At 36.6% G+C, this 72089-nt stretch overlaps 4 protein-coding genes, 1 long non-coding RNA gene and 1 other non-coding gene across 7 annotated transcripts; all 6 read right to left on the reverse strand.

The window, feature by feature from the left end:
- Positions 1-6377: 6377 nt before the first annotated feature.
- Positions 6378-8430, reverse strand: LOC113312417. The gene is made up of 2 exons (XM_026561168.1): positions 7963-8430; positions 6378-7751 (listed from the first exon to the last, which is right to left on the reverse strand). Exons 1-2 carry the CDS (start codon positions 8428-8430, stop codon positions 6378-6380), a joined length of 1842 nt encoding a protein of 613 aa, XP_026416953.1.
- Positions 8431-9450: 1020 nt separating this feature from the next.
- LOC113312418 lies at positions 9451-12172 on the reverse strand. Its single transcript, XM_026561170.1, has 4 exons — positions 11638-12172; positions 10400-11086; positions 9718-10247; positions 9451-9600 (listed from the first exon to the last, which is right to left on the reverse strand). Exons 1-4 carry the CDS (start codon positions 12170-12172, stop codon positions 9451-9453), a joined length of 1902 nt encoding a protein of 633 aa, XP_026416955.1.
- Positions 12173-12573: 401 nt separating this feature from the next.
- On the reverse strand, positions 12574-17235 carry LOC113308449. The gene is made up of 5 exons (XR_003339799.1): positions 16994-17235; positions 16717-16782; positions 14106-15089; positions 13660-13842; positions 12574-12797 (listed from the first exon to the last, which is right to left on the reverse strand). It is a non-coding gene; the product is annotated as an uncharacterized LOC113308449 (long non-coding RNA).
- A 2397-nt stretch (positions 17236-19632) lies between these two features.
- Positions 19633-19706, reverse strand: TRNAT-AGU. Its single transcript has one exon. It is a non-coding gene; the product is annotated as a tRNA-Thr (tRNA).
- A 75-nt stretch (positions 19707-19781) lies between these two features.
- LOC113308568 (U-box domain-containing protein 44-like) lies at positions 19782-23746 on the reverse strand. Its single transcript, XM_026557031.1, has 4 exons — positions 23010-23746; positions 22102-22908; positions 21241-22012; positions 19782-21132 (listed from the first exon to the last, which is right to left on the reverse strand). The coding sequence occupies exons 1-4, from the start codon at positions 23586-23588 to the stop codon at positions 20039-20041; spliced, it is 3252 nt and encodes a 1083-aa protein (XP_026412816.1). The 5' UTR covers positions 23589-23746; the 3' UTR covers positions 19782-20038.
- A 6263-nt stretch (positions 23747-30009) lies between these two features.
- LOC113309637 (syntaxin-binding protein 5-like) lies at positions 30010-39060 on the reverse strand. Of its 2 annotated transcripts, XM_026558090.1 has the most exons (24): positions 38914-39060; positions 38560-38687; positions 38041-38125; positions 37246-37299; positions 36724-36815; positions 36532-36635; positions 36320-36395; positions 35491-35923; positions 34950-35291; positions 34522-34716; positions 34275-34373; positions 34131-34200; positions 33891-34018; positions 33460-33787; positions 33018-33259; positions 32806-32933; positions 32436-32553; positions 31946-32001; positions 31768-31861; positions 31506-31689; positions 31357-31428; positions 31155-31255; positions 31015-31077; positions 30010-30685 (listed from the first exon to the last, which is right to left on the reverse strand). In XM_026558090.1, the coding sequence occupies exons 1-24, from the start codon at positions 38968-38970 to the stop codon at positions 30575-30577; spliced, it is 3360 nt and encodes a 1119-aa protein (XP_026413875.1). In that variant the 5' UTR covers positions 38971-39060; the 3' UTR covers positions 30010-30574. The 2 variants fall into 2 exon arrangements, with proteins under 2 accessions (XP_026413875.1, XP_026413876.1); XM_026558091.1 differs by lacking the exons at positions 30010-30685; positions 31015-31077; positions 31155-31255; positions 31357-31428 and having other exon boundaries at positions 31562-31693; positions 31771-31861.
- Between the last annotated feature and the right edge of the window lie 33029 nt (positions 39061-72089).

Consider the following 72089-nt stretch of genomic DNA (forward strand, 5'->3'; position numbering starts at 1 on the left):
GGCTGGTCATACATTAATAATGTTATAAATTCACAAGGTATATGGGATTGTTGCTACATGCTCCATTTTAGGTGAATTAGTAAAGTGGAGAAGTATTCATCACTTATCAGTGGCTTTATCCTTTGCAGGATGTTAGCGCATAAATTTGGTTTTACAATTTTAGTCCTGAACTAAAATCCACCATCAACAATAGGATGAAGAAATTATGATCGTTAGATGAGATGATACGACCGGTTGAGTCTTGACCGCTGGCGGTGGAGACTACACCTACCGGTGTTTGCTACACCGAGCGGTCGAGACTCGACCGCTCGGTATACACTTGACATGGCATGGCTATCCAGGCCAGTTTGCTTGTTTGGCAGGTCCATAGTGGGTGCAAAACTAGCAAATCAATAGATTTGCACCCCATAGGAACCGGCCTTAGATTGTGTAAACTTGAACTAGGTGATCTATGCAGGGAGTATGAGTTTGATCTTCGTAAAGGCAAAAGCAAAAGAGCCTCACGAACTGCGCACGCCTAAAGCTACGTGAGCCTTTTGTCGACAGTCTATAGATGTGGAAGTGAATTGATGCGCAGCGCAATACTGAAATCTTTGAGAAAGAAAAACTAGGAAATCAACAAAGTATAATGCACCTTTATGATTCAGTCCTTCTCCAGTCTCCACCGAGATATTTGTAAGTTCATTCATGACCTTATTTTTATAATAATATAGAAGAGAATCAAAGTGTCGAGAACATCGGATGGATGTAAGGTACGGATATCAAAACAGAAATGTATTAAAAATATATAATAAAATGAACGCTAAAAAATAATTCATCGTCTTCCCAAAACCTTATATACCCCGGGGCCATGGATGAAACATTCCATACTTTCTCCATTTCTCCTCACGTTCTGAACGATTTGTTTAGTATATAAGTATATTCGCATAAATCTAGTCAGTCAGGTAATCGTTTATCGTTGGGAAAGGTAGGTATTTAGTGCTTTTTTTTTTGGTGATCTTTTTGTCTTTCATGCTTCTAAAAAATCAGTCACCACTTTGGAAATTATACTACCAATACACCGTTGGCAGGATCATAGACACATAAATTTATAAATTACCAATCTGCATGTACACAGACAGACACTTGTACTCTTAGTAACTTTGGTTTTACTGTTACATTTGTAATTAAATATCAAAATTTAAAACAAACGGGACAAAGGTTCTCTCCCAAAGCAGATCGGAGAAAATATATAAAAACCAACATATGAAAATTTAAGTAACGGAGTGGTCCATGTATCCCAAATCAGCAACAAAATAATAAGAGATTTCAAATACACCTCTCTCCATTTTCTAAATAATGTTGCAGAACTCAAAAAAAAAAAAACCTTAAATTTGCATTCAAGGCTATGAACCCCAAAAAGTTTAATCTCAGGTACACCAGTAATTTCACCAGTAATTGTCAAGTTACTACACAAGTTTATAAAGTCCAATCCAACTGCTAACAAGAACAACATATGAACCGGAAAGATACAGGCATTTTATCGAAAAGATATTCTAATTTTGTAATTTTTCCATTTTTAAGGTCCAATAAAAAGAGAAACAAATAAATATAGGACACTTTTTTTATAGAGAGCTACGTGAGACTGTGAGAGCTGAAATCTCCAGTAGAGTTCTCCTTAGGAGTAGCAATGTAGAGTTAATTAGTGATCGTTAGATCTTCAGGCTACACGAATCCATGGTCTTAAACTTGAGGATGACATCATCGTTAAAGAGTATTTCTTAAAAGAACCTACAGTCACATTGAAGACTTGAAATTTTGAAAGTGTACATTGAAATCCGTACAATCAAAATGTGTGGTCCATTAGAGATTGTCGTATGGACATAACTAAGAAACAATGTAGGAAGGAGACTTCAGGGACGAGACGACTAGGGTAGTTGTAGGGTTGCGTTCGGTATTTAAAGGTCACACAAGTCAGTACTAATCTAAGGACTTAAGCGTTCACAGTGGTGCGAGTATAACCAAAGACCAAAGAGTAAAAAAAAAGACCAAATTTGGGTTTAGTTCGTCATGTGGCATAGTGGGAAAAGAGTATATTTGGTCGCGCGTTGATAAACATTACGCCTGGGATCAGGCGTTGGTAAAGATAACGCGCGAGTGGGGCGTTGGTAAAGATAACGCGCGAGTGGGGCGTTGGTATAGTATACGCTTCAGAAACAAAAAAAAAAAAAAAGAAAGAAAAAAATGGGGCGGAGGTATAAAGCCCGCCCCATGGAAGTTTCATAAATTGTGAAAGTGGGGCGTTAAGTATATGAACGCCCCATTTCGCGCGTTGTCTTTACCAACGCCCCATCGGGCGTACATTATATCAACGCCCCGTTTCAGGCGTACATTATATCAACGTCCCTTGTGTAGCGGACATTATATCAACGCCCGATGAATGGCGGAGATTATATCAACGCCCGATGTGTAGCGGAGATTATATCAACGCCCGACTATATTTGGATTTGGTCTTGATCGCAGACCAAATTTGGTCTGGATTTTACTCTTTGATCAAATTTTGATCGATGGTCCGTCCCACTACGCCAGCCCACTCGACTGAAAATTTGGGTTTACTCGTCCATTGCAGTTGCTCTAAAGGCCTAGATAAAATTAGCTCCCAAGTTGAATGATGAAAAAATCCTCGCTTCCTGTTGACCGAAATAGATCTTTTTTGAGTTTTGTAAAATAATCGTTTTGGTGAGGACACTTGACGACGTATAATTGGTTAAAATTTCTTAATTTAAATGTGTTTGGAATTCTATATAAATCGGAATATCTACCGTATTATGATTTTTTTTTCCAAATTAATAAATACACGAAAAAAAACCCACATATTTTAGTGTCCGTATCTTCTGTGCCAAAGAAATCATGAGCCACCTGTGCGAAGCCAACAACATGGCGACACATATCCTTCTTTATTTTAAATAGCAGAACCAGGTACAGTTTCCTTAATCTACTCTTCTCAGTTGGGAAACACTATCAAAACTGATTCCGATATATATTTTCTACATATAGAAAACATTTGACCGATATACGTATAAGTTCGTTCACGATCCTAACAAAAACAAAAACACATACAATATTGAAATTTTAATCACTCTCTGTGAGCTTGATGAAGCCTGATCCGGAGGTACTACTTGTACGAATATAATTTTTTTGATTTTCCTCGACTCCTCTCTATATTTACCGATGTATTGTACACTATCTCTTCCTACATTAGAGATTGTGATAGGTAGATCAAATTTCTAAATGAAACTGGAAGATTGCTAAACTAACAGACGCACCCTAAATTATTTTCCCTAAGCAAACGCACCCTAATACAGTACTAGCAACGAAAATGAATTAATCCGATAAACATGAACATGAATAAAATAGTACTCCCTCAGTTCTTTTTTATTAGACTGGTTTTGTTTTTAGAAAAAATTAAGGAAATTAAGAGAACTAGTCAATGAAAGTGGTCCTCATGACACTTGTCAATAAAAGAAGTGAAGGGAAATGGTCCCCATGACACTTGTAAAGTAAAGTGGTCCACATGACACTTGTCATCAAAAGAAGTTGAGAAAAATGATCCCACAAAACTAAAGTAACATTTGACTTCCCAATTAGGAAACCAACCCTTTTGAAACTTTTATTTATAGAAACCAGCCTATTATTTAAGAACGGATGGAATATGTTTCTCCGACTGAATCAACCTTAATTTTGTTTCCTAGGAAGAGTGGAATAAGGAAACTGCAACAGTTTTTGTTGTTACAAATAAAAGAGAATATGTGTTGCCACGTTATTGGCTTGGCAAGTAAATGTATGTGAAAATAAAATGGAAAAATTTAATAAAATCCGACATATTCCTATCTTTTTCCATCTATTTAATGTATTCGTCCAGCTGCACCAAATCGCAAATACATCGTCACGGGCGGGGCCTCATCAAAATCGAAAACGCATCGCCACGGGGCGAGACGAAGCCTGCGACTCACCAAATTGAAAATACAATCGCCACGGGGGGCGAAGCCCCACGACTCACCAAATCGAAAACGCATCGCCACGGGACGGGACGGAACGAAGCCCCGCAACTCACCAAGTTAAAATAAGAAAATGCCCGGTGCTCTTTCATTAGAGTTTGTAACGGTCATCGATGGGGTGGCAAGATCTTACGAAACCCGGTTTTGCTACACACACAACGTTGTGTATGAATCATTTTCGTACGAAACCATTCTGATTCATAGTAATTGTCATATTAGAGTGAGTCTATCGCTCGCCGAAATTTACACTTCAAAATGTCCCGAAGCAGAATCGTTAGGATAGTAAAGGACGTGCTTAGCATCGGGATTAGAAGGGCATAAGTGAGCCCAGTGTTTTGTCTCACACGGTGGTGATTTCGGTGAAATACCGAAGTCAATCTAGAATTATTGGTCATATTATCGTCAACACAAAGAATCATGAATATAAGGTAGTCCAATCATTCAGCAATTGTCAATTTTTTTGATTGACAAGGAGTTTGGTGCTGGCAAGTTTCAAATCCAGATCGCTCGTATTATCACCGGGTGATTTTATCATTACATAATCATAATAGTGATACCAGACAGTAATTGTTTCTTTATGCCGCATCTTTTGGACAAATTTGTGTCAGCCAAGTCATGTACGGTGGTTGATAGGAAGATAAGGCTCGGTGTAGGGCATATTAACAATCCCCAAATGGATCGTGGATGGTGATAAGGTGGTCCTTAGTTTTTTTATCCAACTTGATTAGGTCTCATAATTTGATAATTAAGGTGAACAATGTCAAAGGGTATATGGTCCAAAAACAGGACAACTCCAACAAAACAGTAAGCGTGAAGCCAACCCCTTCCTAAACAGGTAGTCATGTCATAGACTACGTATCAATTATAAATAATTGCAAAAGATGATGTCATTAAGAGCTTAATCAAGGATTACAGCCAAAGTCAGCCTTGTTATCTAGGATCATGTAGGTATTGAGATATTGATTAGCATCGAATGATTACGAAATGTACGTATTTTGTATACGTATATGTATAATCACGTTCCGATACAGAAATATCACTTGGTATTAACTGGTCAAAAATGGAACTCGTTCTCATTTTGGTAAATTTAGAACGTGCACGAAAGTTTAACAATGAAGATCACTATAGCATAACATCTAAAGTCTTAATCTTATCGCATTAATTACTACGTACTAGCACAAATCACTGTGAAGCTAGAGAATCAAAATCATGACTATACCTTTTGATTGAAACAATCTTTAGGCATATGAAAAGTTTTAAGCAACAAACTCTTCTTATAGGAATGATTTCAATTCATTGGTCAGCGGTTTGAAAAATGAAGTAAGTTAGCTCAATGGGCGGCAACTCCACTTTTATATGCCTTTGTGATTAATTACAAGAGATCAATGTTCTTACACGTAATTAGGAATTTAGAACGATAAGTATTAAGTTTAGTTGTACATGAGTTTGCTACAAAAGCTAGCATCACATGTTATATATCAAAAAAAAAAATGATAGAAACACATCACTTGCTCCCAGAAGTCCAAATTCAGTTGGATAAATTCTGTTCAAGAATGATTAGAGTGTCCACATAAAACGTGTATGCTAATGCACCACAAATGATATATGTCCTATCACGACTCCATGTTTATTTATGTGCCTAAAAGATTTTGCAATGAGTTTAGGGGGAAATTGCTGGTTGATGACGTATGTTATGAAAACGAATTGTTCACGCATATGGTGTGCTTGGTTTCCATTTCAAATGCATGTATTGAAAACAAAACAAACCAAAAAGAAAAGAATCTGGTGCAACCGAATAAGCAATGATGCAACGCCAAGCATGTCGCTGACAAAGAGGTCTATAATACAAATGAAATTGCAATAAGCTACACGTAACTTGCAGAGTTTATGGCTTACCTAATACACGAATTTTATGATGATTAATGAACTCCGGATATATGGCAGCAGTGTAATGTGCATGGGATTCTGTTTGTTGTGTGGGTGATATGAAAATTCAACATAACACGAGAAATCTGTACAAACTTACGTGCGTAAGAAAACGAGATTCGGGCTAAAACATTTGGGTATATGAGAGAGCCAATCAAGGCTAAACATAGTCGTGGAATTATGGGGTATCCTAGTCAAGATGCGCATCATATCCTTTTACTTTTGGGAAAAAAATGATTTAGTCCAAAAACGCGTTAAAAAGTACAAATTAGTCCATCCCGTTTTTTTTCTTTTTTTTTCTTTTTGAAGGTTAACAAACAAAAACCAACAAAAAAACAAAAGCTAAGAAGAAGAATCCTCACTAAACAAGTGAGTAATACAAGAAGGAGGAGAGGTTAACCACTGATTAGACAGTTAGTTCTGAACAACATAAGCTGCTAAGGAATGAGCCATGAAATTGACTTCCTTTTTGATAAAGTTAAAATCAACAGACGTAAAATTCCCTAGCTTGTCTTTGATTTTTCCAATAGTGTTCTTAATACGCCAATGGACTGGGAAATTATTGTACTTGAGAGAATTGATCACAGTGAGTGAATCACCTTCAATGATAATGTGCCTCATAGCCTTGTTGATGGCAAGCTCAATTCCCACCAAAGCACCATGAGCTTCAGCTTCTACAGGGGTGCTGAATGCGAAAACTTGTGTCTGACACCCATTAAACTCACAATTGTAGTTCCTTGCCACTGCCGCGCAGGCGAAACCTCTAATTCCAGCAGCACCATCAAAATTTATTTTCATTTTTGACTGAGTGGGAGGGGACCAAACAGTCTTGGCAGAGTCTAGTAAGTCTTGTTCAGAAGGCAGAGTGGTATCGTCTTGAATGTTGGTATCACGGTGGAACCAGTAATAAGCCTCTTGAAGCATTTTCTGAATATGCACAGTGCCTTTGTTGAAAACTATGTTATTCATGGTCTTCCATATGCTCCAGAACAGACAAATCCCCATTTTTAACTTTGAGTAGTCACCACCTTCTAATAACCAACTCTTGATATAGTGGTGAACTGAGAGATTTAGGCTTCCATCAATTCTGAGAGTCAGGTGAGAAGCAAAAAGAACAGCTTGAGATACAGGGCAGTATAGGAACAAGTGTTCCAAAGTTTCAACAACACCATTACACATTCTGCACTCTGTATTAATATCTTTGCAGTATGTCATCATCCTGCTACCAACTGCAATACCATTATTAAGAATTCTCCAAGCAAATATTTGAAGATTGGGTGCCAAAACTTTTACCTGCCAGAATTTCTTCCAAGGAATATTTTCAGAATTACCATAATGAGAAGAAGAAGGAGCTTTGTCATTTAAAGTTTTGATGAAGGATTTTGTTGTAAAGACCCCATTAGGATGGTGAAGCCAAAGTAATTTATCCTCAGTCCCTTCTTCACTGATGTTAGGTAAGTGGATATCCACTATAGCCTCGACTTTATGCGACTGGAAGCATAGCTGGAGTTTGTTTATATCCCACCTTGGAGGGTTCTGTAGGATAAGTTCACTAACTAAAACAGGCTGCTCTGTTGAAAGAAAATTGGGGATAGGCCTCCTATTATGAAGTTTCGGAACCCAAGGGTCATTCTTGATATGTATCTTCTCTCCATTACCAACTGCCCAACAACACCCTTCCTTCATCTCACTTCTGCAACCTAACATAGCAGACCATGTAGAGGAACATTTTTGGGGTTTCGTCATTTCCCAGAAGTTGTCTTTTTGGAGATATTTAGCCCTCATAAGCTGACACCACAGACAATCATCATTTTATAGGAATTTCCAGACAGTTTTAGCAATCATGGATCTATTTAAGTGTTGCATAGTTCTAATTCCTAACCCACCTACATCTTTTGCTTTTTTCAAATTGTTTCCAGTTGATAAAGTGGGTTTTCCTTATCTCTCTAGCATGGCCCCACCAGAAGTTTCTCATAGTTCTGGTAAGTCTTTCCAGCACCTTCTTAGGTATCAGGGATGTCGCCATATAGTACAGAGGTATGAGCCCAAGGACATGTTTGATCATGATGGTTCTGCCTGCATAGGTTAAGTGAATTCGCTTCCAACCTTCCAGCTTAGTGTCGAATTTATCATTAAGAAAATCATGGGAATCAATTTTGTAGGATGACTTTAGAAGCTGATGGCCAAGATATTTGTCGTTAATCTGCATCTGTTTCACCCCTAGCCTGTTAACAATTTCAGTTCTTCTGTTGGGTCTGAATTCTTTGCTGAAGTGAATTGACGACTTCTGCATGTTTGCACATTGACCTGACCAGGCAGCATATATATCAAGAATACTCTGTAGCGTGTTGATGGTCAGTTCATCAAGGTTCCCAAATAGAATGAGATCATCAGCGAACATTAAATGGGACACTGAAGGAGCATTTCTACAAATCTTGTACCCGTTGTAAAGAGCATTATTCTCCATAGTTCACATGAGCCACGACAGACCTTGAGCGCAAAGAATGTATAGGTACGGAGATAGTGGGCAGCCTTGACGAAGACCTCTTTCACTGGTGAAGTAACCCTCAACTTGGCCATTAATAATAAGCGAAAAAGAGGCAGTCGAAACACAATTCATAATGAGATCATGGGTCTTGCCAATAATACCAAAATCTCTCAAGCAGTGGCTTAAAAATCTCCAACTCACTTTATCATATGCTTTACTGATGTCAATTTTAAGTGCAAAAGCACCTATTATAGAAGAAGAATTTGACATTGTATGAGATATCTCTTTTGCAGCTACAATATTGTCAATAATCATTCTTTCAGGTATGAAGGATGACTGTGCATTATCTACTAGATTATTTAGATGAATTCTCAGTCTTTGTGCAATAATCTTAGTAATAACCTTGTAGATGACATTAGTGAGGGCAATGGGCCTAAAATCAGCAGGTAGAGAGGGGTTTTTCACCTTTGGGATCAAGCAAATATTAGTATGATTAAGTCCTGGGGGAAGCGACGCAGAAGCAAAGCAAGTTTTGATAGTTTGAGCAACTTCTTCTCCAATATGGTCCCAACAGCGTTTAAAGAAAACAGCCGGCATCCCATCAGGCCCCGGAGCTTTGAGATTCTTCATTTTCTTCAGCACATTCCAAATCTCTTCAGTTGTGGGAGTTTGAGCAAGCAGATCATTGTTGGCAGCATCTAGTTTGACTGGAGCTTGGAAATGGATAGTGATGTTTTCTTCGTTAGGGTCTCGCTTGAATATATTAGAGAAGTGATCAACCAGATAAGCCACTACACCATCAGCATTTGTGAGCCAGCTTCCATCAGTTTGTTGATGAGCTGCAATCTGATTTTTCCTTCTTCTTTGAGTTGCAGCAAGATGAAAAATATGCGTATTTTTATCAACATTGGGGATCCAGTTCACTTTACTCCTTTGCTCATAATATTTGTATTGTAATTGATGGAGAGATTCAATCTTATCACACATTTTTTTCTCATCCTATCTGATGTCTCTCAAGTGAGCTTCTTTTTGGATGTTGAGAAGTTCAGCCTTAGCGTGTTCCATGGCCTGGAAGATGTTCCCAAAGGATTTCCTGCTCCACTTGTTTAAAGATTTACCAACTGCATCCAGTTTGCCAACAATATTCACCTGCTGAGTGGACCAAGCATCAATCACCACATCTTTGAATTCTTGATGCTCCATCCAAAATTACTCAATTTTGTTCGAATGCTTTCTCTTACGTTGATTTTCCCTATGAGTATTAACCAGAATTGGGGAATGGTCACTACTAGTTCTAGGTAGATGAAGAACCCCAGTATCCTTGAACATGAGGAGCCAATTTGTAGTGCACATAGCTCTGTCTAGCCTCTCATATATAGGCTCTGATAAGGTAGCTTCATTCGACCAAGTAAAAGCTGGGCCAATATAACCCAAATCAACCAAACTTCTATCTTGGATGAAATCCTTAAAACCATTGTTAGCAGAATTAAACTTTTGACTACCACCATGCTTTTCTGAGCTGGAGCAGATACCATTTAGATCACCCACCATACACCAAGGATTCTGAATCTGAGCAGTGAATAGGGAGAAATTGTGCCAAAATTCATTTCTTTTCTGACTACTAGGAGGGCCATAGACACAGAATACATCCCAATCACTCTCTAATAGGTTATGAATACGACAGTGAATAACATTTGTATTGGAACTGAGAATTTCTAGGTTAACAGAATCATTCCACAGAATAACCAGACCTCCACTTCTACCAATTGCAGGAACAAAATTGTAGTTGTCAAAATCTAATGAAGAAAAAAGCTTGGTTGATTTTACCTCATTCAAGAGAGTTTCAGAAAGAAAAGCAATTTGGGGATTGCAAGCCCTGAGAAACGCTTTAATATTACGGACTGTCGAGATGTTTCCCAGCCCTCGGCAGTTCCAGGAGAAGATTAACATTGAACTTGTGGCTGATTTTGGGAAGCCACCACACCCTTTTGAGAGTTAACTGTTGAATGAGTCTTCTTGATTGGAACATCAATATCCATAGGACAAGCATGCCTTTTAACCCCAATTGAAATCTCTTCATCTTTCTTTTCAGTGCTTCCTTTCGAATTAACCCTTGTTGATCTCTTCCAACACTTATTCTTCTTCTTCGTTGAATCAGTAGAAGAAACTGAGATAGATGAGAACTCATCTGCCTCACTTGATTTCAAAAATTCTCCTCGCTGAATGAAATTCGAATTAGGTTTGGTATTTGGGTGTGATGAAAGGTAAGGGGTTGAATTAGTCTGCAACTGTGGGTTATCGGGTTTTAACATTAGGCTTCTTGGATTTATTATGAGCTTGGCCTTTGAACCATTTTCAGAAGCTGGTAATATAGCCAACTTCATCGAAGCAAAATTACCTTCAGTATTTATCGTACTTTCACTGTCTGTAATTTTCTTTGATGGCATCTCACAGCTAAGAATTTTCTGATCAACCATTTTACTTGGATCGTGTGACTGCAGCTGGGAGTGGTTGTCAGGCTTTACAGTTGTGTTTGTGTTGGTGGCATACAGTTCTGTAACTGCAGCATTTTTATTTGTCTTATAATTGACATGACTATCATCCTTACCTTGCTCAGGGTACATCACCTGCTTTCCTGTAGATGTCGACACCTTGTCATCTTTAGATAAACTTATGTTTTTTAAGACCGTTGCAGTAGACGTCAAGGGCTGCCTGCACTTTTCAGAGTACCCTAAATTAGCTGTTTCCCCACTGTTGCTTCATTCTTAATGCTGCCAAATTAAGTTGTATCTGACTGGGTGCATCCTTGCTACCGTTGATCATTTTCCCTGATATTAACGGCCCCTGAGCATTGGTGTTAGATTTCTTCACTTGATGAAGATCTTGAGCTGGTCGTATGATTCCTGGATTGTTTTGCTTGAAAAAGGCTCTAATTTCTTCGTTATACCTGGCATATGTCTTGTCATTCATCTTGTAAGCAAACTCCGCCGGACTGAGATTTGGGATCCCTTCTAGCTTTTTTGATAGATGTGGACACTGCTTCATAATATGCCCAAAGTACCCGCAAAAGAAACACAATCTAGTGAGTTTTTCATACCTGAAAGTGATAGTAATCTTCTTTTTCGATTTTAAGGTAATAATCATATCTTTAGGCAGAGGTTTAGTGATATCCAATCTAACACGTACCTTTTGTGTATTTACCCCATTTAGATGCTAGTTCAGAGTCTAGTGGATCTGGATTTCCAATTTCCTTAATGATATTGGAAACTTTTTCTTTGTTCATCATACTTAATGGTAATCCATGAATATGTATCCAGAAGTAAACGTATTTTAAATCATAGTCTTCTATAAGAAATTCTTCTTTACATCTTTCCAGTAGCATTAGGTCTTCTTTTACAGACCATGGAGTGCCTTGTAGAGCAGCTTCCATGTCGCATAAAAACTGAAACTTTGCATTGTAGTATCCACTTCCAATATCTGTGATCGAAACTGCACCTGTGGGTCTCCAAGCTTTTGACAGGACTTCGTTTAGAATGTTTAGATGATCCTCTTTCCCAGAGTTGAACTTGAAGAGCACGTTTTTATGAGTATCAAATGAAGTTTCTTGCGCATCATCATTGTCATCATAACTGTATGTGTGAGGTTCCTCCATAAGGTTATTCATACGGTTGATGATGTCTTCAAACTCAGAGTTAGGGTTACCTTGTGGAGTTGAAGCCATGAGAGAAACAACCAAGCAAAAAGGAGAAAGAAAGCATAAGAGATAGAGGGGAATAACGAAAATAAAAAATCACAGATTGATTAGATAAAACCCTAATGGGAGATATAATCCATCAATGGAGATGGAGAAAAAACCATCTAAGCAGATGGAGAGAGAGTATTTTGCCATTTTCCATCCCGAGTTAACTAGGTACAGTTTAGTCCAAAAGATATTTGAAATATGAAAACTACACGTATAACCTTCCTGATTTACTATTTAGTCCAAATATTTACGGTTTAGTCCAAAGTGACACATGATGATGTCCGCAATTTTAAATAATATAAAAATAATTAAAAAACGATTTATCTTTAGAACCGTTCGTCCAAAATTCACAAATTTTATATATTTGGAAAGCTCTTTTCGATATCTACGAAAAGAGTACCCGTATGACTATATAATTTTCATTTTTTAAAAATCGTAGTATACACTAGTGTATATAAACATGTACATCTACAAAAATCCAGAAATTACAAAGACAAGACAAGTTGCACCAGTTTGTACACCACATACAACATGTCCATTCTGATATAAAAAAAAAACATGTCCATTGTTCTTCTCAACGTTCTTAAGCTCCCTCGAAAAGTACCTAAACACATAGCAAGCATGCTATTAAAATCAACTCATGATATCGAAAAACAACAACTTAAGATGGTGTAATCACACCTTAAATTCCCCACCATAGGCACTACTCATCTTCTCCAATCATCAAAGAGATGAATGCAAGTCAAATATGGGCTCCAGGTAATGTTACATACAGAGGAATGCCAGTCATTATCTATCGCCTAATTTAGGCTTCCGATATTTCCAACAATAAATAGAATGACGATCAAAGAAGAGATTGCAGTCGTCGACATTAGAAGACTATTATACATTATTCAACAAACATTTGATCTCAGGGATGCAAACCAGCAAGTCAGATCAACCTCTTGTATTTTCTAAGATCATTTTCACATTTGTCACTTTATCCAAAATCTGTAAACTCAATCCCTACAATATCTTATGGATTTTTTTAAAATCTCAATCTTTGTTAAAAGAAATATCCTCTGGTTAAAACCAAAACTTCGGAGCCTAAAAAAAGAAAGAAAGCAAAAATGGGAGAGTAGTAACGCTATTAAGCAACCGAACATGCTCACTTAAAGAAGTTCTTGATTCAGTAGTACCAAGAAAATATTTTCAAACAAACTTTTGATGAAAGAAGTTTCTTATAATCAACATGTGTACAACTATGTACACGTCAACAGTCAATAGGTGTACATAGTTGTACACCTGTACTTCAAAGAGAATATGCAAACACCCAACGCCTTTTAAACAACACGCATACTCAAAGGATGCGACTTTTCCATTATGTAAACCCTACATCAATCATGCAATATAAGTCGATCCTAACATGCCTAATTACTAATTCTAGTTTCAAAGATTAAAAACAAAAATGTGGTCAGACAACTTACATTAGCCTCAGAATTCTGTTGTGATGGGCTACGAGAACGAGCAGGTTCACACTGAGATCGGCTCCTTTTTCCAGGACTTTCATGAATGCGTCTATCAGGGCTTTCACCCCTAGATGGAGGAGTCCTGCGAGGAGATGCACTCATCTTCCCAGGACTAGAACTGCGCCGAACAGGAGAGAGGCACTGGAAAAAAATGAGAATGTTTTCATCAATATAAGGTGCATAGCAAGAGAGCATAAGAATCAAATATGTGTACATTTATGTGCATATTAACAATCAGCAAGTGCACATTTATGTATACTATCAACTATGTACACGTTATCTTTAAAACCATTCTGTGAATGATTATGAATAAGGATGATTACTATAAGGTATGTAACAAGACCAAAACAAAAAGAAAAAGAAAAGAAATGTTCTTACAGTGTTTTGAGATCAACCTTAATTACCTCAAATATTGTTTCATTGCAAAAAGAAACATCGTTGGCAGTTGAGATGGTGCTTAGTTATGCACCCAATGCAGGATCTATGGAAATATAGCTCAAATTGAGCGTACACCTTGGAGGCATAATAGATGCAGCCTTCGAAGTCGTCTTCGTCATCCTGACCACTATATTAAGTTGATCCTGATTGGTTTCTGAGGAAGCTAGGAGATCCTCAAGTTGCTCTAATCTCATAATAACGATGATAGAGGTCCAAAATTATGCACAAAACAACGATGATAGAGATCCTGGAACCCTATACATTACCCTATGATACAAAAAGAATAAACAATGCACATAAAAATGCACTGCATATAACTGGTGTACAAGCATATACACCTCGTATAACAAGCACACAAAAAAAAAAACAATGCACTTTTATTTGCACCCATGTAACTGGTGTACAAGAAAATACACCAGTTAATTTTTATTTTTAGGATTAAGCATAATCAATAGAAAAACTACATTGACAAGAAATCAGATGATTAAAAAGGGATAAGAAAGAAATAATGATCGTTGGATGTCATGCCATGGTATTTATACATGTCTTTAATATTTTTACTAGTATGAGAAGTGTCCACCATAGAGTTTCGACAATATACCATATAGGATCTTAAACAAAAGCTAGTTCAATAAAAGCTAAAACACTATATTATACCACTCTGAAAAAAGCAGAAACCCAAACTGAGGAAAAAAGGTTTGACACTTGCTCAAAATCTGAAAACCCCAAATGAGGAGAGAAAAATAAAATTGACCTTTCTTGACCAGAAGTGTCCCAAATTTGAGATTTGATATTTTCATTTCAACTTTCAAACTCTGATCAAGTGCCATGTTCTTGTATGTTTCCTTCTTCATTACCTTGGCCGCCAACATCTCAAAATCTTCTTGTGTTACATGCACTCTCCTTTTCTTTAAAACAAATATCCCCCATTGTCCTTCAATGCATACAACCTGTGAGTAAAAAAAGAGTTCATCAAACACAAATTCAAAGGAAAACAAGCAACGGTAGTAATATAGTTTTGTATTATTAATAATTAGCATGTGTACAACTATGTACACGATAACAATCAACGGGCGTACAACTATGTACACATTAACAATCCATGGGTGTACAATTATGTACACATAATAATCGACGAGTTTACAACTATGTATACATTAATATCACCAATGAGACAGAATGCATGAATTGTAATGATGAAGGAGTTGCAATCTAAGAGTTCAACTGAATTCAGGATACAACCACAACACCATTTTTAACGGAAGAAATCTTCTCTCCGTTAAGTTTTCTAATTTTTGAGTCAATTTGGTGTACTAGCTCGACAATCTCATAATCCAGAACGACAATAAAATGAGCATTTTCAACAGAGTGCGTCCATAATGAGAAACAGATACTAGGATCGTCAATTAAATATAAACAATCCAACAATAGCATATATATATATATGAAGTGAAGCGACGTTAAGTCCACATAACAGTTAATCTTAACCAGTTACGCAGAACTGATAATAACGAGGGAAACAAATACAGTCTGCACTAGCCCAAGTACGAATTTCACAAAATGATCCCGCTATCAAAACAGTATAGCTTGGACTTACCTAGTGCTTTGCTTTTAAAAGAACATATGAGTTCCAAATTAATCAAATATCTAGATGATGAAACCTTCAAAAACAAACTATTAGCTTAGTTTGATGTGTAGGGGGTAACTACCCTCATAACTTGAGTAAGATTATGTAATAGCTATGTCAACTAAAAAAATATCCTGCAACAACATAAAAATGTTCCATATAAAATGAAACATCTAGATGCCAAACACCAATCCATTCATCACATTACAGGCACTGGCTAATATTTCAGTTTACAGTTCAAAAGTACGATCTAATGATCTTTATGGTGGTACCAGTGAGATGCAAGGAATACAATAACAATATGGTACAACAAACTCAACACCATTTACTGGTCAAAGAACAAATTATATAAGACAAAGGATGTTGAGCAGTCACGTAGAGAACATAAGCATAGCCCAAAGATGCAGTCCACGAAGTCTGGAAGACCAAATTAATTTGGTGCAAGATCCAAGTGATGCCTAAGATTCTTACTCCGATACAAGGGAAAAAATTATGGGCTTTTCCTTCACCCCATGATACAGACGACACAACATTTTAAATTTAGTTAATTAAGCTAAACAAGTATACAACACTTTAGAAAAGAAATAAAATATGAATTGACATTCTACTTAATTCATTCAGTAAAATACCCTCTCTACTAACGTGTCGGAATGCATTATTAACATTAGAGAATCAAATTCTCATCTGCTGCAACCCATATCAAACACAATTGATTCATAAAAATGCTATAGCTTAATATCTATATTCCGACTAGCCTAATCGCTAGTCGGCAGCCGCCTACCGTGTCGCACTACCACAAGTTAGTAATTGATTTTGACCTTTAATTAACTATGAAGTAAAATAAGCTAATGATGGGATTCTCATTTTACCATTTCATCAAACAGATTATAAGCATAAGCTCATCCTAAGTACATACATAATCCATAGACAAATAATAATATGAAACGAACCTTGAATTAGGAGGGAATGTTTTGCTCCGGATAGAGTCAACGGTTTGATTCGTCCCTTGATGCTTCCTACCAAGAAAATTTATCATCATTTAAACCAATTGAAAGCAAAAAATAATGAGAGGATTATAGATCTAACTTCTTCCCATTAATCGAATAAGAAACTCGAACTAAAATCAAAGAAATTAGGTTTTTGAAATCGTAAAAAAATAATTTAAAATCGATAAAGTTTCATCGGCAATTAAATTAAATGATAAGAACATGTTCTCATCTTTCATACCACTTTTAATTGATGAAATCTTCGTACTAATTCGCTGAAATTCATCATTTTGAGTTAAAAATCTTCGAAAGAAGGAACTGATGATGACGATTTAGACTTTTCAAGATGAATTCAGTGATTGTTTGATTATCCTAATTAGATTTGAAGATTGAACTTTCATTGAAACAACAAGATCAGGTTTTATGATTTTTTTCTTCTCTCGGGAGAGCTGTTCCATGAAATGAAAATGAAAAAAATGGAAACTGAAATACGAAGAACTGATGTTACTTAGCTGGGGGGCATTTTTGTCCTCGATAAATTGGTTTTGGACTGAGTAAGGATTAACCCGTATGAAATTTGGTAAATTTGGATCTCCTAGTACTAGACTTGAGAGGGCAAGACTAAAGAGTCCAAAGCCGATCATATTTGGGACTAAATGTTAATTTCTACTTTACTTTTCGCACTATGAGATATAAACCGGCATGGGACGGGGAAGCCTAATTTCAGATCCCATATACGTTTTGGAACTCGTAAGTTTAGTCTTGGTTGGTTGGCTGACTATATGGTATGACACAAGCGGAAGCGGTAAAAGATAAGGAGAATCCACTCCTTAAGGTGATGATAAAAGACTCCAATCCAGGAGTAAAGACTCTAATTCAAGAGTTAAAAGACAATATCAATGGTGTTTAACCAAACAAACTTTAACAGTTTCATTAATCAATAATAGCGAGCCACAGTTGTTTTACAAAGATGATGAAATAGGCTATTTATAGCCCACAAACATAAAACCTAGAAATCTAGAACATTCCTAACTATCCTAACAGAATATATTATTCTCATAAAAACAAGATAAATATAATAAAGAAGCTAATTATCCTAATAACTAAAATAGTAAAATTAAGATATATCCAAGATATTAACAATATCTTGAAATATATGCGAACTCCAAATATACGTCCCGTATCACTATAACTTGGATACTTATAGTCATCACACCTTCACTGACAGTAGTAGTGAATGTGGAGCGGTGGTGTCCGGATTCTTGGTAGAAAGGGGCCAAAAAAAAAAAAAAAAAGAAAATCAGCGGCAACATGACTGTACAAATAAGATCTTTTGGCCATTTATGGCGGCCAGGAACTAACTTTGCTTGTCTTCCATTCGCGAGAATTCAAATCCAAGTATCAATCGACCAATTAAGTGCTTATGGTGGCCTTTTTGTTAAAAGTGATTTTGCTGTGGAAATGTTATGTCCCAAGCTTTATTGTAGTGGAACGTTTGTTCTTTGTTGAGTTATTGGGTTACCCCTTGTCTCATTTTTCTTTTCATAGGAACGACTTTAGTTGCCGATGTTACTTTCAAAGAACATCTTTTTTACTAAGGCCCAATCCAAAGTGGACAAGAGTTGCGGATTAGGGGTCACCCACAACCAAACCGTCAAAATTGCGGATTTGAAAAATCTAACCGTGTCCGGCTCAATCACCCGCGGATATGACATCCGCGGATCAACGGATTGTACGGGCCGGATGCGGATTAACTGGGAATTTAGTTTTAAAAAAATAAAAAAAAGAAGAAGTAACATCCAGAATCAAAACGAGAAATGATAACCCAAAACTAGGCAAAGACATTAGTTCGCTGGGCTCAAATAATCCGAGACAAACACATTAGTTCACACAGACTCATCAGAGACTGTTTCATCCTTGCTGCCAAGATGATTACTACTCGTTTCATTTTCTTTGCTACTTTAAAAGGTTGATGCCAGTAATGTTGTTTGACTTTTCCCTAAAGTCTAAGTCACCATCTCACTCAAGCATCATGAATCATGGTCAATAAATGTGTATCTGTTAAAGAAATTTTGTGTACAGTCTCTGCAGCAGTCTATCGACAACTAATACTCAATTTAAATTCCATCATCTTGCAGCAACTAAGTTTTCCTTTTCAACACCACTTGTTGTAACTCAATTTATTATTACCTCCAATAACAGGATAGAACAGAACCTTAGAATTAGTTTCATCGAAAATTCTCAGAAAATCCACCATTTGTGGGAGGAGGAAATGAGCTATGATTTTGTCGAACTAACTGCTAATATGCATAATAATGTACAACAGTTGCGGTGCGGGTGAATCCGCGGATTTCAAAGTCCAACCTCAACCAAACCTTTAAAAGTGCGGATTTGAGAATCTCACCCGTGTCCGGCCCATTAATCTTGCGGATTCCCCCGAAATTTCGCGGACGGATACGGATGAAATCCGCGGTTCCGGACTTTTTGTACACCCCTAGTGGTTGTGACCTTTTTGCCTTCAAAGATTTCCCTTTCTAGTAAGTGCACCTGCAGTTCTTCCCGCCTATTAAGGCATTCAAAAAACTTGAATCCTAAATTAAGTATCCAGACACTGACTGGATCTAAGCCAACATGATTCTTCCCACCTATTTTGGTCAGTTTGTCTTTCAGACCTTTACGCATCATAATGAGCTAGGAACCGAACTGGTGGACATGATCATTAGATGCTTTATAGTGCAACAGTGTTTTTTTGAAGAGTTGTTTCCAAGCCAAGTTTTACACTAGTAGTCATATAAAGTAAAAAAAAACTGATTAGTTTATTTCTACTTGGAGCTGGTTAAGAAGAATTGTGCACAGAAAAACCAAGCCTCAAAAAAAAAATGCTTTCATTGAGAGTTGAACTCAAGACCTCCCGCTTACTAAACGGGTGCTCTAACCAACTGAGCTATGAAAGCTGGTTGGTTCTGATGCACACTATTTACCAAGTGAATATTGTATGTTATTATCATCTTGGTAACATAAGATGGACAGACCACAAGTCTTCATATGACTCAATTTACAATGCCAGATCCATGAAACTAATCAAAATGGAAGAGATCACATTTCTCTAGTAAATTTCTACTTAAAAATCTTTCTAGTTATGCATTTGATCACACTATCATCGACAAGATAAAACCATAAGTACATTTCGAAACGCTACAAGTATTGACATTGTTACCTGAGAACTAACAGTAAGATTTTTTTTTTGGTTTTTGGGTTTTTGTTATGACGGGTGTCGCCTGAAACCTTATCTTCGCATTTTGCCTTGACTTGAGTTCTTCCCACTGACACCGGATATCTGTTTTAAGCTAGTAAGAGCATCTTGAGCATGTCTCTTTGTGTTTGTGTTGCCATGCTTAAAAGCTTCCACCAATGCTCTAACCAACGACTGATTGATTGCGTATCTTTGAGCATGGCTTTCCACTCTTAGTATCCTCTCCAACATCCAAATCGTTTTCTCTTGTAGCTCCCCCGTCCGAACTTCTGTAAACAACTCAATAACCTCGTCGCTTACGCCAAGTCGTTCAAGCTCATCAGCTGCCCTTCTTGAACAACTAGGAGTGTCATAAACGAGTGTGGATAGTGCTTCTACAGCAGTGATCTGAGCATTCGTGTCCTCGTCATTGAGAAGGTCAAGTAAGGGTCTGATGCAATTTCCCTTGAACAAGCAGAACTGACTTTCATCCTCACAGGCGAAACTATGGATAGGACAGCTTTGAGTAACCTTAGATGCTCTCCCGCAAAAGAATATCGAAGAAAAAAAACTAGTCGAAGGTTGTGGCTCGAAGTCTGTAGATGCGACCAGAGTCCTTCCACATTCAGATAAATATTTCAAACCAAGAGCAGCTCGTTGCCTCAATCTCGGTTGTTGGGAGCACAGCTGGTCCTTGAAAACGGTCATAAGGCGATGCTCACGAACTGCGTCGAGGACGGTTGCGTCAGGGAATCGAACAAAATGCAGTAACAATCCTAGTAGCCCTTCGATCATGGATGAAGACAGACGTGATGTTCTTTCACTAGATTTCAGAGAAGTAACTATCCATTTAATAAGACTGGCTCCCAAGACCGTTTGCACTTCATCTTCTGTTAAGGGAAGGTTGGCAAGTATGCAAGCAGAATCAGATCTCTCACTATCGGACCTTTCTGTGTCTAGTAGCTTGTCTTTCAACAGCGAGATGCTGTTAGAAGCTCTAAGCTCGTCAACTAGAACTTGTCCCAACCTGTCAGAAAGGATTCTTGTCAGCCTGAAAGCATAATTTCTATGCTCAGCTTCTCCGTGTTCAAGAAACTGAAGAATGATGGCGACACCACCTCCGGATTCTATATGTGTTGCAACTGACTCTGCACGAGAGAAATCTTTGGTAAGTAAAACCGAACAAGATAAAAGACTCTAAGCTTGAAGCCAACCTATTGCTAAGCTAACTAGTTCATAAGGGAAAAGAGCCATACCTGATGCTTGAGGAGATGAAGAAATTCCATGAAGGATGTGGAGAATTGCAACTTCTCCTTTAGGAGATGAAAGCGGCAATATCCTCAAAAGATTATGAACAATCGATTCCGACTGCATTGAGTCGCCTTCATGGTTGATACATGCCAACTCCCAGTGACCAGGTTTGGAGACTATATTTGCTGCTATAGACGCTGCAAGATCCTTCAGGTGCTGTTTATCATCTCCCGCCTGGAAAAGAATTTCAACAACGGCCAAAAGTACACCTGAATCCACAAGAATTGTAGCATTGTCCTCAGAGGAAGACAAGTTATACAACGCTTGTAAACTAGGTTCCTTCCCCTCCGGCTTCGATAACATGTCAACAAGAATTTTAGAACCTTGCCTGGCAATTTGCTCTTTACTGTTGTTTTCCAGTGTCATCTTTCCAACCATTGATGCCATTTCAATCTGAACCTCTTCAGTACCTTCACGGAGTCGAGAAAGTAAAGGTTCAAATCGTCCTGCAGCTGCTAAGGGGTGAACATTCTCATCCACCTTTTCAAGTCTCTTTAAAACCTCTTCAGCTAAATTGCATAAAGAAGGATGCTCCAGATCCCCTGCCATGCTTGAGAGAAGAACTAAAGCTCCTTTCTCTGATGCAATGCTTGTGCAATAAGATTCATCGTTTGAAAATTCAAGTAATAATTTCACAGCATACTCTTTCTCCTTCTCCGAGCTTCCAATAAGACTATGTATCGCCAATCTAGTCGCTCCCTCTTGAAGCATGACTTGCTAGGGAAAAAGAAAAGAAGAATTATGTCAGGATTCAATACATAACTAGGATTACAAATAAGATTTGAAAATTCAGGGTTCATCATTACCTTGCACTCGTCGTTCTTGGCGACGCTTACCAAAGCCATAAGAGCTTTGCTCCGCAAGTGTGACCTTATATTCTTTGAACATTTCTTCAACATCTTAACAATAAGAACATCAACTCCTTCGTTTCTGATTTTGTACCTGCTTGACGGATGATCCTCGGAGATCTTATAGATTCGATCACAAACACGTTCGATATTTTCAACCGGAAGAGGACAACCCCCACTAGGGTACTCAACGTCGAGACATTCAACAGCAGATTTGATCTGAATGTCAACATTTCTGTTCACCCATTCCTCAATTGCTCCAGCAAGACCAATATTCGGCTTCTGCTCCAAAGATTTAAGAACTTGTCCAGTAACTGGACAAGTCGGATCACGACCGTCCTCTATGCATCGTTCAAACCAGTATTCAATTGCGGAGCGCTCGTAAGTCTGAGAAGACTCTAAGACGACCGGATCTTTCATTACTTCTTTTGTCAGTGGGCATAGAAAATTCTTAAATGGTTGGATTTGTGTATCCTCTTCACAATCCAGACCAAATGTCTCAGCAGCAATTGTTGGATCAAGTGACCAACAGTTAAAAATTCTCTCTAGTGAGTTTAGTATCCGTCTCTCTGCAATCGAATTAGAACTCGCTACGTCGTTGCGCAACAACTTGATTTGTTCTTGTAATTCAGATAGATTCTCATTGTCAGTCCCTAAAGCTCTTGCTAAGTCCATCATTATAGCACTTTGAACTGCTTTACTTGTGTGTCTACCATCTGCTTCTTTCCGCAGCGTACAATAAACCCTCTCTTCATTCTCTGTCACCTATATCACACAAAAACCTTAAGGTAAGCACCACAGAACAGAGCAAAACATAGCAAAAACAGGGCAGAACAGAGCAAAATGAGAGAGTTTAGTCTACTTACAGGGAACTGGGAAAGCTTCATATCTCTAGAAAGATCAATAGTTTTCTTATGAAGATCAGGATTATTCTCAAGATTAATAGAGGAACCAAGTAATGCTAACCAACCACCAATAGCAACGGTACGTTGTTGAAGCGAAGAACGTAGCGCTTCACTATTAATCAAAACATAGATTTTACTTCTTTCTCTGTAACTCAACAAAGTTTCACTAGACTTAATCAAATCTCCTGAAATCCCTTTTAATGCTGTCAACACAGAAGCTGAGAAATTCTGATCAGTATCTGATCTAAGAAACTGATTTAAAACTAGTTCTAAGCGCTTAATATATGAAGAAAAACGTCTAGGATTCTCCCACGAGTAATTTTCATCAGGAACTGAGCAAATTTCTGAGAGGTAATGATGGATTGATTCTACTGCTGCTAAGGGTGATGATGAACCCATTGGATTGTATGGCTGTGTTTGTGGTTGTGGTTGTGGTGGTGGCGGTGGTGGTGATGGTGGTGATTTAGTTTCATGTGTGTTAGATGATATGAAATGTGGGTCTGGTGAATTAGGTATTGATAATGAGATTTTGTTGATCATTTCTTTTGTTGTTGATTTGACAAGTGAAGGAAACAAAGGAAGACTGATGAAGTCAATTGAGAATTTAAGACTGATGATGCAGTCAATAATGAAGTCTTTCCAATTTTGTACAGTTGATGGAGAGGATTTTTCAAGGCTTCAGAAAGATCGAAGTGACAGCTTCCTTAAGCGTTTGTTCTGAGGGTAATGAAGTCATGGACTGTTGGGTTATATACTTAAGTTTTGCTCTTGGGAAATACACTCATTTCATTTTATTTTTTTATAGTTTAGTTTAATCCAGAAGATGAAGATGTTAGCTGGTTTAGGATTGCCATGGAGGTTATTTATTTTTTCGACATGTCAACTGAACTTAGGCCAGGGTACCAGTACCACCACCGTATCTGGAAGGGAATACAAAACCTTAGCTGAAGCTAGATGAGAGTGAAAATAGTAGTACCGAGTTCAGTATGGAATGTTGTGAAGTGGGAATTACAGGTCCACATTGGCTTGTATTGGTTTCCTAGAAGGATGTGAAATTTGAGGTAGGGAGTGGACAAAGTTTTTTCTAAGAAAACTACTCAAGGTTTGTCGAGGATTTGGGTAGCAAAAAGTCCTACCAAATATTTTACCTACCAGTTTCAACCTCAGTTGGTGATTTCTAACGACGTCATGCACCGTCCTGTTAGAAAAACATCCGCAATATGAATTTTTACTAGGGTTAAAGGACAAAATGCTCCAAAATCGATCCCCTAGGTTTGAAAATGTCCCGGACATTGGGCAAGAAATCAAAATGCCCCAAAATCGTATCAAAATGCCCCATTCTGTTATGTTTTCCGTTTCAGAGCGTTAAGTGGTCAAATGTGTAAGCATGTGGCCCGCACGTGGAAATCGATTGACATTTATACCCTTCTGTCCACCAAGATGAAAATCTAGGGTCGTATTTTCGTCATTTACTGAGATTGTGACACGTGTCGACTACAAAAATGGACGGCGAGAGATTTTGGGTTTTACATTTACCGATTTTTTTTAAATGACCACGATGTCCTATTAGCTAGGATCGCGACACGTGGAACATCCTAGCTAATCAACGACTAGATTTTCCGACCGTTGTGAGATTCCGACCGTTGTAATAACAGTCATTTTTTTTTGTCTCCCCTGACTTATAAATTGTGAAGATGATCCAACCAAAAATCAGTAAAAAAATTTTTTTCTTCATAATGGCTGCTACATCAAGCCAGGAATGTGAGATGTGCAACGAAAGAAATCATCAATCAATTGATTGTCATTGGATCTACACAAGGTGTAAATTAGTTCCTTGTAATGGTATTTATACATCATAAACCAATTTTCTTCAGTTTCACTCATACAAATCATCATACATAAAGGAAATACCCCATTCTGAGCATCTATACCTGTTGCTGAAAGCATCACACCACCAAACTTACCAGTTAGGTGAGCTCCATCTAACCCAATAACCATTCTACAACCATTCATAAAACCTTTTATCTGTGCATTATACGCCAAAATGAGACTCTCAAATCTGTTATCTTTATCATCTTTGGACCAGCTGAAATGACCTATGCTCCTTGGGTTCAATGAGGTAGCAGCTATGACCAGTTGTGGTGTTTTTTGTAACAAGTCTCAAATATTTCATCCCTTTATGACACATAAAAACCCAATCTTCATAATTCATCTGTTCTTGTGTTTCTTCTTCTTCACTATCATCTCCACTCTCATCCTCACTTTCATCTTCACCATCCTCTTCCTCATCATAGTCCTTAAAGAGAAAGTCAGGACTGTCATCAGGATGACACTCATCTTGATGTACATTAGGCAAATTCACCTGGTCATCTTCATACCCCTGTACATGGTTGGCTGCAACAGATTCCTGTGTAGGAATGATTGGAGTGAACCACAGTCTTACCAAATCATCTTTATTTGGTTTACCTTTATTCCAAAATGAAATAAACATTTCCTTTGATTCACACTTATCACATGCATTCCCTTCTTCATCATTAAATAAAAACAGTTCAAGTGCAGAATTCATACCATGTGCATTCACCATCTGTCTCTTTACCATACTCATAAAAGCATGTCCACTGGTACCAGCTTTACAACCAAGAAAATACAAGTCTTTAAACCTGCCACCTATATCTGTTAACCAGAAATTCCTATCCTCACTCCCCATTCTGAAACAGTTAACAATAATGAAACAAATCAATTAAAATGGCATATACATTATCTAATATAAATGGAAATGCTCTTGTATAAAATTTACAAGTCCATTACAAATGGAAATGCAGATGACAGTGTAACACATCAAATACAAGACTGGTTTTTTGTTTTTTGGTTAAGCCCATTTTTTTTTTGGTTAAGCCCATTGTAAGTGAGAACTGCAATGCATACAGAATGCTGATAAGCCCATTGTATTTGAGCTTCAAATACTGATAAGCCCATTGTTGTTTGAGCTTCAAATATGGATAAGTAATACATAGGTAATGCTGATAAAACAAGATATTTCACCTAACTTCAGCTTCAAATATGGATAAGCAGCAGGAACAAGGATATATAACTTCAAATATGGATAAGCATTTAATCAACATATAAACCATGCACTTCAAATATGGATTAGCATAACAATCAAGTTCATTTTTTAGTATAACAAATTAGCATGTCAATAAGATGAAACAAACAGCATGTCACAACACTTCAGCTCCACCCTGACTACAACAACATCACCCAACTATGTTAATGTCCATTTCCATTCTAGTTAACACAGTTCACAATCACAATGATATTGAAAAGAGTAATAATAGCTCAAGAAGCTCATGCTTATACAGTAAACCAATTGCTCCACCCTGACTACAACACAATTCAACATCACCACACAATAAATCAATTTTACAGTTATAATAGCTCAAATAGCTCATGTTTTTACACCATCACAGTAATAATTTCCATTTTAGCTCAAATAGCTCATGCTTATACAGTAATAATAGCTCTGCAATTTTAACTTTGTTCCCTAATAAAATTACAAATGGGGCTTTTACAGTAATCCCCAAATTCAATTATCCCCTAAAAATTGAAAATCCCCAAATTATAATCCCCAAATTCGTCAAACCCTAATTTTCCTCTACTACAGAAACCCTAAATCATAAAACCCAAAAAAAATTCGTAAATCGAGAAACCCATCCTACAGAACCCAAACCCTAAATCGTAAAACCAAAAAAAATTGAAGGAAGTTACCCAATTCGTCTTCCTGTCTCTCAATCTCTCACCGTCTTCCTGTGTACATCGTCTTCCTGAAGCTCATCGCCGTCCTGTCTATCAATCTCTCTCTGAAACGTTGAAGAACAATGGTGAAAACCCTTGCTCGTAATCAAAATACAAAACAAAAGTTAGGTTAACTTTTACCTGTTCTTCACCTGTCCACGAACACCTTGCCTTGCATCCAATCCGTCTAATCGAGCAAGATCTTCTCTTCTTCTTCCACCCTCTCAATCTCTCACGGGTTCTCTCCTCACTCGCCTGTCTCTCTCAGCCACTCTCTCTATCTCTGGTCTGTGTGGTTTAGGTTCGACAGGAGGAAGATAAGATCTGGTGCACACGTACGAACCACACGGGTGGAACAGGTGTCGATTAAGGTGCACGTGTCGGGACCTTGGATGCCCACATGTCATCGATTTTGGGGCACACGTGTCAAAGAGACTTACACGCTTCGTTGGGATAAAGGGCAAAAAAGACATTTCACCTAACAGTTGACTAGTCAAAGGAAATCAAAATGCCCCATTTTGACCAAAATAGAGAAAACTAACGGAATGGGGCATTTTGATTTCTTCCCTAACGTCCGGGACATTTTCAAACCTAGGGGGTCGATTTTGGGACATTTTGTCCTTTAACCCTTTTTACTATTTGATATCAGCCCCTTGATCATGCATTTGACATAATCTGATACGGGAAACTGTATAGTCTCATTACAATTTAGACAATTCGATTGTTGTTTGGACAAGCCTTTCAACCCACTGCATGGAGGAAAAACTGTATAAGGAGTACTCCCTTCCCTAAACATTGAATAATTGATGGAATTTAGGCTCTACAGACCCAAGGAGTACTCCCACTCAATAATGCTTTGAAACTGATGGACTAGCTAGATATATTTTAAATCTGCGGACTTGCAGAGTTTGATACCGCGTGCCTATGCTATGCTAGTCTGCAGCTAGTACCTATATTCATGCATGCATCTCCGTGTTACGTGCCAAGTCTAACAAAATATTCATGCACCGACCAATCTGATCAGCAAAATCTTTCTAGATAAACTCTCGGTTCATGTTTCACTCTCCCGGGCATGGCAACGGCTCACCTCTCTATTTCAGATAATCAATCACTCTGTGACACCAAAACCTGTCGTGACTAGAATTTAGTAAGAGATCCACAACCTGTGGACTCTAAACTTTTAGAATCTGATACCGCGTGGGTATGCACGCATTGTTACGTGCCAAGTCTTAGCATAACATGCATGCATGCACCAATCTGAATATCTGATCAAGAAAATCTTTCTAGATAAACTCTCAATTCATTTTTCATTCTCTTGGGCATCAACAACGGGCAACGGCTCACCTCTCTAGTTCAAATTCAGATTTTAAATGTGGAAAATGCTAGGTATGTACTGATCACCAAGCCATTCAGGCACACGAAATTACGGAGATCAATTGCTTAACGTTTTGGACTTGGGAAATGTTTCGCAACCAAATTCGTTTAGCAAGTAATAACCAAATATTTACTTAGTAATTCTGTCATTTTAACTGGATCTACAGTTAAATAAATTCTAGGTACTTGGGATATTTTCAGTGTGACTAGATTGACCGTTGACTGTGTTTGATTATCACAGATGTTTTTACAATTAGATGATTGTTCGTTCAATATCTACAATATGCAAACTCCAAATAACAAAAATATTGGAACAAACAACAACTATTATGAAATTAATCTTGATGCTGTCACTTGGTTTGTCATCCATCCTATGAAGGAGTGCAAGGAAGCAGGCAAGCAGTCCCCTCAGCATGGGAATGAAGCCGCCCTCCGTATGCGAATCTCGGGGGATGTGTTTGCGTTTATCATACATAGAGCTCGATAACCAGTGAAACCTTTATGTAATTTTCAACCCATTCCCATTTAGTTTAGGGAACAATGAAATTCAATCACTCATTTGAACAACAAGCAGTTTACAATAATCGATATGGTTAAAAGCAAGTTGGCTTCAAACCCCCATAAAAACGAAAATTCTTGGCTATTCCCTGCCATTATCAACTAGAATATCCACTAGCAAAATGAAATTAAAACTGTCTTGGGTGTAGACAGTGTGTGGCTTTTGTATTGTAATTTAGATAGTTGGGAGCCACCAAGGCACCAACTACAATGTTGATTAGATCGAATTGTATTGAGTACTGGTTTCATCATCTCAGCTAGCTACTTCATTCTTTGACTCGCTTATCCAAAATGATGACCAAGAGGCAAAAGCAGCTATCTGATGCCAAATCTCTAAATAACAAGGAGTATTCATTTCAAATGCTGGAAGATCGATTTTTTCTCATAATTTTGTGCGTGTATGACACTGTATCTGTCTGTGGGCCGTGGCCCGTGGCTAGTACCCCATTAAGTTTTTAGGGAACACTGCTCGACTTTCATTTAGTAGTCAATAGACATTCATCTCTAGTACCCTACACAAGCGAACTTTCGATGACATTAGCAAACTCCAAGTAGTTGCAGGAGGACTCTCCCTAAGATTTTCCCTTCTTCCTTGTCTTTCGGGTCGAGAAATAGTACAAAGTACAAATAAGCCAGACCCACTCATGTACCCTTTTCATTACTTAGAAAAGTAGCATAATTAAGATTCGCATGAATAAGTCCATTGTGAGAGTACATTTATAGGTTCAAGGACCACAGAGTTCATCAAAATCAGCGTTGTGAACATTCAATGGTGGCATTTTTCTTGAAGTTTCTGGGAGGACAATTGAGTTTCAAAAAGAGATCAACAAACTCACCAGCAAATTGACCCCGAATGTAAGAAATTATTAACAACAACATTAACTATACCTCTACCGGTGTTTGTGTTTCGCATGCGTTCTCTAGCTTCCCTTTATGCTTCTGTAAGAAAGAAATTTGTTGCAATATTTTACTGTAGGAATATCTGCATTGCACATCATATTGTTGTCTATACAACAGCGATCAGCTTCCTTGGTTTAGATACTCAAGAGATTACCAAATGGATGATGGAGCTGTCTCAAGTATTCTCAGGTTATGGCAACAAAAATCTTGTATAGACCTGCTTCTCCAGGCAAAGCTTTTGAATCTTACAGCATTTCCAATTTCTGCACTAACTCAAAATAATGTTTTTTAGATGATTCCACACAAAAAAAAGCTGATAGCTGTCCTGTGACAGGGATTGAATGCAAACCTGCACAATTTACAAATCCTGAGGAAAAAGGAAAGAATTTAACCGAGGGTCCAGAGAACTGCTCTGGTTATACATTTCAAGTTTGCAAACTAGATCTGAGATTCTGAATAGCTTACAGCCTTATAAGATCATTGTGTTCAGTATACAGTATCACAAAAAAAAATTCAAGCAAAACATGCACAACAGGAACTCTCAACAAACATATATACAACGGCAGACCTGCACGCACTTCTATATGACTATTGGTACAATCTCAGTTTGCAATTATGATCCCATTTCTTTTGTGGGGGAAATCATCTGGTTTCGACTGAATCAAATAGTACCAGATTGAGAAAGCACCTCTCAGTTTTTGAGCAGATCGGTGGCTTAATTTACAATTTCTGCTGAATCTTGATGTACGTAAAATCCCAGCTCAACATTCTCTGGAAAATACTAGTTTGGTAGCTATTGTGACGAACCTGCCAGATGCTCTCGGGAATCACAGGGAAATTTGCTGGCTCCAACTTAGCTCACACCAAATGGATAGACAACCTCAAATGATGCCACGTGTTTGTTATATATTCCACCATTTACGACGGCCTTCCATCGTCTTGACAAGTTCGTTAGCCATTGATGCAAAGTTCTCAGCTCCATTACTTAGTTCTTCAGTGTTTTTACGGATTCTCTGGAATTCCAAAAGATAACAAAAAGAAGCTTATTTGGAGTTTGCTTGAAGTGATTAAACAACTTCAACGAAGTATATGATTATATCCTAATAATGGCCCCAGGTAATTATACTGTAGCATGCTTTAAGAAAACAAAATATTATGGTTGCTAGTCAAATGGATCTAAATGAAACAATTAGATCACAAACATAATATTTTATATTAAAGAAGATTTATAAGCAAAAAATGTGAAGATACTGTCAGGTATTCTGTCGAGATCTATCTAAACTCTAAGTATTCAGCAAGAGCTCAAAGAAAATGATAGTTTACCAGCAAAGCAATACCCTACCTCAAGTTTTTCCTGGCGTTCCAAGAGCTTGTCTTTTGCCTCTGCTGCTGCAGCAGAAGCATCCTGGAAAAGTTACCAGGTTAGAACACACTATCCAAAAAATAACCAACAATCTAAAGTATCTGGACATGTGAAATTACCCCAGCATATTTATATTTAATCATGATTTCTGCTGGCGTCCTTAGTTTTGGCTTCTCAGGCGGTGCACCATCGAACAACTTTTCTCTATCTTTATCCTTACCTAAAGTAAAGAATCATCACATGCATATGCATTATCTAATCAGATCTTGCTCATAAAAAATAGTAGAAACACAAGAACGAAATTCAAGATATCTGAAGTACCTCCTTTGTCGTTTTTGCTTTTATAAGATGATGTAGAAGCAACGGGTACTGGCTCGTCAATTTCTATATCATCTACACCGAAACAGAGAAAAATGTCTAAGAGAATGAAGGAAAACAGAAAGGATGGAAACAAGAGAAATATTTGGTACCTATATTAAGCTCCTCTATATCTTCAAAATCTGGAATATCTAGAGCTGCATATGAAAATGGGACGCTTGAAAATATGCTTTCTAAATGTAGACGAAAATCAGATGATGGGTTGGTAGCAGAATCCATTGCTTGTCCCTTCTCCCCTTTAAAACCCTTAATGATACCAAGAATTCCGGGGCTACCCTGTAACAGAAAAACATACTCGATTAAATTACTACGCAAGACAAAGGATATCAATGAAAATATAGGAAATCCTTGAACCTGTTTTTTCTTCTGACTTGAGGAGAACCTGATAGCGGCATCAGCAGCAGCAGCGAGAACTTTGTCGTGAAGACAAGGTAAAGAATCCGAAGTCCTAAGGGAATCCATTAAAAATGTTATTAAATTTGCTCAAGGATGCATATACACGTGGTGGCTAGACAACATAGACGATAGTTACCTGGAGTCACTTTCAGAGGCCAAGAAGGAGATGAAAGCCAACTCCGACCCATTTGCCTACAGAACTTATCAAAATCATTACTTGGATTCAAATTTGACCAGTAAAACCACATATGAACTTCTGGGACAAAAAGAGTGAACACTGAAGAATTTCTTTATGCACATAATTCAAGCATGTGTCGTTTAAGTACTGTTCTGGTTGGTATGCACATACAAATGTAATTTCCACCAAAGAATATGAGGTTAAAACATTTTCTAGCATTTGGAGGACACTGACAAAGAAAATGGAAACTCCTGGACAGCAAATTACTTGTAACTGCTAATCATGATCTTTTAAACAATCAAGGAACACTATTTTAAAGAGTGCCACAAGGAAAGATAAGAAGTATAAATAATGTGGAAGAACTATAAAAGATGAAACCATTATACGCCAGTATAAAAAGAAACCCGTTATTATGTGTTCCATAACAGAAAGCAAGGATGATATTTACCACTGCTATCTGTCCCCTATCAGAAGAACATACGGTTTTTTCCATGTTAGTTTTGAAGCTCCACCTAAGAATTGACATTAATGAGCTTTCTCCCACGACTTTTAAATCCGGAAAGGACCTAACCAAAGAGATAGCACCAGTATAAACCATTCAATTAGTCAAATAAATTTCCATAGCCAAAAAAGTCTTTGCACAGAGAACCATGTGTACATCTTTATCACCAAAGCACTTAATCATTGTTAAAGTCATTGCCATTTTGAAAAATTCTTTAGAAGAAAACAAAATCATCACTTTGGAATGTTGATCTTCAGCCAAAAGATGAAAAACGAAAAGGGATTTCAAACTAAACAACTATAAAGTTAACACTTACCTTATTTCAATCATTCCAGTCTGATAGAGTAAAATTATCCCAGAAGCTTTCTCATTTGTCGTTTTGAAAGTTGTTGTCCAACAACAGGGTTTCGAAAGACTCACTTTGCGGATGGAGTTATTATCCCCCTAAAGTAAAAAGTAGGTCACATAAGTTTGCAAAAGAAAACAACACAAAAAAAAGGCAAAAAAGGAAAAAAAGAAGAAGCAGACCTGTATCACGGATTTTAAAGAGTATACATGCAATGCATCCTCACAACAAAGTACTACAAGTGAATCCAATGACCTCTTCCCAGAACTTCTGCTTTCCCTAGAGCTCCGAATCTCAGTTTGTGGGTTAACTCCAACAAGGGTATTACTATCCTCGGACAGCTGCTCACTTTGAGTAGCACTATCCTTGGATAGCGGCTCTGAGTGCTCCGTGGTGGATGCTTCTGAAGCCAAAGAGCTGTTATCTGAAGTGGACTGACAGCACTCAGAAAAGGAATACTAAAAGAATATTAAAATGATGATGGGTTTGACAGCAGCCTTCGGTCAACACAAACTCGTAATACTAATGTTACTGAAAGGGAAGGAACAAAGAGAAACCAAATGAAGAAATCAAATACATAAAGAAAAATCTTTTGATTACTCAAAAAATAATAATTGAACTTGCCTATTATATACATGGAAATTGCAGTTGAACCCTTCTTTTGTTGTGACCCCCAAGAGCTAATTGTGTTACCAGTAACACTGTCAAGAACTAATACGTGTGAATCTCTTGTCAAAATAAAAACTTGTCCATCAAGAGGGTCCTTATTTTCTATCTGTTCTACATCAGCAGCGCCCTTTGGGCTTTTAGGAACCTTTTGCTTCGAACTGTGTAACAAGCTACAGATGTCTGTACATGCCAGAACATCTGTTGAAATAACTGGGGAGCTTGAGCCTGATACACACTCTTTAAGATATAAAACTGATAATGAACTCATATCAAACATTGCAACCTGGAAAAGAAAGCAGCAAAGACAAACCTCATAAGAAAATAACCAATTAACACACTCACACTCCAAATAATAAGTAAAGTAGTTAGAAACTTGTAGTACTAACCAGACCACATTCAAACCCTACGGAAAGTTTGGTTCCAGAATCTGCATACTGTAGGGTCCGAATTGGAGAATTTAGGATGCAAAAGGCAGCTATATATTGAAGTCCTTTCGCTTGATGCAAACTGTGAACTGGAGACGAAGTTGCAAACGTGAACATACTTTTATACCTGTTGATAGACAGGATGCATACAAGTACAACAAACTACAAAAGAAACAAAGTCACATAAATCTATCAAATCACCTTCTTGATTATTTTCTGACACGAAATGAAAACTTGTCTCTTCAGAATTACCAAGTCTATATATACGAACCTACAGAAGAAAAGATAATTAGAATAGTTCATAAGCTCATTTAAGCCTGAAAAGAAAAACCTAAATAACCATACCAGACCGCTTTCACTGCCAACGGCCAAACTTGTACTGAGGAAGCAAAAATCCAATGCTGATACAGGGGCACTGGCTCCAGACACTTCAATCTTTTGTACCTGCCGAACACAGCAGTAAGATACCATTTCCTTATACCAAGTACTAAACATAACTTTGCCAATTAGCATTATCGAAGTAAAAAGACGAACATCCTGTGCTAGTAGTAATTAAACGAAAGTTGTGGATCATATGTGCTGCTAATCTAACCTCGCCTTCTAAGGCAGCAATAGGTGAGAGGGCTGAATATGCTGCATTCCATAATTGAATAGATCCGTCTTTATAGCCTGCAATGTATACTTTCTCCACGCCATCATCTTCAGAGAAGGGCAATTTTTTGGAAATTCCACCGGTCAAAGGCCACTTTGTACCCGCAGATAGTGTAGCTTTTAGATTTAAGGATGCCTGCTAGGAAGAAAAGCAAAATGTATATCAATGAACGTAAAGAAATAAAAAGACTTAAGCCTCATCTGAAAATCTTTAAATTAATTGACCATGACCACTGAAATAGATTACCTAGCTTCTTTTCTCATATACAAGAAATGGCCATAGTACACTATTAAGGGTTAATAGATAAAGGACCCATAGTACACCTTTAAGGGTTAACAAACAAAGGGAGTAACCTAGTACCAACCCACCTCTAGGAGAGCCTTTGATGAATGTCCTTCCATGGGTACTGAACATAGCTTAGCCACTGTCATGTGTGGTTCAGCCATAGGTACCACCACAGGAAAAGGTATTGGGCGGACAGAAGGACTTTTTTCTTGCTGAGATAAAAGTGAGGCCAGCATAGCATCATCATATACGTGCAATTGACCAGGGTTAGTCAGTAAAAAGAGGGACACGCCAGTTGTATTATTCTCTGTTGCCCCGGCATTTTGAACTAAAATCATATCCGCAAAGGATCCATTAAGAGAGAGATCCACGCGGTTGACGCATCGTACAGCTTCTTTACCGGAGGAACATTCAAGACTCAAGGCCTGTAACAGCAACATAAAAGAGTTAGCACAGCTCATAGGACCCGTGTGAATATTATCAAACCAAAGAAGCATCAGTGCCCTGTTATGGTGTTATTTTTCTTATGCTACTAAGTACAAAGTACTAACTAATACTAGCACATATGGCGACTAATATGTAAGTGATTAAGGAGCGGAAACCAGAATCAGAGCTGAAACGTACAGTAAGGACTTCTTCAGATCCTATGTCATCACCTCCATAGATAAATAATTTCCCTCCACGCTCATTGTTCGATCTACTATTTGCGGACCAATGTAAGACAATGACCGGAATCTTTCTTTTCCCAGAAGATAATTGTAGCTTAACAGCATCAATAAATGATCCCCCAGCTTGTGGACCTTTGATAGAGGACGCACTTAACATGTTCCATAGAAAAATATCACCATCCACATATCCAACAGCAAGAATGGATCCATCAAGAGATGCCCAACATAGAGAGCTTATTTCTTTCTCCTCTTGCTCTAACTCAGATGTATTTTCCTCAACCACCTGATCATCCTTCAATTGGAGATCCTTGTGGCCTCTAAAAAGGACAACCCGACTTTCAGAAATATCCCAGAGGACGATCAACCCATTCTCATATGCTATCATCAGTCTGCAGAAGTACCATAGTTGTTAGAATGCAAAGGTCCGGTGAAATCTGAAGCATTGTGCTTGCAAAATTTCACTTAGACCCTCAGACTATGCCCAAAACAACCATACATCCCATTGCGCATTCAAAAGGTAAGACCAAAAGTATTATATGGTCATATTTTTAACTTTCCACCAACCAAAGATATAAAGGAATTTGATATGTCAAGCTCTTTTGATTATAACCATGCAACATAATCACCTATTTAAAAAGCCAGATATTTTTTCTCGATATCTAACAAATGGAGGTACAGCATGTTGTGTTCTTACAGAACTACCTTACAACCCAGTTTGTAATCCTAAAACAATACAAATAAATAAACCAAATCTAGAAACTTAAATCACATTCAGTATATCTTGCCTATTCCCAGAAGTGCAGGGTTGAGGGAGAACTCCAACAACAGATATATGATCGGGTAATGAAACCCCAGCTGCATCTGTGAAATAGCATAAATTACGATATTAGAAATATTTGAAGAGTAACAGATATGCAAGCTAATCTGAAAGAATAATAGGAGAAAGAAGTGATTTAACTTATATATGCTTAAGCATAGAAAGACAACATCCACGTACCAGCTAAAGAATTTGCTGGAATATGATATGGCAACTGCAAAATTGCTACTTCTTCAGCATCGTACTTCAAGACAGACACCATTCCATATTCATCTCCAATGTACCTATAAAAAATATCAGAGCAGCAATGTCATGAGACATGTATTTGATGTGTTAAACACACAACACACTCCGAGGACAGCAAGGCAGTACATGAAATGGGTGCCTGGTATCACAGAGAAAGCAGTTATGTTGCATTCCCACTTTAAAGAGCTAGCTATCTGCCTGTGTTCCAGATCCCAAACCTGTGAAATTTGAGGTAAATGATCAAGAAAAAAGAGAGAAAACCTAATAAATGGGTTTGCAGCCATTTTAAAATTATAGCATTCCTCAGGATGGACACGTTTAGAAATGGTTTGGCGACAAAACATGTACATAGCAAGTCGAAACAAGGAAACAACCTTCGCTCTTGGTAAACACAAATGCAAATGTAACAAAAGAATCAGACAGACAGCAATATGTCACATGTGCCTAGAATGCATGTCAACTCTTGTATTCAATTTTGGAAGTCAGACTTCAGGAAACCCAAACTAGTGTTGAGATAAGCAGCAACGGTATGCAAAGGGATAATTACATAAAGACAACTAGATATGCAAAGAAAAGCTTATGTTTAGAAACAATGATTCATAGAGATGCGGATTTACGAAAGTGTTTAAAGATTCGAAGCAACAATACCTGAATATCATTTTCGTTTGAGACGCTCACTAGAAAACCCTGGTTGTGTAGGAACTGCGAAAATCAATGATTTAGTTACAATGACAACTTCACTGACTGAAAAGTGGGCATTATTGTTTAAAGCCTGAAATAACATAAGCATTTCTAACTAAGTTCTCACTTGTTTTCAAATAATCAGGTGTATGATGCAGCATCAATTGAACAATTGCATACCAATCTCATCTAATGTTTGCCATGTTACGCCTTTATCCATATGGGTTGCTATGTCTTGTGTTTAATAATACAACAAAACTTTTGCGCACTAAAGAATAGATTTTTCAGTAATTAATACTAGAGAAGCAAAAAATAAATAATCAGAGGCTTCTTGTCTGCCACCAAGCAACCCTGACTCAGGCTTTACAAAATTGGATTGCAACTTTGCAGATCTGGAGGAGTTCTACATCTTTCTAGGTTATGCAGAAAATGCAGCAGATACACCAGCAATATTTTCGGATAGTTGGAGCCATCTAAGGGTCAATCTAAGCGACAATGTATAACAGACATACTTGAGATGAATCACCAAAGCTTCTTTAGCCCAAGATTCACACACTCACATGAGATACATCATAAAACAGGGGAGCAGATCACATAAGTAAATGTATATGCTTCATATCTGAGTAGCCGACTGCATTGAGAGTACCAAATGCACTTGGGCATTCCAACAAATAGACTCGTATAAAGTTGACATGATAACATCCAGACAAACAACTAAACCAAACGAAAGGCAAAGATCATAGAATGCATAATCTTACGAACCTCCAAATTTTTGTAGGGCAACTGCTTTGGAGATATGAGAAGGCCTTCCACATTGTCACCGCCGACCACTTTTATTCTGCCATCCCTGCAGTTATCCACATAATTATGTATCAAATAAAGAAAGAGAAAATGAAAAGAAAAGACTGAAATAACTAACATGAAAAATGCTGTGCAATGTGGCATAAGTAACGCAATTACGCAACAATGTTTCTCCGCATCTTAGTTCGTGATTGTATATAAAATGTTATTTTTATCCTAAAATTTCTTCTCCAGTAGTATTTTCTTCTTACATTAGGCTTTGAACTAGATAAACTTCTCACGTTGTATTTTTCAGTTCAAGAAACTTCACAAGGTCAATCAACCAGAGCTAGTGGTTGTCATTTAATTTGCAGATAACAAAGAAGATCCAAGCTTCATCCGAATTTCACTAAGGTATGACCTATCTATGACTTCATTGTATAATTAAGTTAGCTTACTAGAGGCAACAACATAAAACATGAAGAAGAAGAATGAACTCACAGTGTCCCAATTGCCATTAGACGTTGAATGGGGTCGAAAGCAAGAATCGAGGCAGTTGACGGGATACCATAATGATGAGCAATGTGAGGATCCAAATCTGCTGGTGCCACACTTCCTTGTACATTTTGCTGCTTCAATTTAACATAAATGAATATTAGGTTTAAAAAGATGATCAAACAAGAATTTGAATCTAATAGAGAGCAATTCATTTATTTATTTTGTCATTTTTTAGATCAAAAAGAAAAAAAAAAGACCTAAAATAACAAGTATTCAGCTGAAAAATCAGAAATTTGTTGAAAAAACAGAAAACGAACGATTCCGTCCCAATTGAAATAAAGATTGAATTCTGATTACCTGATTATTGTTATGATGATGAGTCTTTGCTTTCTGCAAGAGACGAATAGCAAACATGGTGTAATCGATAGACGAATGGACTTTTTTCACAAAGATTTCATTTTTATTTGTGTATTTGTTTCAAATGGGAACTTAAGTTTCTCGAGGGTTGTGTGATGAGATTGACGAAGATTAGATTATGCTGTAGAAAAATACAGTGTGACGCGATGTATGGCGTACCACGTGTAAGTAGAGTGTAAGTTACGTTTGGAATAAAAAACGACAAGGACGAAATGTAGGGACTAAAGATTCAGTCAGATAAGATGTAGCCTGGCAGAATGACATTCGACAATTTCAAGGATGTAGCCGACTATGACTTTGAAATGGTGGAAAGTGATTTTGGCCGGATTTGGTAGTTGCTGCATTAGAGTTAAAGAACACTAGTGGAGTGGTTGTCGTAGTAGTTAAGTGTTAACTGGATTTTATGCCTTGCTTCACTTGGTCTTTGGCACTGCCAAAATCTTTATTATCAAACTTTGAAGATTTGTAACTCCCACCATCATCATTTGGTTAGAATGTTTCAGTCGGTCTTACCCAAAATTCCTCACCTGTGGATTATTTTGAGTACTGGTACGGTTTTCGTAGCAATCAGAAAATCATACAATAATAATATTGAAGGCTGTAATTTTCTTCGCCCACTAAACCCGAATGCACAATCCCGTTGGCCGCTTATTTAATCCTGGTTATTATCTTGTTTACAATTTTTATATATTAAAAGTGGAGTCCAAATTTGTGCACCTCTCCAAAACCGGGATGCACGTTCCTGCTCCTCCTATTGGTCTAATTTTATTTATACTGGTTTCTGGTTTTGCTATTTTTTAATACTTGGAAAAACAAAAATCTAACTTTTTCTTATTTTTCTCTCTCTCAGCTACCATTAATAGGAGGAGCAGGAACGCGCACCCCGGTTTTGGATGAGATGCACAAATTTAGACTCTTTAAAAGTGGGTAGAATATTTAGGAAATTGGAGAAATGAAATTAAAAAACGGAACCCAATCAGCTACATATTTCTCTCTCTACTCCATATGTAATGTAAATTGTGCTCAATTTTTTTCCTCACTTTTTATCTTGTAATGGAAAATTCAAATTAACATGAAACGTTTTTTATTTTATGAATACGTATTAAACTAAATCTCTTATTTTTTGGCTTGATTATACATATTAAGATGAATGAGAGAAATAAATTTTGTTTGATTTAGATTTTCTATTATAAATGAATTAATCAGGATTCAAATATGAAAAGTTAACATGTGAGAACTTTTGGTAGTAAATACTTTTGTTGCAGGTATTAGAAGTTCGATTACTTCATATTTTACCATTTTGAACATGTCACGGAGTGATAAAGCTAAGTTTTTTGGGACTCTATGTAATGGCCAATGCCCTAATTTCATTTATTATGGATTTTTTTTCTTATTATTTCTTTGGGAAAAAAAAAGATCATTTAGCAGGTTTTCGTTTCTAGGTTTTTAATGAAAAAAAAAACTTGATCGATGTTCATTTTCTATATAAGCTATTTAAAATTAGAAAAATCACATGCACATAAATGTATTCATATGGAGAAAAAACAAGAATGTAAAAACATGTTAAATTGCAAATTTTTATAGTGAAAACTACCGTGAGACCTAGTTTTTCACTTTTCCCCACTCTCAAACCCATGTGCACCCATTTCTCATACAAAAATTCTCACAAACCCATTTTTTTTTCGAAAAAATGTATTTTTATCAGTGATGTTATTTTCTCTTCATGGCCGAACTATTCTTTTCTTCTGGGAGAAACGAAGATGTTGGTTTTCTTTCAACCGAGTAGCTGAGGTTTTTCCAGGCTTCATCGATTTGAACACTTGATTCTTATCCATCTTACTCTTTTTCATTTTTCATTTTGTTCGACTTGATTTTGCGTTTTAGGTTTTAGATGTCAATTATCAATTGGAGAAGTTTTAATGAAGAAGCAACAAAGAATTGATTATACATTCTTCTAAGAATATAATGGTTTCTCAATCATTTAATACCCATGGGTTGCTGTTAACTTGGCCATTTTCGTTTGGATTTTTTTTAGTTCGAGAAAGCCCTAATTTGATGCTTGAACTGAAACTCGTATTATAGTTTTAGCACTAAATGTCTGATTCAAATAGTTTAAGAACCAGCAATAAAGTGTACCCTCTCTCTAACAAAGGTGTGATTTTTCTTCTTTCTTCGATAATCAAAACCCATAATTTTGAATCATTTCTTTTCTTACGATATCCCGCAATTTTAATTTTAGTGCATCCCTACGCAAGTTGCAGTTTTAGCTTCTCTATCTGATGGAGTGTACTTGAAGAATTTGGAGTTTCAATAGATCATACTGATAAAACTACAGAGAATGTCCGTACTAAATTGAAACTATTTTTGATTTTCCTTCCGTTTGCTGAGATTTGAACTTAAAGTGTTAATTGGTGCGAAAAAAAGTGGGATTTTTTTTAAAATTGAATCATAATCTATGTTTTTATAAGGTAATTTAGTGTGTTGTACTATGAATTTGTGAGAAAGGTATTGGCTGGGTCTTGAAAATTGGGATAATAATATGTGAAACCATTGTATTTTTTTGAAGGTTCTGAAGTGGGGTGGTCCAGCGAGAATCTCATATCACGCATAAGATGATCACACTAACATGCCTTGGGAAAACTAGGCGTTATGATAATCAATCCGAAAGCCACAAGGCAACATTAATTGATGAAGTAAGTGTAATGAGCTCACTTTATAGTTTGAGACGCATGAATATTAATTTTCAGAGATTCTAATGGGCAGTATTTATTGTCATGGCAATGCTCATCCCTGTTAGGTCTTGTTCAGTGCGAACAAGTTGAACTCTGATAACAATAAGTTAAAATGGATAGGCAAGAGATGATACTATATTGACTAATTTAGTTTGTTGACGGGATGGTCCAGCTTATGTCAGCTTATGTCAATCGGTGATTCAAGAGGAGGAATTGCTGATATTGGTGAAGAATTAATGGAGAGGAAGAACAGGAAATTGGTGATGTTCAAGGATTCTCGAAATAGGGTTTGTGGTGGATCTGAAATGGAAGAATTTCTACTTGTGAACACATAAATCAGGATGACATCCAAGTGTTCACAAACAATATTCGCATACGTCCTAATTCTAGAATTGTACATCGTATGCGTAACGGGATGATTATATCGATTCATCGACTCAAAGCCTTCGGGCTTGTCATTGTCTAGTCGAATATTATCACGAATAATGCTCGTATAAGGAAATAAATCAAGAAACAAGTATAAATATAAAGCATATGAAGTTTAACGTGGAATATAAGGTGCTGAAATGTAAATGAGACAGATTTACGTGGTTCGGCACTAAGGCCGACGTCCACGGGGTTTGGTGTTTCACTATGTACTGAATGGTCACAGAGATAGTCGAATGACTTTAGAATATACATAGGTCTGCGGAAGTAGGTGGATTACTTACTCTTCCTATTTCTCTCTCCTATATTCTCCTCTAATTGCTCTCCAAAATGGTCTGCCCCTTCTCTCTTAGTGGACAGGGGTATATATAGGGAAGGAACGTGGGTCCCATCTCTGAGTTACCGTTGTAATCTTATCTTCTTGTGCTTTGTGCCCAATTCGCAGAGGTCTTCGGCATATCCCGCGGCCTGAGCTTGAATACGAAGGGTTATCCTCGCTTCTTCCACAAGATGATCGACACGTGTATATCTCTTTAGTATTTAATGCGGGTAGATGGATGTCTGCTCGTGTCAGACAAGTGTCTCTTTGTCTGGTCACATCTGTGTCAGCCAAGCTTCCTCTCGGCCGTTGATCTGGGATTTTCTTCGGGATTGGGTGCGTTAATACCCAAGGGGTATTATCTGGTGCTCCTTTGAGTCATCATATCTCTGTGGTCCTCTGTCCCTGACCGTCAGATCTGCTGACCGATGGCATCTTCTGATGAAATGCTTGCTATCATGTTTTGATGTCTCGCTTCACATGCCTTCCACGTGTCTCTTTTTGTACACGTGGAGGATGATGAAAGGTGTACATACACTACTGCTGTTAATATGAGAAGGGGATCTGAGGTGGTGATGCAGTGTGCAACTGGTGTTGGTTGGATGGATTGTGTGCAGTATTGCGAAAATGGAGGTGTGAATAGTGATGCATCTACAAAATTTCTTGCATAACTTGTTATGCATTCTCGGAATTGGTTGCATAACACGTTCTGCAGTTTTTTTTTTTTTTTTTTTGCATAACCTGTTATGCAGTCCAGAAAACGGTTGCATAACACGTTATGCAGCTACTTTTTTCTTAGTATTGAAACCAACAAAAAATAAGGCTGCATAACTTGTCATGCACCTACAATACATAACATGTTATGCAGTCATAAAAATGGATGCATAACCTGTTATGCATCCGAAAATATGACTGCATAATGCATTATGCATCGAGAAAATTGTTGCACAATCTTTTATGCATCGAGAAAATAGATGCATAACCTGATATGCATCCGTAAATATTGGATGTATACTGCATTATGCATCAATTTTTTTATGGACGCACTAAAATCAACCAAAACAATGGTTACATAACTTGTTATAGATGCATAACTTTGATATCCAAATACATAATTTGTTATGCAGTGGAGAAAATGGTTGCATAATTCGTTATGCGTCTGCAGAATGTGTTATGCATCTTTTTTGGTGGCTGCATAATAGTTATGTATCAAGTTTTCGAAAATTTTGCGTAAAATGATGATCACCTCCGATTTTTTCGTGAAAAACAAAAATTTGATATTCTTGTTTGTACTCGTTGCGTAGCTCTCTTAAATAGATTTCTAACGATATAAAATTTGTAAAATTCGAAGGCGCGGATTTTTAGATATGTTATATCCAAGTTGCGTTGCCAATTATACCCCTCATGCATAACCCGTCATGCGGATGCATAATCCGTCATGCAGACATTTTTAATAATTTCATATAATTATGGGTGTCACGGAAATAATTATGGGTGTCACAGTACCTAAAATTAATTGTGGGCCTCACAATGAGAATATTATTTTTTTTAGGCCTGCGCCTAAAATTGCAAAAAAAATATATTTATAATATGAGACATTGGGTTTTTTAACTAATGAGCAGGGGCGGAGCCAGCCCATTGCAAGAGGGGGCAGTTGCACCCCCTACCCAGCTGGCTCCAAAGCCTAATATAGGCCCAACAAGAATTTTTTTTTTAATACATAAGCCTATTTTTGCTCTTTTGCACCCCTAAAATTTTTTGTTGCACCCGTTAGCAAATTTTGCACCCATCTCATAGTTTCTGGCTCCCCCTGCTAATGAGACACATTACACAATTAGTTGGTATACTAATGCACAAAGTACAAATATATTAACATAATGTGAATTCATTATCGAGTTTGCCGTGGCTCAAAATATCAATTTTTAATAGTATTTGATATTTTTTGGGCGAGTCTTAACTGATTCTTTATAATGTATACGATGTGTTGTTAGCAACTGAAACTAAGAATGTAAGATGAATACTGAACCTATTAGGAAATTATAAAGGAAAGAATTTTGAGGCACGTTTATACGTTGTCCTTAAAGTGATATTTGCCCCTGCTTACACTGTTTACAGCTTGTTAGTAGTTTCCAAAGCAAATCACTTCCAGATACTCAACAAATTTCAGCAAAACTAGAATATCTCTTAGAATTTTCGAAGGAACAGGAAGAAAGAAGAAAACTATGAGAGATGTGGAGAAAGGAAGGAAGAAGAGAATAGTTTTAAATTTCTCTTATTTATAGAGTTCAAATAGATGGCAGTTAAAGGAGTTGTTGTTCACAAGAATCACAATACAGTTTATGAAAAGTTATATTTGATCGAAGAGTTGTATAACTTTCAAATTCAGTAACCACTCATATTTGTAGAGATGCAAACTCTTTAAATCAAACAATTGTATACATTCCGGCCTTATCCCACTCAATTATAATACATTGCCTCTTGATTCTTGATTGTCACAATCTTCTAACGCGTGTATCATGTTTGATTATACATTTGGGACAATGATGCTCGTGAGTACTATTGGCTTTCCGGTAATGCACGTCATATATATTTGGTGGATTTATTATCATGGGGTATGATTCTAATTTTGTTAAACTTTCAAGTGTACTTATCAACCAGGCGTCAATGCTTGCGTTCCAAATATTTGTTATTAACTTGAATAGGATGTTGCAGATAATAGCATACATATACCAAGTGGGCAGTCTGTATTTCGATATAGAAACTCATATATAAGTTTTTATCTAACAGTATGGGCAGTCTTTCCAGTTCCAACCAGGGTAAATTAATATTTTTTAATTTGTAAGGTTTAAAAACATTAGTAAAAAAAATCTATGTTAGATCATATTGTTTTTTATTTAATACAGGTGTTAATTTTTTGAGAAGTATTCTTCATAAATTTTGTGACATCTGTAGCGAAGGTTTTTTTTTTTTTTGATAAGAAGGTGTGTTAAAATCTGTAACGAAGGTGTGTTATTATGTATTAAAAAAACTATACAAACTAAAGGTTTAAATTTAATGGGAACGGATCCTTTAACTTAAAATTTTTACTTAAATCTCTACGTTATTTAAAGACTGTAGATTAAAAGATATCCAATGGTCTGGATTTTAGACCAAATTTACTTCATTTGGTTACTTGGCTTGGCTTTTAGCCGAACCGAATATCTCCGTCTTTTTTTATTGCTAAAACTGTTCATCGTATCTTTTTGTTAGGAAATAAAATCTCAAAATCTTCACTAGTAGATGTCAATACGTGAAGAGTTATCGTATACCTCATTTAACGATCTTGGACTACTTTTACCTGTGTCAACACTTGATTTTGTTCAACATTTTTATGTTTTCTTTTTGAGTTTGTTTAACATTTTCTCTTTTGGTGTAGGCTGTGTACATAAAGTAACTTCACAAAAAGCTCCAGTAAAACCCCTTCTCTTCCTAAACGAAGATCATAAGATAGAAGACGAGAAAAGTAGGCCTCATAATTCATAGGCTTGCAGATGTAACAAAGATGGACACTTGATCAACCAAGAATACTACGGTCAAGTTATATAATCAAACAATTATCATGAGATGCTTCTTATTTAAATCAACCAATACAATATGCACCACCATTATGTAGAAAAGACAACTCAATAGCTAGAGTAAACCACGGAAGTGCTCGAGCAAAGCCAGCATTAAATGTTTCCAAGGTCAATGGTATTATATATGGTTGCACCCCAAGTACTTTGGCTTGTTCTCATGCAATTTTTGACTTTGATAGCAAGAATATGAATCAATATTTGCTCCAGATACCTCATTAGTGAGATGTTACGGTTAACATATTAAGAATCAATAAACCCTCTCCCGTAGGTAAAGAAGCATGCTAAACCCTCTCCCAGGCGGCAAAAGAGACAATGACGAAATTTTAACCAGTAAAAAGTTCACTTATTCACTACACTATATGCAAGGGAGAAGGCCATAACAAGGCCTCCTGCAAATGAATAGAATAGGCTTTCTACAGATATAGACATAAAAAGTAAACTAGAGGAAAAGCGGGAAAGGCGTCTTCAGTTTTTGTTGTTGGAGGATGAGCTGACGCAGCTGCCGAAGTAGCAAAAGCAACTTACTTGAAGGTTGTATGAGCAGAGTTTGAAAACTGAAGAGTTCGAGAACCTGCATCCATATAAAACTGAAGTTGAAACATATTCACCAATTTTGCCTTCTCGTGAACAAACGAAGTGAGATGATGTTACCTGATCGAACCCGGCATGAGTTTTATTTGTTGATCGAATCCTCACACCAAACCCTTCATATACTCTGAAAAAGACGAGGATCGGTTCCCTTTCTCTTACAAGGATCGGTTCCCTTTCCCTTACAAGGTCATCCAAACAAAATCCGATCATACCATAGGTGATTACTTAAGATTGGTTTTACTAATAAAAGTTATACCAATACATAAGTCAGGCCTTTGTGAATAGTTCTACCAAGAACACAACAAGTTGTGAGCGGTTATACTCTATCACACATATTGGTTATTCATAAGATAAGCAATGAATAAGAAAACCAATAACACCTGGCAATTTCCTTTTCAGTTCACAAACAAGTTTATGAACTTACTTCCTTAGAACACATGTAAACATTGTTCCCTAGGATGAAATTCTCACCTCATACCCATACATAATTACAATAGCATTCAAATGATTATGTTGATGTCTTATCTACAAAGTTTAATGGTTAAGCAATAAACCTCGTATTGTATTCCTTAATACTATGTCTAACTAGAGTGTAATCATGCTTTGCAGTTTTGTTTTCAATATACACGACTTGAAATACACAAGATAGATATGGAACAAGTCAAGTCATAGTTATTAACCTCAAGCTGAAGGAAAATGTCTTTGTTGTCTTCAATCCATCTTCAGATCTTTGTGAGTAACTGGAGCACAATACTTCTATCATTTCTAGTCTATCCTATCGAAGTTGACTATAGTTTACATAATAGCGACTCGAGTTTTGGAACTAAATATGACAACCAAACTTGACATACCAACGCTTGGTGGGTTCAACCGAGCAGTGCTCTAACAATCTCCCCCTTTGTCAATTTAGTGACAAAACTCTATTACATATGGAGAAACAAATTACAAAAATAACTCATTCTACATACGCATTCACATTTCAACAGCACAATAACCTGGAGATATTCAAACTATAAATGCCGTTGTTGACATTATAATAACAAAGCTATACTATTCCTCCTAAAGGTAAGATAGGTAGATTTTCAATCCACACGTGTTTGTTATACCACGTAATATGATATGTTACTCCCTCTTAGTCTGTGCTTTCACTCTTTCGTTTAGATAAACGTTCAAGTACCAATGTTCTTTTCCTTAGTGATACCAATTAATATAAAGTCAATGCCATTATCACTTGTTTACTCCATATATTTCTCCCCCTTTTTGTCACAAAAATGACAAAGAAACGAAAAAAATAGGACAACACGAAAAGAATCTTACAAATCTCAGAATAGACTTGCAAACCTGTAGAGTTAGGAACGAGGGTTCCACACATCATGTTCTGATAACCAATATCAAAACCGAAACTACAAGTAGTCTTATTTTGATATGTTACCAAGGAAACAATTGTCCGAAACAGTTTCCAATTTAGTTTAGCAAACCAAAAACAACTAAGCATATTAGTTCCTTTGCTAAACCGATTGTTCAAAAAACAACCGCTTAATTCGATAAGACCAAAATAAAGAATAAACTCCATTTTTCTCATCAGGTTCTAATTATCCATAAACTTAGACCTTTCAATTTTAAAAAAGACAAGTACTAGGTTAGTTAACTAGCATTTCTTGTTTAGGCATTCGATTAGACTTGAATAACCGAAACCTCACTTCGATAAGTCTAACTAAGATCAGAATTAACTTAGTTTTTTATCCGGAATCGAATTGGACTAAACAACTCATCCCGTACACATATTATTTAGTTAAGCCATAAATAATTCATACAAACCAAAATAAATTCAACTTGCATAATTATTCACCTCAACCAGAAGCAATTGAAACGACATAGACATTATAAGCACCGCAATTGCACCTTAATTTTGTAAGCCTAAAAGATTGATACTATACAAAAGCAAGATAAAAATAGTTTTTTCTTAACAGGAACCAATTGAAACACACATCATGGAATAAATATCAATTGAACCTAAATTTTGTTAAGCAAAAGCAACAAATACATATAATATAAACTCAGGCTTTTCTTAAACAGGAAAACAATTAACTAACAAGATTGTTACCTCAAATTTTGCATCCTCTTTTCCTCATTGTTCTTCTCATCCTTTCACAAAGACATAAGAACAGCAAAATCAACCTTTACCAGAGAAAGGTTGAAGTGATTTTAACTATTACGTGCCAATAGTAATAAGCTAATACCAAAGACTCATATGTAGACTATATACACAACTTATGAGAAATAAATTGATGATAGTATAATCGTGACTCACATATGGGATTAATTGTTTTCATCCTTTTATGATTATTTGATTAAGCAACCCAACAAGTTAAATATGAAATCCGCTAAATCAAAAGTCACAAAATCATAAAAAGGTAACCGATTATGAGACCTATCTCATATAACGACGACAACACGGAGATACATTCATTTGTTCAAGAACGTTTAACACAATATTCTGAATGTCATGAGTATTGAAACTTATCATTCGAGTGTCATCATTGTGACTATCTTTTGATACCATCCTGATTGTCTTTAGAGAAGACTTTGGACTCCATTTAGAAATGGGTTTTGCTGAAGCAACTTTGTTCTTCCTGAAATCCAAGATGAATCTCTTGAGGATACATTACGGTAACTGAAATGTTGGAAACTCTGAGAGTTAGCCTTTCTCCAATTTGGAACATCAGATCTGGTCTTTACAAAGTTATCTCTCCTTTTGTAGTTTGAACGATTCTGAGAAAACTTTGTAGAAGCCTGATAAGCAAACTTTGAATTATCATTACAATAATTATTTTGTTCATTTTTAGGACAATGATGTCCTGATTTAGCATTATTGAGTTCAGCCAATTTTGCGGAAACACGTGCATCTATGGCTTTTTCATTCCTTTTACGGAATCTGCATCCTCTTTCCAAGTGTCCTTTATTTCCACAATAAGAGCAATGTTTAGTAACGTACGAACCATGGGGTTTAGTGTTACCTTGTTGTGGATTTTCTTTCATTGGAGTTTGACGGAATTTACGTTTTCCATCTTTTGCTGAAGATGAAGGTGCTACAGATTTTTCTTTTATGGAAGAGCAATCTTTTGTGGCAACTTTTGAAACAATTTCTTCAGCAGAGTCTTTAGGCTTTACAAACTTTGTCTCCTGTTTAGCATTCAAAGTTTGTTTACCTTTATAGCCCAAGCCTCGAGTGTCACGAAGAACTCTATTTGACTTCAACATTGAGTCAAGTTGTTTTGTGCTACTATCGAACTTTTTCAAGTCCGCTTTAAGATCCATATTCTCGTTTTCCAATATTTCTATTTTTCGAGAGCATTATCTAGATCAACCTTAAATTTATCAATTTGAACTTTATAATCTATTTCAGATTTGGTAGAATTACTTACCTTAGTGTTCTTCAGATTTTCCACCTCCGTATGTAGTTTCCTTTCTCGATCATGACTCTCTTCGATTTGCTCTCTGTAACATTTGATGCATTCAAGATAATTACCAGAACCAATAATCCCAATTCATCAAGTTCCTTTTTCAATCTTTCATTCTCTTCACGAAGATCACAGTCAAGTGCCTTTTGCTTTGGGGCTTCTCGATCATCACCTTTTTGTTTTCTGTATTTTTCAGAGACTTCAAGATAAGTCTCACCATTACTTACATGTTCTATATCCTTATATAGAATATCAAGTTCCCTTTTAAGATTTTCATTCTCTTTGCAGAGTTTATCACATTCAAGTGTTTTTGACTCTAAAGTTACTTCAGAATCCTTTTCAGGTGTGCAATCAGTAGTTACATGAAAAACATTGTTCTCTTGAACCTCGGAACAATTAGAGCTATCAGAATTATTTTGTTTTTTGAAAAAGAGAAGAATTCCTTTTCTTTTGTCTTAAAAACTTTATAAATTCACGTGCAGTCGTATCAACACTGCAATTCTCAGTTTTTGTATCTGAAGAACAAGTCTTAGTTACAACTTTAAGGGTAATACCCACTTCATTCTTGAATTGATATTCAATGTCAAAGATCTTTAGTTTACCAACTAGAGCACTTCTAGATAGTATGGAAAGATCATTAGCTTCCATGATGGCATGCTTTTTAGATTCGTATCTTCGTGGTAAAGACCTTAGAATTTTACACACAATATCTTTATCTGAAATAGTTTTTCCTAAAGCATAAGAGGCATTCACTATTTCAGAAAGTTTTTCATCAAACTCATCAAAGGTATCGTCTTCATCCATACGAAGATTTTCCCATCTAGAAGATAGGGTTAGAATCCTAGCTTATTTTTCAGAGGCACCCCCCTCAAATACGATATTAAGAATATCCCAAGCGTCCTTTGATGTTTTACAGTTGGTTACATGATGATGGAGGTCTCGAGTTACAGCATGTATAATGGTGTTTAATCCATAAGAATTATGCTTCGAAAGCAATTTTTCTTCATTACTGAATTCTTTCAATTCCTTTAGTCTAAACTCAGTGGTTGAGTTGTCGACCAGTACTTTTGGGTGTACATACCCATCATTAACTAAAACCCAAGTGTTAAAGTCACGAGCTTGAAGAAAAGACTGCATAGCCATTTTCCACCATAGATAGTTTGAGCCATCAAACCCTGGAGGTACGTTAATCGAATCAATTATCATTTGATTCAAAACTTTATAGGTTGGATCACACCAAACACAGATTGTTAGATCTTTTCGTGTTTGCCTTCTCTGATACCAATTGAAAAAGACGAGGGTACCCAAATACACCACAATCTTTTATTTTGATCACAACCTATACAAGACCCACTATGTATAAACCTCTTGGAGCAACAATCACTCAAGGAATATTTCAAGACAATGTCCACTTGAAATAGGGTTAGTCCGGACTGTCCTAACACGTGAATAATTATAGCAGATAAGTGGAAAGATCCAATATACTTTGTGTGATCGTCTATGGATGAAATCGAGACAATACTACAATAAAGTGTTCATTTGATAACCGAAACCTTATAAGATAAATATCAAGTGCCTAGTTAACGTACAAGTGTAATTACTTTAATTACAATATAAAAATAATTATAATGCGGAAATAAAGTAAAGCACACACCAGAATTTTGTTAACGAGGAATACTACAATCTTGTAGAAAAACCCCGGGACCTAGTCCAGATTTGAATACTCAATGAATTAAAACGCTACAGAAAGTAAACCTGCAACTTCGTGTAGAAACTACTAAGTAAACTAAGATCCTAGTTACTTAGCTTCAGCAATATTCTTGATTTGATAATATCTAGCAGAACCGAAGTTCTCAATAGATATTTGATACCCAATATCCTAGCAGAACAGACGTTCTCTTTAGGAGTAGATCTAGTATATCTTCTTAGTGATTCACAACAACTTCTTCTTCAATTCTTCAAAATCTTCAATCTTCGATTTAATCTTTAAAGTAACAATATGCAAAAACAAACTTGATTCCTTACTGATTTGTTGCACAAAGTGGAGTCTGTTAACAATGGCAAATCAATGAATCTATCTTACAGATCTAGAAACACTTAGATCCGTAGAAACATTGATCTTTGATCTAGTTTGAGTGAGCCTTATATCAGAAGAGAAGGTTCTCAAGAATAAACAAACTAGGTGCAATCAAAGATTCAACAACCGTTAGTCAATCAAATCAATTGAAAACAAAAGATAAACTGCAATTATCTAGTTTCCCACAAGCGGGTCGTGCTAGAGCTTCTCAATCCCAAAGAAGACTTTAAACTGAGCGGCCGTAAGAGATTTCGCCTAATTAGGTTACTCTCCTCTCCGAATAGGCGGCTTCACCAGTAACAGTAAAACATAGGAAGTTTTCTGTCATGAAGGATTAGTTTGCTAGAAAGGAAAACTTCAATTATTTATAGACAAGGAAGTTTGGACACCAAGGAATTTCCAAAATCGAAAATATTCTCAAAGATATTCAATACATTTCAAATTCGGTTTCCATAATTCCTGAGAATGCTCCGTCCAAAATATTGATCGAAAATCTCCTTGGAAAATCTTTAAGTAGTAAATGCACATTACTAATTCTTGTTTTCCATATATATAATTAAAAACCTTAATTAAAAGATTCTTAACTTATTTAATTTTGATCCTAGGATTTTCTTTCTTTTAATTATTAAGGAATATCTTTGAACAATTAAAGAAATAAACATTCATAGCACATGTTCAAAGTATGTCGACATCTTTCCACATTAACCAAATATATTTTCGGCATCTCTAATATTTCTAGAAAAATAGAAAATTCGAAAAGATATTTTTGGATAATTTTTTGTGTTAAAAACACAAAACATGCTCGGATTTGCTTAAGATCTTTTGTGTCCGATTGCACATGTTCATAGGATCGGTTCCCCCTTGTTGTACCCCTTACAAGGATCAGTTCCCTTTCCCTTACTAGGATCGGTTCCCTTTCCCTTACAAGGATCGGTTCCCTTTCCCTTACAAGGTCAGACAAACAAAATCCGATCATACCACAGGTGATTACTTAAGATTGGTTTTACTAATAAAAGTTATACCAATACATAAGTCAGGCCTTTGTGAATAGTTCTACCAAGAACACAACAAGTTGTGAGCGGTTATACTCTATCACACACATTGGTTGTTCATAAGATAAGCAATGAATAACAAAACCAATAACACCTGGCAATTTCCTTTTCGGTTCACAAACAAGTTTATGAACTTACTTCCTTAGAACACATGTAAACATTGTTCCCTAGGATGAAATCCTCACCTCATACCCATACATAATCACAATAGCATTCAAATGATTATGTCGATGTCTTATCTACAAAGTTTAATGGTTAAGCAATAAACCTCGTATTGTATTCCTTAATACTATGTCTAACTAGAGTGTAATCATGCTTTGCAGTTTTGTTTTCAATATACACGACTTGAAAGACACAAGATAGATATGGAACAAGTCAAGTCACAGTTACTAACCTCAAGCTGAAGGAAAATGTCTTTGTTGTCTTCAATCCATCTTCATATCTTTGTGAGTAACTGGATCACAAAACTTCTATCATTTCTAGTATATCCTATCGAAGTTGACTGTAGTTTACATAATAGCGACACGAGTTTTGGAACTAAATATGACAACCAAACTTGACATACCAACGCTTGGTGGGTTCAACCGAGCAGTGCTCTAACATACTTCATACTCAGTATAATAGTCATAAGCTTCCTCATGTGAATTAAAAATCATCGAAACATATGGCGTCTTCATGGTATTGTTAGCTTCTTTTATTGGGGTGATTTTGTTGCTAGAATCTTGCTCATTTTGGGTCTCCTTGTTCACATCCAAAAACACTGCTGGAACAACACTATCATCATCATTTTGCACATTATCACATTCACTATCCATGTTGCACGAATCAATGTCGATTTTGATCGATCACAAAATCTTTTAGAGCGTTTAGGAATATTTGCAGATGAGTAAACCTAATGAATATCATAAAAGGATAAGAAGATGTATAACTCCGGTATACGACTGAAACTTTGATTTCTCGTAGATATGGGAGTATTTGTTATTTTTGTTATCAATATACAAAATGAATAACGGAAGATCTTCTAGTTACCTAACTGAAAATACGAATAAAATAATAAAGATAATTGGCTCGGCTTCAAGCCAAGCCAATTCACTATAATAATTAGATTTGACCCAGTATGAGGACCGTTGGATATCTTCTCATCTATGGTCTATAAATGGTGTGTAAAATTAAGTGAAATATTTATGTCATAGGATCTGTTCCCAAATTTAATATACCATATCATCTAGATGTTTATTGTAAGAGTTTTTTTTTTGTTTTGATATTACTATATTTTGAGTTTACTTTATCTTTGAGAGCTAATTCACGCTCAAGGTAGTCAATATCGGTTGTACAGGCCGATATTACAGGTTTTTATTGGATATCGGGACATACCTATACGGTATCGAAAATATCAGCGATACAAAATCGGTTGTACAAGCCGGTACAGACCGATATATCAGTTTTACTTATACATTGATAATATAGATTTCAATGAATAAATTTTCCATAAACATGCATTTAGTCTTTAAGACAAGTATTGTTAGAGAATTTCTCGGTCGAACTCGCATGCGTTGCTATATCAAGAATGTTTGTCAATATTAGTGATCAAAACTATATGTCTTGATTTCTAGTATACTTATGACTAAGTCTCGGTCTAGGATAGTTAGGAATAGTTGAGCTCTAGACTCCATGACGATTATCTTGCAAAGAAGAAGAACTACTCAAGGAACCGGTGGAACTTCATCCGACTAAAAGGTATGTGGAGACTTGAACTCATCTTGTCACTCAAAAGTCTATCTACTCTATCTCCTACTCTTGAGACAACAGTCGTATAAGTATGATAGTTTTCATACATACACACTTGCTATTTCGAGCCGAGTTTACTCGCCTATCCTTTTCTCGAAATACGTGTTGGTAAGCTTTTGATTTAACCATCTTCATCTTTACCCGTGATGAAAGTCATGATGACGTTTCAATCTTGAAAATAGCTTTGATGACGATAGTCGATTCTTCATGTCTAACAACTGTTATAACATTATAGAAGAATGTTTCATTGATTGAAATGTAGAGTTGAGAATATGTAACCATCTATTGATGTAAGTATTTAGTTTGTTCGCACATTTGTGTATAAATCCATGTGCCGGAAACCAAGTGCGTGCATATGTGCATGCGGTATTGGTTAAGGAGACAGGTTGGGTATGCGTACCCGTCCACATACTGGCGGAAGTTCACGTCCGTAAAATTCTGCTGAGTTTGAAGTTTACGAACTCAAAAACCAGTCACCTTAGGTACGTGTACCCGTACGCATACTGGCGGAATTTTTTCACCCGAAAAAGTCTACAGAGTTTGGAAACTAAAACCAACTCAAAATCTGGTAGCTAAGGTACGCATACCCGTACGCGTACCCAAGCTGGTTATTTCTCAAATCGGTAGTTCATGGACTTAAAACAATAAATTATAAGGAATGCAATATTTGCAAACCGTGGGTATATTGTTCATGAACTAATTCAAACTATTTTGTTTCAATTCTGTCTATGTATAAAGACCTAAGCAATTAACAAATATTGAACTAGTTCTTATGAGTCATTTGAACTAGTTATGAGAAAGATGAATACGGTTGATATGAAAGCACTCATATGGCTAATCATTGGTCAACCATTTGTAAACCAACCAATTTACACGTTTAGGTACGGTTACTCAAACCTAAATAAATACATTTCATTTGTGTGTGACAAGCTAATTTTCGATCTAACGGTTGAAAGGTATTAGCTTGGATAAATCAGGTTTTCATCTAACGGTGAATATTGAATGCTTTGTTACCAAGGTAACTTGGATTGCAAACCCTGATTTGAAAACTATATAAGGAGACGTCTAGCAACTGTGCAAAACTAATCCCCACACCTCTTGTGTGATACTAGTTGGTTTGCTAGAGTTGATTCTCCTTTAATCGTAGGTTTCTTCTCGAGACCCTGTCGATTAACGACAGGAAGACTTCATTGGGATTGGTGACGCCAGGAGAAACTACTTCTCTTGTAGTTGAGCGATCTGATCTTGCCATTTTCTATCGTACGAGTTCAATTGGAATAATTGACTTGAGATTATATCTCTGATAGGGCAAGATAAAAAGAAATCACAAACATCTTCATCTCATCGTTTGTGATTCCACAATATCTAGTTTCGCTACCATACGATTTAGATTATTGTGAGGTGATTGATAATACTAGGTTGTTATTCGGGAATATAAGTCCAGTTTATCAAGTGGTTCTTGTTCACCTTGCTTTTTATCAAAACACAGAACAAAACTTTTAGGTTTATCTGTGGGAGACATATTTATCTATCTTTGTAGACTTTTCTGTGTGATACAGATTTGTTTATAAAAGTCTTCGACTTTGGGTCGTAGCAACTCTTAGTTGTGGGTGAGATCAGCTAAGGGAATCAAGCGTAGTATCCTGCTGGGATTAGAGACGTAAGGAGTGCAACTGTACCTTGAGTCAGTGTGAGATTGATTAGGGTTCAACTACAGTCCAGACCGAAGTTAGTTTGTAGTAGGCTAGTGTCTGTAGCGGCTTAATACAGTGTGGTGTTCAATATGGACTAGGTCCCGGTGTTTTTCTGCATTTGAGGTTTCCTCGTTAACAAAACTTCTGGTGTCTGTGTTATTTCTATTCCGCATTATATTTTGTTATATAATTGAAATATCACAGGTTGTGCGTTGTATCGATCAATAGTGAAATCCAACCTTTGGTTGTTGATTGGAAATTGATTGATCCTTGGACATTGGTCTTTGGTACCGTCCAAGTTTATCATCCTTGTATTTGACAAAGACTCGCGAATTCCTATTTGCTTGAGTAAAAATCAAATCAAGTGAGAGAGATATTAACTCCTCGATATACTTTTCTCTAGATTGAGTCTGACTGTCTAGTTGATTCTCTAGAAAGTATATTGGAGTTAGTCCATACAGATTGCTAATCTAAATATTGGGTGAGGTTGTTACACCCCCACATTTTTAATTGGTATCAGAGCAGGCAAACACGTTAAATACCTTATCAGTCTGTGTTTGTAAGCGATCTGACTAGATGGACAGTAAAGTCTCTATAAACGCTTCACCAGGAATTCATCAAAATCTTAGAGAATGTTCTAAAAACCTTGTCATTCTCCAAAGGAAGTTGGATAAACAAATCCGGATGATTCGTGATCTTGCTGCAGAAATTGCAAAACATAAGGATTTGAAGTCAAGTGTTAAACAAAGTATATACTTTGGAAAACTTGATAGAAGGAAGAACTTCTTAAATAAGATTATTGATGTCAACCCTTGTATGTTTTGTAAGACTCACAATCTGACTCAACATACATGTACATGTTTTCAAAAAAGTATAAAAGTTGCGAACAATCTTCACAAGAAAGCTGAACAACTGTTTACTTATTTGAAAAGGAGTACGATGCTAACAAGAAATTGTAAACAGAAAAGTAGTGTTAGTATGGGAGCTTTTGCTTTAAAATCAACATCACCTTTTCAATGGTTTCTCGATAGTGCTCGTAGCCGACATATGACTGGTGACCTTTCGTGGTTTGTTTCCATAAGCGATTTTGAAGGAGGACCAGTTACGTTTGGCGATGGGAGTTGCTGCTACATTAGCAAGAAGGGTATAATCAAGCTTCCCGACGTTCCAGAAATACATGATGTAGTCTATGTCAAAGGTATGACTGCAAATCTTCTTTCTATTAGTCAAATTTGTGACAAAGGCCATAGAGTTGTCTTCAATGCAAATGGATGTGACATTGTAGACAAAACTGGGAAAGTAATTTTTCAATGAACTCGTGATAAAAACAACTGTTATCTCCTCGATACTCAGTTTAGTAATTATTGCAATTTGACTAAGGTGGAATCTACACATCTTTGGCATGAGCGTTTTGGTCACATCAATTATCATCTCTTAACTAAGATCATTAACAAAGAACTTGTTAGAGGCGTTCCCAAAATAAATGCAAAGATAGATGGTGTATGTGGTGCCTGTCAAAAGGGTAAACAAATGAAAGTTCACCATAAGTCATCTCGATATATTCTCACTAAAGCCCCACTTGATTTAATTCATATGGATCTCTTTGGACCAATCCAACAATCTACTATTGGAGGAAAGAAGTATGCTTTAGTTATGGTAAATGACTACACCAGATTCACCTGGGTAGCATTTCTTGCTCACAAGAATGAAACCCTTGGTGAGTTTAAGATTATTGTTAATAGAATCCAGAATGAACAAGGTCACAAACTAAAGAAAATTAAAAGTGACCGTGACACTGAATTCAAAGACACCAAAGTATTTGAATTTTGTGATAAACTGGGGATTATTCAACAATACTCACCACCCATTACTCCTCAAGCTAATGGAGTTGAAGAAAGAAAGAATAGGAATATTCAGGAAATGGCCAGCGTCATGCTCCATAATAAAAACCTACCTCTAAGGTTTTGGGGAGAAGCTGTGTTCACAACATGTTACTTGATTAACCGTGTCTACTTACGATCAAAAACCCTAAACACTCCATATAAGTTGTGGTATGGTAGGAAACCCAACTTACACTATCTTAGAGTGTTCAGAAGTAAGTGCTATATCCTAAAAGATCGGGAACAAAGAGGAAAATTTGATACTAAAAGTGATGAAGGTATCTTTTTGAGATATGCATCTGATAGTCGTGGTTTTCGAGTGTTTAATCTCAGAACCCAAGTAATGATGGAATCTGCAAATGTCATCATTGATGATATTAGTGACTTTCATCATGATTTTTCTCCTGCTGAATTGCCTCCATCTGAGACAACTGAGAAAGTCAAAGAAGTTCCGGATTCAGTTGAAGTTACATCCACTGTTACTAATCCTGATCATTCGAGTGACGAGGAGAAAAATATTGATCAGACTGTACCCGCTGAACAAGAACGTGTCCCCCCACGACACCTCTGGGTTCAAAGAAACCATGATCCGAACAGTATCATTGGAGGAAGAGACTCTACTGCAAAGACTAGAGGACAACTTCAAAATCTGTGCAATTTTAGTTGTTATCTCTCTCAAGTAGAACCAAGGAATATTGATGAAGCTCTTAGCGATCCCTTATGGGTAAATGCAATGCATGAAGAGCTAAATCAATTTCAAAGACAAGATGTATGGAAGCTTGTACCTTGTCCTCCAAATATCAATATTGTGGGCACCAAATGGATATTTAAGAACTAGTCTGATGAATTTGGCACCATTGTCAGAAACAAAGCAAGACTTGTTGCTCAAGGATATTCACAAATCGAAGGAATCGACTTTGACGAGACCTTTGCTCCTGTGGCACGCCTTGATTCCATCAGATTATTATTAGCTCATGCTTGTTTTCTTAAGGTAAAGCTATTTCAAATGGACATCCAATCCGCTTTTTTAAACGGTACCTTAAAGGAAGAAGTCTATGTAGCTCAACCTAAGGGTTTTGAAAATCCTGACTTCCCAGATCACGTCCTTACACTCAACAAGGCGCTGTATGGGTTGAAACAAGCACCTCGTGCCTGGTTCGAAAAACTGACCTCATCTCTTCTTGGGAAAGGTTTTTCGAGAGGAGGAGCTGATAAAACATTGTTTACCAAGTGGAGTGGAAAAGATGTTGTTATTTCTCAAGTTTATGTAGATGATATCATCTGTGGATCAACATCAGAGAAACTTGCACAAGAATTTCAAGTTTCCCTTGGAAAGGAGTTTGAAATGAGCTATGTTGTTGAATTAAAATTCTTTTTGGGTTTACAAATTCAACAACACAAGGATGGAATCTACTTATGTCAAGAGAAATATGCTAAAGATCTTGTCTTGAGATTTGGCCTCGATAAGTCCAGTCCTAAACTAACTCCTATCCCCACCGCTAGTAAACTCCATCGAGATGATAAAGGAGTAAACGTGGATCAAAAACTCTATCGATCTATCATTGGAAGCCTTCTATATCTTACAACTACTCGACCTGATATTGCTTTTAGTGTTGGTTGTTGTGTTAGGTTTCAGGAAAATCCGAAGGAATCTCATCTTGCAGCTGCAAAAAGGATTATACGCTACATTAATCACACTGCAGGGTATGGTCTATCATATACTTTTGATACTAACACTGATCTTTCTGCCTATTCAGATGTTGATTGGGCAGGCTGTGTGGAAGATAGAAAAAGTACTTCAGGGGGTTTCTACTATTCGGGGGTTTCTACTATTCGGGAGGCTGCCTCTCAACATGTGATTGGGCAGGCTGCCTCTCAACATGTGAAGCAGAATACATTGCTGCAGGCTCATGTTGTACTCAACTTCTATGGATGAAGCAGATGCTTGCTGACTATGGAATCAACACTGGAATGATGAGAATCTTATGCGACAATGCCAATGCAATTCTCATAACAGAAAATCCAGTTGAGCACTCAAGGACTAAGCACATAGACATAAGGTATCATTTTATTCGAGATCTTTATGAGAATGGTATCATTACTATGAAATTTGTGCCATCAGAACAACAACTGGATGATATTGTCACCAAACCATTAGATACTGCTACGTTTCAAAACTTACGGCAGTCTATTGGTGTTGTTCTGGTCCATTAGTCATTCATAACTCTTTCCCCTATGCTTATCTCAATCTTTTGGGCAATTGAGTTTGAAACTTCTTGAGGTGTAAAGTTTTTTTTTCACATTTGTTTCTAGTAGAAGTATATTCTAAGTATCTTAGTGTCCAATAAAATCCTTTTTTTCTTATAAAAGTAAGGTCGCTCTTGTTGTTCTCATGGGAATGACATCAAATGCGGGAGAGTTCTTTTGAACTTGCGCTTAATTTCCATATCTTTATGGGGAGTGCGACTGTGGAATATTTGAGGAGTTATCTTGTTTCTTTATAAACTCCATGATGAATGCATTTATCTTCGGCTTTATGATTGCATCTAAACAAGTTGATATGTACTTTTCTTTGGTCTTGAGGTGTCTCCATGAAAATTTTCATTAGGATCCCGTTTTCGTACCTTTGCCAATTTTATTGACAAAAAGGGGGAGAATTAATGTGTAGTTCACACTACAAATACATATGATTTACGTGCTTTACGGGTCATTATGTAAGGGGAAGTGGTTTTCATGTTGAGATGAAGTATTGACTAAGGGGGAGTGATACATATCACCATAGTATTGTTGTCGAAGTTGTGATATGAGAACTTTGATGCTGTGTAATAATACTATGACACTGTATAACAATGATCAAGAGTTTTTGTTTTCTCATTGTTATGGCTACGAAACTTCAACAACTATGATGCTGAAATTACAACCTTTGGAATCATGGGAGTACTTGGAAAAGACGAAGTTTTCGAGTAACGTTGAAGCGCCAAGGAGATCAAGCATGTGGACGAGAAGCTACAAAGTTTTATTTATTTTGTAATTCATATGTATTGATAGTTTTGTCACTAAAGTTGACAAATGGGGAGATTGTTAGAGCATTGCTCGGTCGAACTCGCATGCGTTGCTATATCAAGCATGTTTGTCAATATTAGTGATCAAAACTATATGTCTTGATTTTTAGTATACTTATGACTAAGTCTCGGTCTAGGATAGTTAGAAATAGTTGATCTCCAGACTCCATGACGATTATCTTGCAAAGACGAAGAACTACTCAAGGAACCCGTGGAACTTCATCTGACTAAAAGGTATGTGGAGACTTCAGCTCATCTTGTCACTCAAAAGTCTATCTACTCTATCTCCTACTCTTGAGACAACAATCGTATAAGTATGATAGTTTTCATACATACACACTTGCTATTTTGGGCCGAGTTTACTCGCCTATCTTTTTCTCGAAATACGTGTTGGTAAGCTTTTGCTTTAACCATCTTCATCTTTACCCTTGACGAAAGTCATGATGACGTTTCAATCTTGAAAATAGCTTTGATGACGATAGTCGATTTATTTATGTCTAACTACTGTTATAACATTATAAAAGAATGTTTCAATGATTGAAATGTAGAGTTGAGAATATGTAACCATCTATGGATGTAAGTATTTAGTGTGTTCGCACATTTGTGTATAAATCCATGTGCCAGAAACCAAGTGTGTGCATATGTGCATGCGGTATTGGTTAAGGAGACAGGTTGGGTATGCGTACCCGTACCCATACTGGCGGGAGTTCACGTCCATGAAATTCTGCTGGGTTTGAATTTTACGAACTCAAAAACCAGTCACCTTAGGTACGTGTACCCCGTATGCGTACTGGCGGAACTTTTTCACCCGAAAAAGTCTGTTGAGTTTGGAAACTAAAACCAACTCAAAATCTGGTAGCTAAGGTACGCATACGCGTACGCGTACCCAAGCTGGTTATTTCTCAAATCGGTAGTTCATGGACTTAAAACAATAAATTATAAGGAATACAATCTTTGAACCGTTGGTATATTGTTCATGAATTAATTCAAATGAATCAAACCGATTTTGTTTTAATTGTGTCTATGTATAAAGACCTAAGCAATTGAACAACTCTTGAACTAGTTCTTATGAGTCATTTGAACTAGTTATGAGAAAGATGAATACGGTTGATAGAAAAGCACTCATGTGGCTAACCATTGTCAACCATTTGTGAACCAACCAAAGTACACGTTTAAGTACGGTTACTCAAACCTAAATGAATACATTTCATTTGTGTGTGACAAGCTAAGTTTCGATCTAACGGTTGAAAGATATTAGCTTGGATAAATTAGGTTTTTCATTTAACGGTGAATATTGAATGCTTTGTTACCAAGGTAACTTGGATTGAAAACCCTTTTGAAAACTATATAAGGAGACGTCTAGCAACTGTGCAAAACTAATCCCCAAACCTCCTGTGTGATACTAGTTGGTTTGCTAGAGTCGATTCTCCTTTAATCGTAGGTTTCTTCTCGAGACCCTGTCGATTAACGAATGGAAGACTTCATTGGGATGTGAAGCCAGACGAAACTACTTCTCTTGTAGTTGAGCGACCTGATCTTTCCATTTTTATCGTACGAGTTCAATTGGAATAATTGACTTGAGATTATATCTCCGATAGGGAAAGATAAAAAGAAATCACAAACATCTTCGTCTCATCGTTTGTGATTCCGCAATATCTAGTTTCGCTACCATACGATTTAGATTATTGTGAGGTGATTGATAATTCTAGGTTGTTCTTTGTTGTAGTTTTGAAAGTGGTAGTAAAAGTTCGTTGCTCGGACTTGTAAAGATTTAAAAATAAAAATATATACACAATATTTGTCACAATGGGCGAGAGGTACTGGGACTAGGATTCCGCCAATTTCATTTCTTAAGGTTCAAATAATAATTCTTTTATCAATAATAGCTCAAAAAATATATTAAATATATCGACTCTAATTTATTGCCAATATTGATTCTCAAAACATTGATTGTAAGTCCTAAGCATTATGTATCAAAACACCTAAGCCAAGCATACATCATCAAATTAAATAACAACCAATTAATTCAAATCATATTTCAATTTTAAATTAATGCAAAAGTCATAAAAAAGAATTAAATGAAATTACCCCAAGTATGAAGTTTGGCCTCCTCCGTCGTCCCAGTGTTGGGTTTTAGCTCATCATAGTAAAAATGCTTTCAAAATAATTATTTATTGCTCAAAAAGTGGTTTACAAATGATGAAAAGGTGTAAAACAATTGAACAGAAAAATCGCAACAGAAATAACTGTTGCAAAGGCGCTGTTCAGCTGTTACAAGAAGAACGATAAATTGTAACTGCTGTTGTACGACGAACTACGACCCTCGGGCGTGCGTCTTAGACACTGTTGAAGAACGACAGTATTTGGCTGTCTGTTCTTCGTGTTCTTCATCTTCATCAATGGCAGCAGCAGCAGCAGAGAGAAATCATGGTTCTCGATTCTGCAGCGTTCCTTCTCTCCTCCCAACTCTCGACAACCATTCTATTCAACCCCAAGGACATATTTATACTCAAAAGCACCGAGATAATCCGAGCTAAATGCAAATAATTCTCCCTTAATGATTTTTATTTTCACGGGAATATTTTCTTTCCCTGTTTACCTTTCACGCGTCTTCTGTTAGCTACTTTCCTGTTCTCTTCTCACACGTTTGTTCTGAGCTGGATTTCCTTGTTTATCCTGGCTTGATTGGTCGAATCTTGTTGAATAAAGAAGAAAATATTCTCCCATGCAGTTACGTATCATCCAATATCCCGTGATAATCTCTCTTCCCTGTTTAACCAAGACTCGATGTTCTAGCCCAACTGGATCGAATCCATTAACCATACAATCCCTGTTTAGCCCAAGCAGGTCAATCAAAACAAAATCCAGTGATTGAATCTCGCTCAAAGCCCACACAAGATCGAACCCAAATTTCTTACATGAACTGCATGAACTTTCCCGCCATTTTGAATTTTCAAATCGTGAAGAAGGGTGTCCCCCTAACCGTCTGTGGAGTGAAAGTAGCAAATGCCCAACTGAGGGCTCCTTAGTAATTGGGTTGCCCCTTAACCAAAATGAGAGTCCGAATAACAAATTTCCACCGGGGATGCTCCGCATAATTTTTCGAGCCGATTTTTCCAAAATTATTTATTTCCAAAAAATACCTACAAACAGGCAAAATACCATAATAAGGACGAAAACAAGTACTAACAATACAGAGAATTGAGGACAAAATAGACACATATATGCGTCTATCATTCTTCGGAAATATAAGTCTGGTTTATCAATTGGTTCTTGTTCACCTTGATTTTTATCAAAAGACAAAACAAAACTTTTAGGATTATCTGTGGGAGACAGATTAATCTATCTTTGTAGATTTTTCTGTGTGATACAGATTTGTTTATAAAAGTCTTCGACTTTGGGTCGTAGTAACTCTTAGTTGTGGGTGAGATCAACTAAGGGAATCAAGTGCGTAGTATCATGCTGGGATCAGAGACGTAAGGAGCGCAACTGTGCCTTTAATCAGTGTGAGATTGATTAGGGTTCAACTACAGTCCAGACCGAAGTTAGTTTGTAGTAGGCTAGTGTCTGTAGCGGCTTAATACAGTGTGGTGTTCAATATGGACTAGGTCCCGGGGTTTTTCTGCATTTGCGGTTTCCTCGTTAACAAAACTTCTGGTGTGTGTGTTATTTCTATTCCGCATTATATTTTGTTATATTATTGAAATATCACAGGTTATGCGTTGTATCGATCAATAGTGAAATCCAACCTTTGGTTGTTGATTGGAAATTGATTGATCCTTGGACATTGGTCTTTGGTACCGTCCAAGTTTATCATCCTTGTATTTGACAAAGACTCGACAATTCCTATTTGCTTGAATAAAGATCAAATCAAGTGAGAGAGATATTAACTCCTCGATATACTTTTCTCTAGATTGAGTCTGACTGTCTAGTTGATTCTCTAGAAAGTATATTGGAGTTAGTCCATACAGATTGCTAATCGAAATATTGGGTGAGGTTGTTAGACCCTCGCATTTTCAAGTATAATTTCAATTGGAGAAGGTAAAAATCCCTAATATATTGTGATATAAAATCAATGGCTATATGGTATCTAGGATATAAGATGGAAACCATATATATTTTTATTGCAAGCGGCAGCGAAATATAAAAGATAAAATTGAAGGATAATAAGAAAGATTTTCCGCCACAATCGTATAACAATCACATCGCTTGCTAATAAACCACCTTGTATTTTGAAATTTTGAGATATGTGTATGATTCTTATAATTTTTTCCTATTGTTTTAAAAATATTAAAAATTCTAGTTATAATGATGTATCACCGATAAAAACTGATAAAATATTTTGTATAGGTGTATCGGACCCGACCGATACGCGATATTAACTACCTTTTTCACGCTCACTCTTGAAACCAAACAAATTCAACAAAGATATATACTTGTCAAGCATAATTTTGATGACTGTTACTACGTTACAGTGCACCTTTGTTACTTTGCTTTAAAATTGCTCTTTGTTTTATTGCGATCATCATTATTTATATGTTCAATATCTAAGCTTGTAATCTCTCACTCTTGAGATCTGAACAATTATCTCTTCAGTCATACATATATAAATAGCTCGTGTATATGGAAGCAACTATGTTGTCATCATATCGTTATCTAGGTTGCAGTCTAATGTCTTCTTGTTCTAGGGTGCTGAGAAATTTACATATAAACGATAATGTTATTCTCCTCGTCCCAAAGTTATTCCAACAATATTTAAGCTAACCGTACTGCTACCACTAGTGCTATATTGTAATATTATAATTGATCACATAGTTCTACAACCATTATATATAAATATACGTGGAAAATTACTTAGGATATTTGACATACTATAAATGAAGAAATTATCACAAATCAAAAAACAAGATAAATTATCAACATGCCATTAATCATCATTTATCGGTATATTTGTATTGTCCTTTTACCAATATATTTCAAAAAATTAGGCATACAACTATATTTTTCAGTTAAGAATATTGTCATACTATGAGTCACCACCGTTCATAAGTATAATGATTTGTTGGTGAATGTTTTACAAGTTTTTGTTAGCATTACTTAATGAATTTTTAACGTGGCTCCCATGTTTAATAGTAATGGTGACATAATACAAACATTTAGATTTATGTATTTTTTACTCGAATACCAAATGTAGTTAGTTCTCCAACTATGTTTAACATATGAGATCAACAAGGACAATCAGCATACTTGTTAACTAACTCAGCTATTATGTTAAATTAGGTGATGAGTTTTAACGGATATGGTCGACGAAATATTTACAATGATTTACCTTATCAGGGTTAGCAAGTGAATCTTCGGTCCTGGGAATCATCTCAAATTTATTTCAGCCATCATCATGACATGTGTGCCTTTAGCGTATCGCTTTCTTCAAAGTGTACTTGCCGGTTATAATAGAGATTGATTTTAATTAGTAACCACAAATTATATTTTAATATCATTTGTCCACAGACTGTTGCTACCGATATTCAGAGCCTACGAATCACATACATAAGTATTAGGTTGTCGTTAAAACCGCAAGCAAGACGAGGTTATAATTGAAGATGATTCTAAGAAAGTTGTTCAAACTTTAAGTTGTACTATGCCAAATGTCCCTTGGAGACTGATTAGTTATATTGATCAAATAAGGCAAGTTGCTACTCAACTTGATCAGGTTGAGTTTTTATACATACCATGAAAGGCAATAAAAAAAGTTGTTCATCTACTCGCATACTATTAAGCATAATATTCACCAATGATGGATATCTCATCAACCTTCTTGCATATCTTCTTGTCTCTTTTTGGAAGAAAATGTTGTTATGGTTTGTTACTTGTTTTTGGGAATTTTGATAAAGTGCCCCCGTTTTTTTAAACCCATAAAATGAATGCCCCCGTTCTTTTTAAACTTTCTAAACTGCCCTTACAGTCTATTTTAACGTGTTGGGCCCACATGCTGAGTCCACAGTCGTTTACTTAGTCAAAAAAAAACTGGGTCAAATTCCCATAAACCCCTACAGTATATCAAACATGAGAGAAAGTTCAGCTGACACTCTTCCTCTTCTCTTATGTTTCTTCTTCTCTTTCTTATTTCTTTTCTCCCCTGTTCATCGTTGTTCTGATTCTAAGGCTAACCCCTATGGGCTAGATTGAACTGCTAGATTGGCCAAAAAGTGTTGCAAATCAAGAAAAAAGTGTGGGGAAAAAGTTACCACTCTATCTGGCTACTTCTCTCTCCTAGCAGTTGCTCGTAGTCCAAGTAGCAGTGAGATTGAAACGCTGAACTATCCAGCGCTCAAAAAGTGAAAATTACGCTGAACGGTTCAGCGTTGGAGGAATATTCTAAGGGATCCGCGCAAAAACGCCGAACCATACAACATTTGATAGTAAATATTATTATCCATTGAGAAGGAAATATGTTATTATTGTAAGTCAACTTTCATTTGTTATCACACGATACGCAAGATGAGAAGCTCAATGCTTCTGATGTTGACAAGTCACCATTAACCTTTTTGAATTCAATGATATACAGTCGTCTGTGCAGTAAGGTGTGCTTCTTGAAGCTCGAGCACACTGACGCGTCTATATGAGAGCCAGCTAGCATTTCATTTTAATATCCAAATATAACAGTGATGGGATGGGATGGGACAGATTGATAGACACGATCAATGCTCGCATTGACTAGTGAAGTTGATTTAATTGGTAAACTCTTGAGCGCTGTTTGGTTCAGCGTCGGACGCTGCACGGATCAGCATTTCTCTGCTAGATTCGCCATCCCATAGGACTTAGGAGGTTGCCCATGCTGACGTGGATGGCCAATCTAGCAGCTAGATATCTAGTCCATAGGACTTAGCCTAAGCGTGATTTTATAATCAACTCTATCTATACACCTGCATAAGATCGAGAGAAAGAGGGAAAGTTTATGGAATGGCTGGTGATGGTGGCATTGATTCATATAATCAACTCGAAATCAGGAAAAGTAAATCAGGTAACAAAATTTAGGGTTTGTGGTTTATCTTTTGATTTTATATGAAATTAATCATGTTACTGAAGAATAGATGATGGGTTTTCAGTGATGAAGATGATAAAGAGGGATTACTAGTTGATTTTAATATTTGGTGTAGATTTGAAAGAGATTTAGAGTTCTTGGTGATTGAGTAATTTATAGGAAATTAGAGGATGGGTTTTGAAGAATTGGATGTGAAGAAGAAGGTTATAGTGTTATTTTGAGGAAGAAATTACAGGTGGTGATATAATGGGTGATGAAATTTAGGGTTAGGTCAGAAATAAGCCAAGACAGAAGAACAATTTGTGGATTGATGTTGAAATTGAACTAGGGTTTGATGCCAGGATGAGGATGAGTTGATTGAAGTGATTCTGAGATGAAGATGGGTTTGATTTGTTGTGTGCAGAACAAGGTTGCAGATGTTGTGCTTACAGGGTTCATGGAGGTGGAGATTCAAACGAATAAGGTTTTGTTGGTGAATTGAAGTTAAACCAAAGAAGACCTTGTGCTGGTGATTGAGAAGCCGAGAAGAAATTGAAATTTGGGGTTGTCTCTGCTATTGAATTGGTAGAGGTGGAAATAGTGATTATCATGGGTCTGTAACGGACTTGAGTCTGAGATGATGGCAATATTGAATTGATGTAATGGTTAGATGTATGCTTAGGTCACAGGTGGTGGATTTGTGTTGATGTTGTGCAAGGAACTGAAATTGTAGGCAGAAATGGGCCATTGATGGTTGCTTGCCACTGAGATTTCAAGAATGGATGCAGTGGATTGATTTTGGTGCTACTTCCATGGTCACATTGATGGCACTGGTTGGGAATGTAGAGAAGAAATGGGAGCTAAGAAGATGTTGGATGAGCTGATGCTGGTGGTAATGGTTGTATGCATTTGAAGTGATAAATGGGAAATGGATGTGTTGGTTGGCTGCAGTGGTGAAGCTGAGTAATGGAGTTGCAATGTAAATGGAAGTTTATGCTGTTGCAGAACTGTAGAAGGCATGGTGGTATTGAGCTGCAACAGATAGAAACATGAAGCTGGTAGTGTTGTGTGTTTGGCTCAGAAATGGGTTATGCAGTGAGCAAATGCCGTGGCGATGGTATTACAGGCAATTGCAGGTGTGTGGCAGAAAGCTGCAGTTCAAGTTGTTGTTGGTATTGTGAATGAGTAAGATTGCAGGTGGTCAGCACCGGGAGATAGTTTGAGCTGCTAGAAGAGACTGGTGCTATTTTGGTTGATGGGTGTTGGTTTGCTGGCTAGAATTGCAAGAGCTGCTATTGAGCTGAACTACAAGTGGATTTTTAATCTGCTGGTGCTGTATGGATGTATGGGTCTAATCTGTATATTGCAGAAAATGAACTGAACTGAAATGGGTATGAGCAGTTGGTAGGAAACATGATGTTGTTGTTGGCTATACTGCATGTGGACTGTGAAGAAGCTGGTCAATGAAGCTCAAGCAGAAGATATGGATTCTGCATTTTGCACAACACAAATAAGAAAAGTTGACTCAACTCGACTCGACTCGGCGTTTCAAGTCTGCGATTCAAAAAAAATCCAACTCTACTTAGGAGGAAGGGTTTTTTTGGATTTTTTGACACTGCCACCTAAGCGTTAACAGTTGCTAACTGTCGTTTACCGTTTTTTGAAAAAAATGGTCAAGGCAAAGGTACTTTAACAAATTTTTAAAAAATGGGGGCAGTTTTTTAGTGTAATGTTAAAAGTAGGGGTACTTTGTCAAAAAACCCTTGTTTTTTCTTTGTTTTCCTGGTTGTTGTTCTTGTAGCCACCTATAAAAAAAGTTTTAAAATCATAAAAAAAAATACTTATATACAAAAAGGATATATTCATTTGGAAATTCATATATGAAAAATTAAAATATCATACTATATATTTTGCATATAAAAACATCAAATTAAGTACATCATTTTTTTCAATTTTGGAAGTGACAAAATTCAAAATTATATAAATAAATTTGGGTGTTTGAAAATCCTAAATTAAAAATCGATGTATCTTTTGAAAGTAAGTGAATGCTAAATTTATTTTTTAGAATATGGTAAACATATATTTTCCCAGATTACAATTTTTAACAGGACAAATTATGGGGAAAAAATTGTTTTCTTCAGGGCAAGAAATTCTCAAGACTGGCCTTGGTAAGGGGAAATGGGCGAAAACTTTTGATAATTGCGAACATGAACATCGTCGGGAAAAGAGTTTCCCCAGTATATGGACTTGACGCCTCAACCTACTAGATATTGAATCATTAATCATAATAGAAAAGCTGGTAAAAAGACCTAACTCAAACAAATACTATGTTGCTTTATCTATTATTTGAGTAAAATTAATTACAATCTCTATGCTGCTACTACTTCTTTGTAGCCATCGACCTCTTCTTCAGAATCAGCTGGATTGTAAGAATCTCACGCCATACATTCACCGACTACATGATCTTACTTGGGATGACTATTGCTGAAATTGTGAGAAAGTTTCTATGGGTTATGATCATAATTAAATCACAAGCCCATGATACTGATGATGATAGTTCGGGACATGCATCGCCAACTCATCCCAACCCGCAAGTTGAACTCACTATCCAAGAGCCAAGGAAAGATACCGAGTCGGAGCCAGAGGTCCAATAGACCGAGTCAGAGCCCCAGGTCTAGGAGGAGTTGCGTTATCAGCCCGAGGTCCAGGAGGAGGTGCATGTGCATGTTGGTGGGGATGGGGTTCCTTACAGGATAAAAATCACGGGGAAGGAGTACCGAACTGAATGAATAGCCAAGGTTGTATGAACTTTGAGGAGTAGATTTGAACAGTAAAGAAACAAAGTTGAAATATGAAAGATATAAATTTATTTTAGGTAAACCCAATCTATTTAAAACTCTAAGAATTATTTAAAAAAAATATATAAAATCAACATCCATAGTAATTGTGCACTTCACATAGATAGTCATCTTCATCATTGATTCATTTGTTCCATACTTTTTCTGAGTCAATACCTATCTACTAGGTAATATTTTTTATACTAATCGGCAAAAAGAACAAATAGCCGCTTGAAGATATAAGTCACTAGATCCTAAGAGCAACCGCAACGGTGCGATCAAAACCAAAGATAAAAAAAACGATCAAATTTGAGTTTAGTCCGTGGTGTTACACTAGGATGGAAGAGTAAATTTGGTCAGGATCACATATAATGTTCGCCCCATCACAAAGATCACATATAATGTCCGCCCCATCACAAGGATCACATATAATGTCCGCCCCATCACAAGGATCACATATAATGTCTGCCCCATCACAAGGATCATTTTATACGTTCGCCCCATCACAGGATCACTTTATACGTTCGCCCCATTACATGATCACTTTATACGTTCGCTCGAC

This window comes from Papaver somniferum, chromosome 9 (genome assembly GCF_003573695.1).
Source record: "Papaver somniferum cultivar HN1 chromosome 9, ASM357369v1, whole genome shotgun sequence".
Classification (NCBI taxonomy): Eukaryota; Viridiplantae; Streptophyta; class Magnoliopsida; order Ranunculales; family Papaveraceae; genus Papaver; species Papaver somniferum.

Bases quoted from the DNA above. Each gene is read 5' to 3' on its own strand.
- LOC113312417 (XM_026561168.1), bottom strand. From the start codon at position 8,430: ATGGAGAATAATGCTCTTTACAACGGGTACAAGATTTGTAGAAATGCT. The intron at 7,752-7,962 runs GTGCTGGAAAGA...CTGTGGTGTCAG, and splicing joins CATCCCTGATACCTAAGAAG to CTTATGAGGGCTAAATATCT.
- LOC113312418 (XM_026561170.1), bottom strand. From the start codon at position 12,172: ATGGCTTCAACTCCACAAGGTAACCCTAACTCTGAGTTTGAAGACATC. The intron at 10,248-10,399 runs GTTAATCTTCTC...TTTCTTCATTAG, and splicing joins AAATCAGCCACAAGTTCAAT to ATTTTGACAACTACAATTTT. The intron at 9,601-9,717 runs GTTAATACTCAT...TCCACTCAGCAG, and splicing joins GTGACCATTCCCCAATTCTG to GTGAATATTGTTGGCAAACT.
- LOC113308568 (XM_026557031.1), bottom strand. From the start codon at position 23,588: ATGATCAACAAAATCTCATTATCAATACCTAATTCACCAGACCCACAT. The intron at 22,909-23,009 runs GTAAGTAGACTA...TGTGTGATATAG, and splicing joins TGAAGCTTTCCCAGTTCCCT to GTGACAGAGAATGAAGAGAG. The intron at 21,133-21,240 runs GTATGGCTCTTT...TCTCTCGTGCAG, and splicing joins TTCATCTCCTCAAGCATCAG to AGTCAGTTGCAACACATATA.
- LOC113309637 (XM_026558090.1), bottom strand. From the start codon at position 38,970: ATGTTTGCTATTCGTCTCTTGCAGAAAGCAAAGACTCATCATCATAAC. The intron at 31,429-31,505 runs GTACCAAATATT...GTTTCGGTGTAG, and splicing joins TATAGAGGAGCTTAATATAG to ATGATATAGAAATTGACGAG. The intron at 31,256-31,356 runs GTACTTCAGATA...TCTTTACTTTAG, and splicing joins AAGCAAAAACGACAAAGGAG to GTAAGGATAAAGATAGAGAA.